This window comes from Cupressus sempervirens, chromosome 1 (assembly GCF_028749045.1).
Source record: "Cupressus sempervirens isolate cs-2001-9-10 chromosome 1, ASM2874904v1, whole genome shotgun sequence".
In the NCBI taxonomy this organism is placed as follows: Eukaryota; Viridiplantae; Streptophyta; class Pinopsida; order Cupressales; family Cupressaceae; genus Cupressus; species Cupressus sempervirens.
This window is the reverse complement of record NC_143118.1, coordinates 272,493,125-272,565,213: the sequence shown is the minus strand read 5'-3', so window position 1 is coordinate 272,565,213 and position 72,089 is coordinate 272,493,125. Positions and strand designations below refer to the sequence as shown.

Genomic DNA, 72,089 nt, shown 5'->3' with positions numbered 1-72,089 from the left:
TCCAACTTATTTGAAATAGAATTGAAAACTAAAGAATCAACTATGTCCCAATTGGGTAACAGTAAAATATTTGATGCCTTTACCATTTGCCTTCCTTCTTTAGGGCTTATATTTTGAAACTTTTACACCATTTCTTCTTTCACCTAATTTTAGAAGGCAGTCTCCTCCATTTTTTGATGCTTTGTTCTCAATTTATTACATCTTTCTTTAAATTTTACTATAATGGCTTGCCATGCAAACTAATGGAAAGCTCTGGATTTAACAAAGCTATCATCTAACAAAAGTTGATGACCATCTTGCTCTATGTTAGGGTCCAATTCCCTACCTTTATAATCTACTATTGTTAAACCAAGTCTTGGCACATGAGGCTCTTGAGGGTTTCCCTCATCCAATTCTACTTGAGTAATAAAAACACCTCCTTGTAACCACATTTGTTCAATTTGTTCCCTAGTGAGTTTCTCCTCTCCAATCTATAAAGGGGATTGTGTAGATGAATATTCCTTAGTATGAGGATCCTGTTCCTTCATTATTCATTGCCTCTTAGGAGAAGGCTCATCAAGTCTCTCTTCCAAGACAACACTGGTGGATCCTATTATCTATTTTCCCTTATCCACAGTGGCCTTTTTATTTTGAATTATGGTATAACTTGGCCTCTTTTGGATAATCAAATGTCCAACTGCCACATTAGGAGTGAATTCCAACCTCCTCATAACTTCCCTGACCTTATCTGGGAAATAATTAATAAGAAATTGCTTCTTCTCATTCATAGCTTCCATTGTTTTAGGAAAACTAAGAATAAGCTTATTTATTTTATCTGCCTTTGTAATGTCATTACCTAAAGGACTATATTTTTCATCAAAGAAATGAATGAAATTCAAGACTCTTGAGAATACTCTCCATTTTTGCTTCTTGGTTTTCTATTCTTGCAAGGAGTACTCATTTCTTATTATGTCTTCAGGAAAATAAAATTCACGATCAATTGTGCCAAACTTAATTTTGTGTCTAAAAGCTAAGTTGTAAAATCCCTTAGTGTCACAAAAATGAGGATGAGAAACAACCATATTACATTGATATAATATCTTGTGCAAAGAAAGCTAACCCCCTTTGGTGATTACAAATTGATGGAATACAGAGCAAGTGGGGAATATTGACCCTATCTATCTTTTCAACAAATAAGTTTTCTCTACTCCTCCTAGCTGCCACAAAATTTTAGCCACTCCTACCTTTAATGGCACTTGGTAGGGAAATAGATGGGGAGTGCCTCTGAAACCACAAACCCTAAAGATAGTTGAGATTGAATATGGGATGATGTCTCCCCAATTATGTGAAACTTTCAAACCAATGGGATTTTCTAGGGGTCTAATAAGACTTGCCAATGCCTTGGGTACTCTGGGATTTTCATTTACTAATAGTCACCTCAACCTTGAGGTAGAGTACCTATCAAACTTGAAAAAACTAGCATTTTTTGCATCCTAGGTCATATCTACACTCCATAACTAACTAGTAGTGCTTCTCCATCCTATTCTCTATTCAACTTCATTTCTTTACCAAAATATGTCACTCCTTTAAACAAAAACATGTGCATTAGCCAAAAGTAATGGCCAAAAGTTTTTTCTACTTTACGCTTTGCAATTCCCACTAGGCCATTATGAATTTCTTTCACTAAATAAGAAGAAAAATTAAAAAATATGTCCACACCAAAAGATTAAATCTAAGTGATCATATACATAAAGCTTATGGGCATAAACTCCTCTTCATCTTCTCCAAAAACTCTACAAAGAGTCCTATATGCCTCCACAACCATGGTATTGAAATACACCCTTTTGAAGGGTTCCCTGGAGGACGTTGTTATTGGTGGCAAAGTTCCATTTTTTCCTATATGTGCCCTTAGTGCACTTTTCCTGACTACATCCTTCTTTGACATGTATTCCTTTTCTAATTGTTTTAGGTCAATGGGCACATGATAGTCAGTGAGAGGCCCTAAACTAAATACCTGCCTAATTTCCTCTAGGCTAATTATGATCAGAATTTCACCATCAATTCTCCTCACCACTCTAATTACTTGCTCATAATTATTTGCAATAGCTTCAAGGAGGTCATAATCCATAAAAACACTTGGAACTACTAATTTTCCCAAATCAAAATTCAAAATATTGGCATGTGGGGAAAATAAATTTATTTTTGAAAACCATTTTTTGAATAAAAAAAGACTAGTTTGAGAATTGTTAGCATCTCAAACCCAGTTCCCCTTATCATATAATCCATCTGTGATTTTAAGCCTAGGGTTTAACGAAGTTAATTTTTTAACTTGCACAGTTTCAATGGTGGAATCAAGGAGTAATTTGAGAAAATCATCATGAATGTTTCTAGCCAAATAATCCTCTTTCCCATAAAACACCTTCTTTGGAGACATATTGACTATAACTTGCAGAAAAATAACTTGTTACAGAGAAAATGGAACACGTGAGCTTACTAGACCTTTTCTTATCTTTCTCTATAACTCTACAATGTCTCATGAACAAATAGAAAATTGCTTCACACTCTTGATTAGGCTCAACATAAATTCTCTCTAATTTCTCTTATTTGGAAAGCTTGAAATCTTGTTCACGTAAGATGAGAATTGTGAGATTTGCAATATACTCTATTTTTTCTTGCACACAAAGCTTTCAATCCTCATAAATGAACTGTAAGGGAAACGTAGTGGCACCACCTTCTTCATTTGAATGCAAACTATTGATCTCAGAAAATCCTATGATCTAGGAGTGAAAATAGGAATGACTCATCTTCCACTTGACATGTTAGTAGTCAAACCAATGAAAATTCTCCATGTGTATTTTCCCTTCACTACTAGTGTTTCAAAATGGACCCACTAATTCTTGAGGACACATGTCGGCTAGTAGCTATCTCACTATGCATAAAGAGTAAGAATTTTGCCATAGTGAAAAAGTGATAACCCTTGATCTCATCTCAATTTAATGACAAACACTTTAATGAATTTTTTAATATCAGAGTGGTTGGTCACTCCTTTATTTACCCTATTCACTTTGTTACTAGACATAAAACTTGAGCAACTTCCCATGGTGATAAAGTGATGATAATAGATTTAGTCTTGATTTGAGGGTGGAGAAACTACATTACATACATATAACTATGGTGGGTCCCATTATTGCTATGTCACATTGGGGTAAACAATGCACACCTTCTCATAGAAACATAGTGATGATCATTGATCTGATCTTGATCCAATGATTACAATTTGTCATCTAATTTCTGACTTGGGTGTGGGTCCATGTTACTATTGACATGGGAATTTCTTGTCCAGTAGGCATGTAATTTGATATTCAAGTCCTATCTATATCACCATGTGACTTAGGTCCCACCACATGCACATTTTCAGGCAAGGTGCTATGTCACTACCGAAAAGGTGCAAATATTTTCTAGTTGTGATATAGCAACCTCTAGTGTTCTTTAAATTTTTAGGTGCATACATATCTCTACCTAGATGCCACCATGTCCCAAAGGTTGTGTGATTCATATCTAACAAATCATATGTCTAGGACCCACCTTCTGGAACTGTTGGTGCATTATTTCTTTCTATCAAGGTGCTATGTTGCTAACGATGGAAAACTTTAATTTTTTGATCGCAACATAGTGACCTCCTTAAGGCTTTAGAGATTCTGGTGCCAATAATTTTTTTTAGTCCCACCATCATTACTGTAGCAAATGCTTCTAACAAGGAAATAAAATCACATGATCAATATCTATGATAGGAATTTAAACACTTGTCCATTGCATAACCTCTCATCTTCCTCACTTTTCAGTAAGGTGCTATGTTGCTATCACTGAGATCCATTATTTTTTTGGTCATGACATGGTGACCTCTGGTGTTCTATTAAAATCTGGTATCGAAAGGATAGATATCTGTCAATCATGATTATCTTAATTAGTACCTTTGATAGAACAATAAAATCGCATGTCCACCATGCCACTTGGGAGCTTTTATGGTAATTGGATTTTTTAATAGCCATAGTCTTCTATATTTTATATTAAGGTGCTATGTTACTAACTATATGATGTAAACTTTTTCTAGTAGTGACATAGCAACCCATAAAAAAAACTAGATTCTATTGACACCTTTTGTACTTCATTAGTATTGGTTCCTTTTTTAGTTTTTATAGCTCTAATATGAAACACATGACTAAACACTCCTAAAGAAATGCACTTTGTAGTTACTGTACCTCTATTTGACAACACTGCCACTCAATTTAATGGCAATCGCTATGTCATTATGGTTAAAACAATTGCATCTTTCTATAGCAATGATGCGACTGTTGTAGATCTTAAAAGGATCATATGGTGTGAAACAAAAAAGGAAAAGGCATTTGGGGGTGTGAAATATTTAAAAGGGTCACGAAATATTCACAACTTGAAAAGCTTCGGGCCCGAATAAAAATTTCAAAAGAATGAAAGACTTAGGGTTTAACAAGCTTTTTCAAAGGTTATTAAAATGCAAGGCCAAAGAACCAAAAAACCCTAGCAGGCAAACAATGAATTCAATTTTGATCTTTAACCTAGGATTTTTAAAAAAATTAGACCAACAAACCATATGAGTAATGTAAACTAAAATCACAACAAGATACTCATACACAATAAAACTAGATATGTTTAACTAGGAAAACCCTTGATTAGAGGGAAAATCTCGATGGGGATGATACCCACAAGATGATGTACTAATATAAATATTCCCTATTACAATATATACCCTATTAGGAGTCCATTACAATATTCAATCCATATGAGTCCTTGTTAGGAGACTTTAAATCCCTATTAGGAGTTGTGCCAACCCTGTTAGGAGTTGTGGAATATAGCTGGACCCATTGCCCAAATAGCTTCGAGGGCAAGACCAATGAACCTATTATCCAAATGATCTCCATATTATTCCTTGTAGAATAATAGAACTAAATTTTACTTCCTTCCTCTATCTTTCTCTTGTCAACCAGGCTTATGCTCCTTCTGATCTTGTAACCAGTTCACAAATTGTGCATCCAATAATCCCTTGGATTGTTTGTGTATGCATTCAATCAAAACTCTACTCCTTTTCATACTTTGAAAATATAATGCATAATAGATACTTGATACACTTATAATAAATGAAAAAATCTTTCTTTTATACCATACCTTCATAATAATTCCTTGAGTTAGCCTTAAGGCTTTCCCAACAAATTAAAATAAGATATATAATTAATTATAATTGTAATAACACTTTCATCTCACTATCTATTCAAAACTTTACACATGTGATTACAGGTCTTATGCACTCACTAACATCGTCATCTAACTATCCTCTATCACTAGATGACTATACATCACCTCATTATATCTTGGCAAAAAGATATAATGCAAACATTAGAAACTGCCAAACAAATGCTTTGTTTCTGCACTGCTCATTGCAAATGAAACACAACTACCATACATCTTTGATTTATAATTTTTCCTCTTAACTAAATCATCAAGAAACTCTTAGGAATATGTCCATTACTACACATCACTTAACCCTTACTAAGTTATTGCACAACATAAGATCTCTAACTATTATTCTTCTAGTCTCTACAAAAACACTTCTATGTTGATATCAATGACAAACACAATCTTGAATGCAACATATCAATACTTTCCAATGCATAGGATAATCACACAATTTAGTATCATCAACATTCATGCTAGCACAAAGATGTTTTAAATAAAGTTTAAAATCAATAACAATCTTTATTGACTGCTGAGTCACATACAATGAATGTTGAGTTGTATCCAGGAATCAAGTTATAATTAGGAGCTGAGTTGTAGATAGAAGTTGAGGCACATTTTTATTCTAAGATAATTGTACATGAAAGATATGTTTAACTACTAGATATATAAGTACATAGTGATTCTAAAGTTGATAGAGCTATTGAGGAAAGAAGAGTAGAACCAAGATTGTCAAATTATGTCAAGAGACATCACACTGTTGAACATATTATTCAAGATAAAGAAGCTAGACCAATGACAAGAAAAAAGTTAAGAAGTGATAAATGTTTGTTGAGAATGCATGAGACTAAGATAGTGAATTATTCCTTACAAAATGAGGATTGGAGTAAACTCATGAAAGAAGAGATTGAGAAAATTGAGAAGAACAAGACATGCACTCTAATTCCCAGACTAGAGGACAAGAATGTGATTAGAACCAAGTGGGTATATATAAACAAGTTAGATGAAAATGGTGAAGTCACAAGGAATAAGGAAAGATCAATTTGCAAAGGGTATACACAATAAGAAGTAATATACTATGGATAAACATTTTCCCCTATTGCAAGCTTGGAAGGAGTAAGAACTCTGCTTTCTTATTCTACATACAAAGGTTTCAAAGTTTATCAGATGGATGTGAAGTCAACATTTCTAAATGGTATATTAGAAGAAGAGGTCCATATAGAATAGATAGAAGGATTAGTTGATGCTAACAACAAGAACATGGTATGTAGACTAAACAAAACTTTATATGGTTTAAATCAAGCCCCAAGAGCATGGTATGAAAGGATTCAAAATTATCTTGTGAAGATTGGATTTGAGAAGACTAATGATAACAACAATCTCTACTAAGATAGGAGTTAAAGGTATTTAGTAGCCAGTATTTTTGGGGATGATATCATATTTGGAGGTCAAGATACATTATGTAAAGCATTTGCAAATGAAATGAAGAAATAATTTGAGATGTCTATGTTTGGAGAGATCAAGTTCTTTGTTGGTTTGCAAGTATTAGATGAAATATGGTATATACATCACTCAATCTAAGTATGTGAAGGAAATATTGAATTTTTTTAGATTGGAATATTCTAAACTAGTTAGCACACCTATGGTGATAGTAAAAAATTTGTCAAAGAATGATGATTCAACTGATGTAAATCAAACATTGTACAAGTCTATGATTGGAAAATTGCAATATGTAGTGCATAATAGAATTGACATTACATTATCTGTTGGAATAGTTGCAAGATTATCTACTAATCTTAAGGAAAATCATTGATGACTATGAATATTAATTATGCAAGATCTAAAGGGAATATATGACTATGGTATATAGTAAAATAAAAATGAAAAATTTGAGTGGAGAGCCTACACTGATGTTGATTGGGCTAGAAACATTGATGATAGAAAGAGAACAAGTGGTGGAGAATTTTTCTTAGGAAAGAGGTTGGTCACCTAGATAAAAAAAAAAAAAAAAATGCATATCTCAATCTACTACCAAAGCTAAATATGTGGCTACTACAATAAATTGTACAAATATTTATGGATCCAAAAACTACTCAAAGGTATGAAGGAGGAAATCACTGAACCTATGGTACTTTATTGTGATTATACAAGTGCTATAAATATATCAATGAACCCTATGATTCACACAAAGACTAAGAACATTGTAATCAAGTATGATTACTTGCAGAGAGAGTTAGTTCAAGACAAAGAATTGAGGATGGAATATGTGTGTACAAAAGAACATATAGCTGATATCTTCACAAAAGCTTTACCTAAGGATCCTCATGAGTATCTAAGAGATAAACTAGGGGTGATCCACCTATCCAAAGCTACTTAAGAAGCATAAGTATTTCCTTGCATCAATTGAGATGAATGTTGTATCTTATAACTTGATGTAGTGAATATTAGTTTAGGAGATGCCTAAAGTAATGAAGGAACTAAATTAGAAGATTTATAGTCACATGAAAGGTGACAGAGGGAGAATCTAGAATTGATTATATCTACATACAAAGATGATAAGTATTTGGTATTTTTGTCAAAGAGGGAGATATAAGAAAGAATAGGTAGAGATAGATACCTAATTATTAGAAAGAGGAAGATATAGTAAAGGAATTTGACAAAGGTCACATTACCCTACATAGAGGAGGGACATATTCTACACTAATAGAGGGAGAAATTTCAAAGACTTATTTTCTTTTTGGTATTGTTGTTGGTATGGCTTTTCCATAAAAGCTAAAGAGTGAGATTATTGATATGAGATTGTTTTGATGTAAAGAAATTGTAATGGTAAAACCCTTATTTTGTAAATGATGTCAAACTTTCTATTTGTTGGTGAGATAATTGATGAAGAGGATATGAAAAAAGGAGATACCAATAGAACCTAGAGAAAGGTTGAGTTATTTCATATGTAAAAGAATCACTAATACCAAGTAAGAAATTGATACTAAAGTGTATTATTTATCTACTTAAAATCTGAAATGAAAGTGTAGTGCCTCTCCTATTTGAATTTTGTAAGTCATCTCGATGGAAGCAACCTTGTTGATATCTCCTTGAGAAGGGATTGTAATTGGGACCATGAGTGGTCTACACCATTGAGATGATTTGATTTATGCTCTGACATAGTCCAAGTTAGGAGAATCCCCAAAGGAGATGTCCTAGCCCCCAACAAATAATCACACAGTTGAAACACAATAATAATGCAAGATGTGCTACCAAATTATAATAATTTATTCATAAAATAACTATTACATGTAATGTGCTGAGCTATAAGGCTTTCTCAGTCATTGCCAAATACAAAGAAATTATAATAACGTTTCTACAAGATCCCTCAAGATCCAACCCAAACACTAGCTAGTTTTGATCCACACTTTGGTAGAAACCTCCGACGAAGATCTCAACTTGTGCTGGCAAACCCACCAAGCAATCTCCTTATTTTCCAAGTCATAGCTACTAGCCCTTCTCAAAATTTATCCAATATCCAAGTGTAAATTTCCTCATATTTAGTGCTCTATCTACACACTCAAAATTTCATCACAATCTTGTTGTAAACTACCTCACATTTGGCAAGCTATTCACAAACTCAAGAAAACTCACCCTTCAACTACTCTCACACTCACTCCTCCTCCTCTAAATGAATCATTCCATTGTGAATGAATAAAACACTCCAAAAGACCCCCTACTTATATCCAAATAAGCTAGAATTTGGCCTAGAAATTAAAAATTAAATTAACCTAACACTAAATACTTGAAGAGCCACAAGTTGGCCTCCAACAATAATCAAATATCCAAAAATTGATACCCGAGAAAAATCACAAGATCTCCTAGATCTAATTGAATTCAAACTTGTGCTTTGAATCAAAGGTACAAATTTAGGTCCTCTACAACCTCTTAATATCAATAAGGCTGATTTTTTAAGGATATCTTTCAATTCATCTCAGAAATCACGCATACAAACCCATTGCACAAACTACCAAAAATTGATACTCTAGGAGAATTATAATATCTCCCAACTTATAAAGAATTAGAACTTGTGACCTTAAATGAGGGATAGTAATCTATGCCTTATTCAATCCTTGAACTTCACATCCTATAATTCATTGCACAAAATTAGTCACATGACCTGCAACAAGCACCCAAAAACATGAAAACACATCTCCAGCAGCAAGGTAAACTAACTCAAACTTCCACTCAATCCATCCAATCTTTATGAAATCATGAGGAAATATTCTCCAATGTGTATCCAACACATCCCTAACCATGAAAAGCATAACTCCACCAAAATCCAAGCTTGATGCTCATGCATCATGTTCTATATTAGTTGCTTTGATTATGCTTTGGCTGATTTATGAGATTATGATGTGATTTATTGTTCACTGAGTTTGTGCCAGTGGTTACTAGGATCAATGTGGTATCATGATGTTTTTACATTAATACTTTAAGATCTATGTAGAGATTACACTATGTACTATTACCATGCTACACTAGACCAGGTTCCTGTAGCAGTGGTTAGTCATGTTTATGACTATATTTTCTTATGTGTTTTAAGATTCTTTTTGTTGTTGTTTAATCAACCATTATTAAATGCTTAAATAATTAGAAATGGATTGTTCATATTGGATTCATTGGTTATGTGCTATTGATATTTACCTTGTTATATTTTGATTTGAGAGGTACTCAATACTCATGTTATGGTTTACATTTGAGATGACCTGAAGGTCAAATGTCATACCTTGATTCAGTATCATAGATGTTAGACTACTATGTTTTTCAATTGATCATATTTCATGAAGATTCTATTTTGAGATGATGGTATGTTTTATGATGATGTCTAGTTATCTGATATTTGGACATATCTCTAATTATGTTTTGTAATGGACTTAATGCTATGGTTAATTACTTCATTCTGGCTTCAATATGCTATATGTGAATGTGAGTGATGTAAATATATTATTTTAGTATATTTGAATAAATGGTTAAATTAGGTATTTACTACATTTATTGCTTTAGCTATGTTATTATATGCAATAACACTTGATCATGTGTGTTAGTGTTCATGATTTATATCACTAGTAGTGGCACATGGAGTTAGTTATTTGGCCATTCATATTTTACCAATGTCATCCCTGTATGGTTGACATATCCTTATTTTAAATGTTTAAATTAATCCTATCAATTATTATAAAATCCAAACTCATTTGCATGATGTGAATAGATCAATAAGTGCATCTATGTATTTAAAGTTTTGCATTGTCACAAAAGTTGTTAAGTAAATTTATGTGTTTTTGGGTTTTTGGGCTTTATTTGATTGAATTTAATTTCTAGTAGCTTTTCCATAAATTAATTCCTATTTTTAGGAATAGCCTATTTTTGTTTGGGTCAATTTGGAGTTTAACTAGGTTGGCTAATTATTTGCCTTAATCAATTATTCACTCAAAAAGTGAATAAGTATCCAAAGAGGAATTTAATTCCTCACTTATCACTTTTGAATTAGAAAGTTGGAGAGTAAAACTCAAAATTCTTTTCATGAGGATTTACTATTTTGGTCATTGTGGGAGCTATGGGCATGGCATTGTTGCATGGTTGGTCTCATTGGATCCAACTCAGTAAGACCTTGGATTGCCATATTTTTTGGCTACTTTTGTGAGATTTTTATTTTATGGTTTATATTCCCATTTTCCCCTTTTGGTTGTGAGGTAGGGCTCTCCCATTTTATTATTTCTTCTCCATCTTAGCTTCTATTTTTGGTAGCCATTTGTTAGGAGGCTGAGAACTAGTGTTCCCCTCCATTTCTGTATGCTAGCTCTACCCAGTTGGGTGATTATGAGTATTTTTCTATTTTCTAGGATAAGGGTTTGGGGTTTTGCACTATTATGCTAGCTATTTTTTCATATGGACTCTAAAGCTAGATTTTATTTGATATTTGGGCCTTTTGTGCCCTAAGACCAAATGGGTTTTAATTTCAAAGTTTTTGAGTTTTGAGGTTTTTCACCTTGGTTTGCATGCTACCCAGTTTTCTTAGGTTTTCTTGGCATGATGTTGGTCATAGACTTGGATTATCTATAGGATGTTAGTTAGACCATTATTGAACTTTTATGTTTTCATTGGGTTGCATGCTACATCTGTACTCCTGACTTTGTGTTCATTTGAGTGATTTTGTACTTGGTGATATTGTTTCTTTTGGACCTTTGTTTTGTTTCATGGACACTAGGATTCATGTAAAATACATACTCCTAGATTGAGGCTAGTTGAGTGATTTCTTGATGTTTGGTCTTGTTGCATCATTGAGATTCATTTAGAATCCATACTCTAAGATTGAGGCCAGTTGAGTGAGTATATGATGTATGGTTTTGTTGTTTATTGGGATTAATGTAGAATTTGTCCTTCCGAGTCTATTTTTGATTTAGTGATTTTTTTCATTTTGTTCTCATCCATTTCTTCTATTGTGATCTTTGTAATGGTGGTGCACCACACACAAGCATGTGTGCATATATTTTTTGAGAGACTTGTGAGGCCTGATCTTATGTGGTACTTCTAAAAGCTATGATTATTTGGGTTGGGTTGAGAAGTTGCATGCCTATAGGAACTCATCATTGGATAAGCATGGGTAGGGTAGGGTATCATATGGAGGGGGCTTCTATCTTGTAGTTTGGTGATCATGGTGCCATAGAATGAAAAAGGGAGATTTAATTAAGTCATAAATAAATACAGTGCACATGTGGTGATAAAACTTAAGATAATGAAAAATGTTCTGTGCTTGAGCCTTCCATTGAGGGAGTTGAATCTGCACAATTTGAGCTTGGGCTTGTCAATGCTAAGAGACTCTCTATGATGTCAACCCCTACTTAGTAGCTCATTGAGTGTCTAACTAGGACCTTTAGTTTATGCTTTGTAGATGTTCTTGGTTTCAGTCATCATACTATTTGGCATGAGTGTTAGCCATAAACATTATGCTTTATGTGTGTTTTTGGTTGGATCATTATCTTTGTAAGCATGACATGAGTCAACCTATGGGTTCCACATGGTTGGGAGGCATAGCTACCTTCACCACTACTAGGGACCAGTGTATAGATATGATATTTTATCCTAGTGTGACCATTGTTGGATGTTGTCACTTAATACTTTAGGTTCCAGAGTATTCTTTCTTGTGATTTATGCTTTCATTGGGATGCTTGGATATCATGTTTAGATGATGCTAGTTTATTTGACACATTCTTATATTATATTTTTTAGCATATGATTAGATGATGTGAATTTCTTCATTGGAGTATCTATTACTTGGGTTTAGCATGCTAGATTTCCTATTGGTATGATGTTTAGCATATGATAGATGATGTGGTTTATTTATTGGATTTTCTTATGCTTTACTTCTAGCATGTTAGATTTCCTTATTCTTATGTTGTATCATGTTTTAGTAGTGACATCCTCATAAGTTAGCTCTGACGATCTGGTTGGTGGTTTGGGATGTTATAGATGGGGGATGGCTAGGACCCATTATGGTCTTATGATGCTATTAATAGTTGGGAGGAACTATGTACTTAGTTTGGTTATTTAGTTATTGCAATTTTATTTTAATACATTGAGATGTTGCTTTTATACACTATGATGTTTCTTTAAGTTATTTCCCTTCTCTACTATGTTAGGTGGTTAGATGCAGATCCATGAATTAACTATTTTTTTCAAGTGTCTATGCCTCGAAATGTGGATCTGGTACTCCCTAGTGTGGAGGAAATTTATTTCCTAGCTTTTTAACTTGCTATTTTCTAGCTTACTAATTTGTACCCTTGCATGAAATTGTACTTTCTCACATGAGAATACAAATGTTTGCATGGTGTGTTGGGTTTCCTCACATGGCTTATGGTAAATCCTCACACAAAACCCCACACTAGTTTGGGTATTTTGGTTGTTCGGCCAAGCATGTCCTTGTGTAGGATGGTGTTTCCTCATGTGGCTTAGTGTACTTTCTCACACGAAGAGGTACTTCCTTGTGTAAGATTGTGAGTTGTTATTCTCTAGTGCAAAAAATAGGGGGTATCTCTGCTATTTTTTGGAGAATACAATTTGGACTTTTGAGTACCCTTTAGGAATGCTAGTGGCTCCATGATTTGATAGATTCGAGATTTTTTGTTCTAACATTATCTTGGGTTTTCATTCTTTAGTTTGGTCATGTCAATTAGGTTGTTGCATTTAGAGATCTGTTGGCTATTGGGATTGTTGGTGAAGTCTTCTATTGTGATCTTTGCGATCCTTGTATGATGTTGTCATGTGCATGCATACTTGTAAAAAAAAATCTCACCTTGTATTGAATCCTTGTTCCAAGGATCTCTAGGTGGGGTATTATAGAAAGATTAATCAAGTCAAGACTAGAAGAAGATCAAGTAAGAAAAGTGTTTGTCAAGCCTTGCTAAGTAGTCAGTACAAGCTAAGTAGAATTTAGTGGAAGTCAAGTGAAAAACAAGAGGTGCCAAGAACAGATGATAAAGAATTCAAGCTAAGTGATTGTTAGTATATGTAAAGTAAAATTTAGCTGGTGTCAAGCATTAGTAAACTTTAGTTTTTTTTGAGTGAACTAATGTTGGCTGAGTGATAGAATAGTATAGTTGCTGAGTGACAAAAAACAATGATAAATTGAAGATTTGATGAATCTAAGCTAAGTATTTTGTTTTCTTAAATTATGTGAAGCATGTGGAAGATAACTATGATGAGCTGGTGGCACAAAATTCAGTGTAAACAATTTTGAGTTGAATTCAGAAGATTGTAGAAGAAGTTTCTAGAGGAAGAAAATGGAAAAGTGGGTAGATTCACTATACCCTACCTAACCCTAGAATGGATGATTACGGTTAAGTGGAAAAAGATCTTAATTATCTATTTATAGAGATAGCTAGTTAGAAGAAAAATTTGTCATGTGCAAGAACCTAAGGAAGACAAGGAGTCTAGGGTATTGCTTCATTTAATGGCCAAACAAAAGTGACTACAATTGGCATGCAAAATAGGAAGGCTTAAGAGTATGAATGCATCAAGGCTGAACAATCTATTAGAGCTAAAGTGTGTGAAAGCCAAGCAGAATGGAGGATTGAAACAAAGATCTGTAATTTTCAATCAAGATTTAAGTTTTTATTAGATCAAGCCTTACTATTACTTTCTAATCATTATATTAGTCTAGGGTAAATCCTTTGGATTAAGGTTGACTTAATAGTCATAAATCCTTTAACTAGGTGACATTATAATGGAATGGTCTAAAGTCCTCTAACAAGGGTCACTCCTAATAGCATAATTGAAATCCTTTAAATCTGTCACATTTAATAGTGTGTTCTGTAACATTTAACAAGGCTGGCCTTTCATAAGGCATCACTTCAAAAGAGTGAAAATTAGTAGCATATTACTAGTGGTTTTTCCCAAATTGGGTTTTCACATAAAATCCTTATGTCAAATGTGTTATTGAATTTGTTGTGTTTCATGTTTACATTTCTACAAAGTTGTTTTGACTGAGGATAGTAACCTACAAAGTCTATGTATTGTATGATCTAAAGAATGAATGCATGATATGGTTTTATAGATATGGGTCTACTAAACATTGAAATTTTTTATTTGTACATATGGACCTTGGATAACTGATTCATCCCCCTCTTAGTTATTCTGAAGAATTTTGACATCCTTTATCTTCCTTTTCTTTTATTTCAACTTGTACCTCTTTCCCTAATGATGAGTCTACTTTGATAATTGTACTATTTCCAATTGCCCCTAACCAAGAAAGAGCTTTAGTTTTATGTTCCTCTATCTTAAAAAAATTATATAAAGGGACCTTGATAGTGATTTGTGATAACATAGAGATCATATCAATAGGATCATAAGTAATGAGTTTGCATAAAATACCTTTAGTTTCTTGTACTTGAATATCAAGATCATCAATTTGTTTTGTAGTATCCAAATTTAACTTCCTTTCATCTATATTTGTCTTGACTACCTCTATACCCTAAGCTTGCACCTTCTTTTTGGGTTCATACTTCTTAGCTTTAATATCCTTAATATTGACAACCATTTGATCTTCTACTTTATTGCCATGATTCATCTTGTGGGTTATATCCTTAATGAATATTCTTTATGCCTTTCAAGTAGTATTATTGACTGTTCTATTTCTTAGATTATAGGTGCTATGAACTTGAACCACCATCTTAGCAGTTCTTCTATAAATTTCTTCCTTGGAAGGTTTTCTTAGATTCATATGTTCAACACCTAAAATAATGTTTCATGTCTCATCATCAACTTGATCTTCATCATCTAAATGTTTTTGCTGATGGTATAGCTGGTACGTTTTTTTCTGATCATTCACATCCATTTCAAACTCTTCATTATTAGATTCTTCACAATTATTACATGAATTAATCATGTTTCAAGCTATATCATTATGATTCTTTTCTTACTCCCCATCTTTAGGCTATATCTACTAAAATGTAGAAAATGACTGAGCAACAACACAATAGTCAAGAGAATGAGGAGATTGACAAGTAATGCACCAAAGAATTTCTTCCATAATATTTATAGAATCACTTGTACCTTGTACAAGATTAGTGATGGGTTTTCCATATTTCCATTTTGTGTTGTAGGGGTAGTTTTGTAATCTAGTTTCCCTATTATAGTTATTATTGAATTGTCTTTTCACCAGTATTAGGCTTAGTTGCATTGTTTACTAGAGGATTCAAATTTTTAAATAAATTCTAGACCTACTCTATTTTATCTTCCTTAGGATTTTTAGCTATGATAGGCTTATCTCCTTCCTTCTTATTTTCCTTAGGATTAAATAACTTAGGATCATCTCATCTTCCAAATTTTCTAGATGCCTTCCTATTACTCTCAATATTGATAGCTATTCTGAAAGCATCCCTTAATATTTTTTGACCTTTGTCTCTCAAAACGTAAGCCATTTTACTATCAAAAGCATTGAAATATGTAGCAAGACATACATTCTCTCCTAATCACATGACATGAAATAACTTATACATTCCCTTTTGGAACCTTATATTGAAATCAAAAGTAGATTCATTCTAATATTTCTTGATATTGTTGAATTCATTTAGCACAAAAATTGTATTAGTATTATCCCCATACTAATCCTTGAAATTTTTTTCAAGATCATCCCATGAGCCAATGTTGTCATCAGGAAGTCTCCTAAACCAACCTCTAGCATCTTCTATGAGTAAGTGCACAAATAATTTCATGACAACATATTCATGCTCCACTTCATAATCACTCAACATATCAATAAAATTTGTAAGATGTTCTTCACTAGTAATGGTATTGTTTCCTGATAACTTTGTGACTTTATCTCTTAAGTCATTGGGGATAGGATGAGAAAAAACTAGGAATACCTATAAAAAACATGTGTTTCTATCTTTCCATATAAAGGGGCCTTTTCTGAAATATTAAGAAATTTGAGGAACTAGGTCCAACTCCTTATAATTGTGTGGGAAATTTTCCTTGTTGAGTTATAACCAACCAAGGAGTAGTGGTAGAGGAGGAAGCTGGTATTGATTGGGAAAATACTTGACTATTCATCATAGGTCTAGAAGTTGGGATAGAAGGTATATCTTGTGAAGTTTGGTTTTTCTAGTTTGTTAAGCTAGAGGTGGATTTAAGGAAATTAATCTGTCTTCTTGTTTCCACTATCTTAGCCTCATTTTCATCTTTCTTCAATTACTTTGCAAGATCTTCCCTCTCCTTTTTTGCTCTTTCCAATTCTAAATCAATCCTAGAAATAACAATATCTTTTCAAGGAATAGGAGGCTCATTAATTTTTATACCCACCAACTTCTATTTTCCTTTATCAACAATCTTAATGGTAAGGTCTATTATATTTTCCTCAATGGGTTTATAAGGTTGGACTTGAGAAATGGCAGGTCCTTCTTTCTATTGTAGAAGACATTCTTGATCTTGAATTTTAGACCATATTTCTCCTACATCTTCAAAAATGTTTGACTGTATAGTAGACAATTTCTCTTCTAACTTCCTATTTTTCTCCTTAAGTGCTTCCATCCTTCTAAGAAATATTTCTCTCTTTATGAGGGTCCTCATAGTAATCACTTTTTTTTCTTTCTCCAAACATATACATTTGGTATCTTCCTCTCTAACCTTTTTTCTAAGTGTTTCAATCTTAGATAATAGATCATTAGGATCAACAAAGGTGGTTTGTGTATCTACATGATCATCTAGATTTGTAAGGCATCTTTCAATGTGTGAAACTTGCCCAAGATTTGGCCTAATATTTAGGGGTTTCTTATATCCCTATATTTAATTTACATCCTTATACATATTGGGCCTAGAAGTAGTATCTCCTATGGAGGAAATAGTTTTATCCTAGTATACTCTTTCTTCAAGTAATGGGGTAGTGAACATTTCACCTAGAAGGCTAGTCATCTCAGACTCAAAATTCAGGGATGAGGATTCTCTTTATATCACATTCTAAAAATGTGAATGGGTTGAGGCATTATCTCAAGGCTTCCTTGCATGACTAAAATATCCTTTCTTCTTAGGTTAGTTCTTCCTACCAACCTGAGGTAGTTCTATGTATAGAGGGACCTCTGGATTTTCCTTCATTTATGCTCTTATTTTTTTCCTTCTATTCACCATTTCTTAAACACTTAATATATAGCACTATCTACTAAAGATTTGACTAAGTTTCCACCCATGGAGGGGAAAGCTTTAATAAGGCTAGATATCAATAAAATATCACAAGAAAAGAAATGTTTGAAAAAAGATTTGACATAGGGCGCAATACACATTATGCTTCAACATGATGTACTTTGAGAAATGAAAATTATATCACATAGACAAGGCACCATTTGGACACAACTCATGCCATGTACTTCTTTCCTAATGTACTGAAACTTTTTACATTATCTAGAAACCATAATAGACATTCTAGGTAACAAATTAAAAGGACCAACAAGAAAAACTCTGCAATGTCTTCTCCACTTTGAACTCAAAAAATTTAGGTGGGTATATCTAGGAATTCATCCTCTATCCAATTTTCAAATATTATTATGATTCTAGTATAACATATTATTGCCTTTTTTTCTTCTAATTTTAGGACTCTAAGAGAGATGATAAATGACTAATTTATCAAACCCTAAAACTCCATGATTCAAGTACAGGCTCATTTTTCAAATTTTCAATAATAAAATATTTAAATGATTGATTTATAAAATATTTATACCATATAGACATTCCAAATTAGATCAACTTGAAAGGATGACCAATGCTTTATCTATTTGTCTATTGTCTTACATGAATTTAACATTTAATTTTCAGATCTATCATAACATTTTGTGGTAAGAATATCAATAGTCAATTCTATATATCATTCTTATCAAAATTTTCATTGAAAACCAGACAATTCTTCCAATTCACATCAAGCATTTACATAACACATTTAGATTATAAGAAAAATGTAAAATGAAATATAATTCAAAATGAATTACAACTGAGATTTAGTAAACTTTTCTATTAAATCTCAGAGAATTAAATGGTGACAAAATAAGAGACAAGATCTAAAATGTATAGCCAACTTGGTACATCTTTGTTTTATTTTCTTTGAAAAATATACAATTCATTTCTAACTTCTATAAGAAAATACTCAATTAAATGAACAACTATTAACTTTTACATTCTATCATTTTGGATATATATTGACTAACTAAAAAATGAACAAGACTTAGTTCAACAAAATGATTCTCAAGCCCTTCCTCTAGCCTTGGGAACCCATTTATATAGTTGAGTTGCAACAAGCTTCAAGCCTAGAGGGAAAAGGACAACTATTAACTTTTTCATTCTATCTTTTTGGAAAAAAAACTTATGCAATATGTGTGTGTGTGTGTGTGTGTGTGTGTGTGTGTATGTATATACATAAATATATATATATATATATATATATATATATATATATATATATATATATATATATATATATATATATATATATATATGTATGTATGTATGTATGTATGTATGTATGTATGTATGTATGTATGTATGTATGTATATTTATGTATATGTATATATATATATGTATATATGCATGTATATATATACATATACATATATATACATACATATATATATGTATCTATATATATATATATATATACATATATATATGTATATATATATATACATACATATATATATCTACATATATATATATATATATATGTATACATATATGTATATATATGTATATATGTACATATATATATATATATATATATATATATGTATGTATGTATGTATATATAGATGTATATATAGGTATATATATACATATACATACATATATACATATATATACATCTATATGTATACATACATACATACATACATACATATATAGACTAACTAAAAAATGAACAAGACTTAGTTCAACAAAATGATTCTTGGGCCCTTCTTCTAGCCTTGGGAACTCATTTATATAGCTGAGTTGCAACAAGCTTCAAGCCTAGAGGGAAAAGGACAATTATCCTTACAAAAAAACCAAAGGTTATAAAAAAAGAAAAAATGTAATTGTCTTCATTGCACAAGAAAAATGAAAGCATTCATGATATTTTTTCTTTACACAAAGTAGTTTTTCATCAACTAATTTATAGTGGGACCTCTTCTATTTTATATGTTTCTTGTTATTCTACAACATCTGATGAATTATCTTTATCCTTTTTCTCTTCTTTAGATTGTGTGGCCTTTTTTTCTTCTATTATTATGCTTTGATCTGATTTTCTAGCTTCTTTAGTTAATTATTGGATGCTCTTTTCCTCAACTGCTTCTAATACTTTAGCTTCAACTTCAATTGCTGGTTGTGAATCCACCTCATCTAATTCTACCATGGTTACCTGAATAGCCTTAGCAAACATTTCTTTCTCCTTAGTGGTAATTGATTTATTCTCAGATGCCAACTATAAATGTTTTGAAGCTAAAGAATATTTTTCCATCTATTTATAAAAAACAATGTCATTTGGCCAATTAAAATTAAGGATTTCTTCTTCTCTCTTTAGAATATATTTTCCCAATTTATTTATTTCCTCAAAATATTGTTGGAAAGTATCAAATAATATTTGGATAATAACTATTTCTTCAACTATTCTAGCAAACCACATATAGTTTTCTTTGTTAATGACATCATTCATCCTTATATTTATTATTTCTTTCAATTCATTTCCCCATTCCTCTTTACCTTTAATATTACCTAGGCCTTTTAATAGATGAGGAAAAAGATCAAAACTCCTACTAAGATATTTAGAGAAACATTTTCTCAAATTTCTTGGTAACATATCTCTTTTTAAATCAAAATCTAGTAGGTCACTTGCTTGATCATATATTTTCTCAATTTGATCATCAATTTTATCAATGACATTGAAACATAGGGCCATAATTATCTTGTCTACTGATCTATTTGCTCAATTTTTTTCTCAAGGTAACATCATTGTTCTCTCATTGCTACTTTTACAATTTTGAGATGACTTTCTCCATTTCATTAGTTTTCCTTCCTCTCTCACCATAGGCTTCTAACACCTTTTCAAAGTTATTATTAAGCTCAAAGGAACTTATTCTTATCTTTCTTGGCTATCACCACACCAAAATCAACCACCTCTTTATTCATGAGAGCAGTCTTCTCACTATCTGCATCTATCACTTTGTTTACTACCAGGCTTTGTGTATGTTCTACATCTAAAGCTTCCTAGAGTATGGATTTATCCCTTTTATTAATAGGCCACATCACTAAGGCCTTATGATCATAAAAATATATTTAACCCCTTTATGGGCTTCCTTTATGTCCTCCTCTCTATTGAATTTGGATAGCTTTTCTCTCTTGATAGCATAAAAAACCATTGCATTAGCAATGTCCCATTACTGTTGTATAAGGACACCTAAATCCTTCAACAATTGTATACCCCCCTTAGGGGTTATCTGACTATATTTTTGTATCTACTAAGCTTTAATCTATTCTTCAATTTTAGATTCCTGTCTATTAGGTTGCTCTTCCTTTACCCTTTTGCATTTTGCCTCAAAATTATAAATATTTCTTCTCCAAAAAAATTGAATAAATACCCTATATTTTACAAAAATCATCATTAGTGAGAAATTTTCTAGCAACCTACTCCAGAACAGATTCCATCCCTTTTCCTTTGAAATCTTCAATAGTGAGGGCTAAGAGTGGCATTGGGAGTTCTTCATGCATTACCTCCTTTATCTTTGATGTTTTTATTAACATATCATCTTGGCCTCCCATTTGTTTCTATTCTTCCCTCAAGGATTTTTCACCATCAAAATGTATGGGGGTTTGAGAGGAATAACATTCTTCTATCTTTGATGAAGATCCCTCTTCCAACTTTTTCTTTTTAGTTGTTGGCTCCAAGGATGTGATTTTTGAATGTTTCCTTTGATAAACTAGTAAAGGATGTGCCCTCATATTCCTAGCAATAACATATCTAGCCTTCCTTTGGAGGGTGAATTTTCCTAGAATATGAAAATTTTATTTACCATTCTTTTTTCCACCTCATTGGCCTGGTCTAGATGTGCTTTTTATTAATGCCTATTTCTTTTTATTCAAGATTTACATAATCCCAACAAAATGTGACATCAACTTATTTACCTTATCTCCCCAAAACTTGATGTCACCCAAGGGACCATATTTACTATCTAAAGCATTAACAAATTATATAACTCTGATAAAAAATCTCCCCTTTTCTTTCTTTAGTTCCAATTCTTGTAAAGAGAAATAATTTATGATTATATCTTTAGGAAATTAGAATATATGATTATGAGATTTAACTCAAGTTCTTTCATTAAATATTTCATAGAATCCTTCTGTATCTATAAATCTAGGGTAAGATTAGGCCATTTGATATTTATCTAGGAACTTACCCAAGTGTCTCCACCCTCCTTTAGTTAACACAAAAGTATGGACAATTGTGAGATTTGGAAAAATTTCCCCTAGATATTCCCAATAATTATCTCTCTTCAAGTCCTCTAATTTGTCATAAAAAATTAGCAACTCCTACCTTCAAGGGTACTTTGTAGCGCATTACATGGGACTTCCCTTGGAAAACATACACTTTGAAAGTAATAGATACTAAATACAGGATTATATCTCCCCAATTGTGGCTCACCTTTAGGAATTCAAGGGTTGTCTTAACTTAACAATGCCCTCATCTTAGATGCAAAATAATGGACAAAAAAAAAAAAAAAAATCTGTGACATTCATATCTGCACTCTAGAGTTGGGTTGGTAGCTTCTCTCCATCTGTTTCTCTTTCTAGTTTCATGTCTTTTGCAAAGATAGAAACAACACTAAATAGAAAAATGTACATAAGAAGAGAGTGCCAGCCAAAGAATTTGTCAACCTTTCCCTTTGTTATGCCAATTAACCGATTATGTATATCTTTAGCTAAATGGGAAGCAAAATAAAAAATAGAGCTCATTTCATATTTTAGGATTTGTGTCACCATAAAAATTAAGATTTCTAGTACATGCTCTTGTACATCCATACCAAAAATATTGTAGAGGGAAATATATAGAGACTATTCCCTAGGGTTAAAATATTTCTTCAGTAAGGGCTGTAGGGTAGATGGTGTCACCAGTGTTAGATGGCCTACCTTAGCAAAGTGTTATTGTAGAGATCCACCTCAAAGGTATACTCTTTGTTCATCATATTTGGTCTACAAGTCATCGAAGTCAATTGTCTCATGAAGGAAATATTAGGGTTTAACATAAAAACTTCTCTAACCACCTCATCTATCACCTTGAACACATTCTCCCCAACATGGTTCTTTACAACCCACAACACATGGTCATATCTCTCCACCAACATTGTCAGAAGATCATCATCCATGAAAACACCTAGCACAACTAACTTTGCAGTGCCAAATTCCTAGACATTTTGAAGAGGTCTATCATGATATTTTTGTGAAGACCATTTTTTGAACAACTCAAAACCACCCATTGATGTTTTTGTATCCCTTATCCAATTAACTTTATCATAGAAACCCTCATCAATATTTAGTCTAGGGATTTTTAGGACCAATTCCTTTACTTTTTCCATTTCATTTGTAGAAGTGGGCAGTTGTTTGAGAAAACAATCATGCATGTTCCTATGCTAATAGTCATTTTTTTCTAGAGAAATACCTTTGTGGAGGCATTTTATCAATTTATAAAATTCAAAAAGGAAAACTTTTCATAACAATATCTGGATACTTGCAAGTTTTTTTTATCACAAATAGAAATTCCTTGTGGACAAAAAGTCATAGTATGAAAACTACAAAATCTAGGCTCTATTCACTCTACTTTAATTTATTTTTCATTGTACCAAATTTAGAATAAACTAAAAAATCTTATCTAATTTCATTTGCACAAGGTTGTCTTGATTCATAGTTAATGTTTCAACAGTTGAATTGTTCATGCAATGTAAGAAATTTGAAAATTAGCCATTTATCTAAAGAGAAATCTGATTGTGATTCAAAATTGAGATTGCATCATCTTTTTGCTTGGTGGCAAATGTGTTAGATTCTTTCTTTGTCTCTTTGTTTAAAGATCTTGCACTTCAAATTTGTGACATAATGCCAACCTTTGATCATCTTTTCATCAAATGATCAAACATAACTATAGATTTTAATGTTTCTTCTATAAGGTGGGCCCACTAAGGACATATGGTAGCTCCTTGCATCTTCACTTTGGTTAAAACTTGAACATCTTGATTTTGTGAGATAGAAAGAAGTGTAGATCACCGTTTGGTCTCATGGTTGCAGAAGAAAACCTTTATGTTGGATGCATAATAGTAAGGGTGAATCAGGATGTTATTCCTAGTACTTCATGTTGACATCATTATTTCTTCTAAAGCTCACAACACAAACAAGGCCCACAAACTCCACTTGTATTTACATTGCATAGTCACTTGAACATATTGCAAGTTTCTTTTATAACTTTACAACCACCATAGATCTCCACCTCAATCTATGATTGAGAAAAGTGCTTATTCTTTAGGTTGTTAAATAAAATGGGCTCACTAAGACATGTGTCAAAATCTCACTTTGTCACACTTTTAAAATACCATGCATCTTGATTTCATGAAAATCCAAGGATTGTTGATCTTGTCTTTGATCAATGGTTTAAAATTTTGCATACTACTCCACCATTTTGGGCATGTATTGGGACATAGGAAAATCCCTTGTATTCTCACATTTTTTAAACATTGAACACTTTTATTTTGTGAGAATGCAATAGCCTTTGGTCTTTAGCTTCATCAATGATCAGGAAGTTACAAAGAATAAGGATGAGCTTGAGTTGAGAACAATTAATGGTGTGATAGCTGACATATGACAATGAAGCATTTTGAGAGTCTTCTACAAGACCACACTTTCCATGCATCAAAATGTCACTATGTCACTCTTGTTAAATCATGTACAACTTTCTTTAGTAACAAAGTGATAGGCATTAATCTAACAAGAGCTGAGGGATAAGAATAAAATTGAGGATTACTACATTCCTTTGGTCCCACATGTTGGTGTTTGAAAATGCTGGAGGGTTTTCAATTATCCCACTAAGAAACTGACATATCTAGGGGCAGCTAACTCCCATTTTCAACATGCCATTTGTGATACCAGGCCAACTATAAGGCATGGCCCTTCTTCTACTTTAGGCTCTACTAAACCTAGGTGGGTAGACCTTAGATTCAAATGATACCGTACCAGTACAAAACATATCCCTGAATCTATTAAGTAGATTTTACCCTTATTTCTCCTAATGGCTTATGAAAAGACATAGATCTACAATAGCTAAATACAAATCTATGAATCTTAGAAGCTGAGTGAGGGAAATACATTTAGGTCCTTCAACACAAAAGGGAAAGATTGTTTGATTAATAATGTTGAATTCAAAAAACCCTCAAACATATAATCGTAAGACTTTAATGATCCTCTTGCTGACCAGAGCCTAATCTATTTAGAAAATTCATGAATCAAATGCATGCATATGGATATCTGATACTTATGTATATATTTAGATATATGATCTATCTATTTACCTTGTAAATAAACATCTATGCTCATTCCAAACCTCATTCTTACATGGTATCCTTCTCAAAAAACTTGCAACCCTATTGATTTACTGAAGCATTTACATAACTGCTTGAGTCATAAGCAACAATAAAACAACATACAACCTTAAGGGACTACAACTATGACCTAAGCTCTTTGTTCAAAGATCATAAAACATTGAAAATTCACTGAGACTAGAGACAAGAATTAGAATGAAACTAATGAAATGCTTCTGTTCTTTGTATTAATTTCCTTGAAACAATACAACCAAATGCATGAAATGAAAACATGAAAATACCTAACAGATCTGAACTATCTGTATATTCCTTCCTACTACTATTCACATTAGAGAATTCTATTGAAAAATAAGGTGTCTTAGTATTGGGAATACATCCAAACTGGAACTAGAATATGGTTTCATAGTAATGTGAAAAATTTTCTCCAAAGAACTTGAACCCCTACAATGAGAAAGAAAGGGACTGATATAGAGGAAAGAATTCCCAAATTGAATCTCCAACTGATAGGTGTCCACTCAGAAATCCTTCCCAAGCAAATGAGAAGCCTCTTTCTACCCTCTCTCCTTAACTAAATATTTGATTTGGTTTCATCATTTCTATAACTTATTTGCAAATATCCTTTTCTAAATGATGAAAATTTGTCGAGTCATCAAAATATCTGAAAACCCACTGAAATGCTTGGAAAAATTTGAGTTTTACTAAGTGAATGTGAGCAAAGTAAACTCCAACTACATTCTTACCAAGTTTAACTGATCCTCTAACTAGATTTTCAGTGTTTGGCCATTCCACTGAGAAAGCCCCAAATTTCACGTTTCTGCCTATAACTCAAACCAGGAAGCACCTGTGCAAAAACAAACTCCATAATCAAAAAGTTTGTCTTCTCACAATTTTGGTGATATATAATATTGCTATATTAGCCTTCAAAAATGCCCAAAAATTTGGTTTGAAAAATGCCTTTCTATTATGAAACTCTAGCTTGTCTGCAACATGTGATTTAAAATTTTGAAAAATCTAAAAATCTAAGGTCAGAACTATATATTAAAGTCCCTTCTGAGTTTAAAATAATTGCATAAGCATTTTATTTTGCATAAAATAATTTAAGAATTATTTTTTATTTGCCTTCATAGCTTTCCTTGCCCTTTGAATTTGAGGTCAAACTTGGTTTGACTGGGTTGATGACATGTGTCAAGACAGGATTGGTTGCCTTGTTGCTCTGTCATCACTCAGTCACTACCCAATCACCTCCTACCTCATCATTGCTATTATGACCCACTGCCACATGTTGTCACCTTAGCGACCCTCACTATGTCACCATGTTATCGCATGAGCAAATTCTCCTTAGCAAGATAGTGAGGACCATCAGATGTGCCATGTGGCATGATCTCCTTCATCTGTCTAGATCTCACCACATCACCTCCTTCTCACCACCACTCAGCATGATCTGATTTTTTGTTGAATCTTCCATGTCATACATACACTAGACCCACATACTCATTGGAAATTCACCAAATTTTTGAGTTTTTTGATGACTCACTATGTCGCTAGCCAAATTTCCAAGATTTCTCAGCTAGTGAAGTAGTGAGGTGCCAAGTTTTTGAGTTTTTTGGTCGCCTGGATCCACATCAGTGCAATAGAATATTTGTTAAAAATTTTGACTTTATGACCTCCAGTTGGTCGACCAAGACTCACGTGTGAGTAACTTTGCCTTCAAAAAGGTGCTTGTCATAAGACACCTAATATTTTGTGTGTTTTGTTACTTATAGACTATAAAAGCCTTTCATGGCTCGTATTTGGGATTAAATTCCTTTTATTGTTTTCCTTTTCTTTGCTATACATTTATGGTGTCTATTCTTTTAATTTTGGTGGCTGCTTCCTATGGGTTAACTCCTCCACTGACTACCATATAGATCCGCAATGGCTCCTCTATTCTTCTTTTGTTTTTTTGTGTTGCTTGTGGCTTTTTTGCAACATGGACTAGTTTTTGATGGTGTCCCCTTCTTTAAAATGTGGGGCACTCTATAGATTTTATTAGCTATGCACATTTTCTATTTGTTCCAGCATAGACCCCCAAAGATGCTATGGATTTCAGCATTCATGTCCTTGCAGATGCTAATTCCTATACCTACATGGGCTCATCACGCATTCCTCTAGTGTGAATCACTCTAGCCTTGCTTATGTATTTGCATGTTTTGAAAAAATGTAAAGCTTTGTCTAGTAGTAACTTCCATGGCGTGATCTCCTACAAATAGAAAATAATAGATGGCAAATGCATATACTTGGGTTTTATTTGGTTTGACTAGTGATTTAAACTTTAATATTTTTCTTCCTTCATGCAAAAATCCTCAGCGTGCCTTGTTATGCCTTCCTCTGTTTCACGTGAGTTGAGCTCCCTACATGAACTGTGAGCTTCATTTTACTTGTTCCCTCTACATTTTATTTGTTCTTTTTCATATGGCGTGAGGTTCCTTTTAAAAGGCATGGATGATGGCCTTAATTTTAATGCTGACTTCCTCAAGCACAATGCCTCCCTTTGTTTGCAGCAAGTTACATGTTATTAAAATGGTATCTTCTAGCAAAGATTTCTCTTTGAATGCGTGGTAACTCCTTCGTTTTGTTGCTTGTCTTTTAATACATGAATAGGTCTCCTCTTGATTGGGTCTACTCTATTCTAGATTATGATCCCTACCATTGTGGGTGCTCTTTCGTAATATATAGACTTCCTCTTTTATGTGAGCTCTACCCATTCTTTGAATACATTACATTTCCATTAGAATGTGATAATTGATGACTAGGACATTGTGATTGCAAATGCTTGATAATTGAAGGAAAAAATTGCAATATCTTTTAAATTTAACAATAGTGTGAGAGCTTCAACAACATCATTCATTAGAGGCCTGGCTTTAGGGTCCTGACTTATGCAATAGTGAGCTAATTATGTAGTCTTTAGGGCACCTTTGATGGAATAGTGACCACTCAAATGAGGATCTACAAGACAATAAAGCTTCCTTTTCTTTGTAAGATAAGGCCAAGCCCATTCCATGAGATTTTTCTCCCCACTTGGTCTATTTTTATCCATATATCTTTGACCAATAAGCAATTCAAGGAGAACAACATCAAAGCTATAGGCATCACTCCTTGATGTCAAATGCCCAGTCATAAAATATTCAAGAATTGTATAACCATATGTCCCTATTACTCGAGTAGAGACAAAGTCTAGTCTTCTTTAGGTCCACCTTTTACAAGCCCAAAGTCAAAAAGCTTTGCAATGTAATCTGCATCTTTAAAATCCCAATAAATCATAAGTTTCTCAACCCCTCCATGAAGGTATGCCAAGCCCTTTGCTACAACTAATGCAATTTTCATTGCGGTAGACCATGGGAGAGGCAGATCCCTTCTAAAAAGGTGATTTTCCAAACTGCCTCTAGGCATATATTCATAAACAAGCAACCTCTAATAATCTTCTATGCAGTATCCAATAAGTTTTACCAGATTAGGATGGTGAAGTTGGCCTCGGAAGTTTACGTTTGCCAGCCATTCCTTGTGACCATTAAAACATGTTTCTGGGACTCATTAATCTTTCCACCATAGTCTATTTCTTCACCCTTAGAGTTCATTACTAAGCATTTTACTCTTCATCTTATGAATCTGGCAAAACTTAGTCAAGCCTCAATGTGGGTTTGGCTAAAAAAAATTTTGTTTCCAAACAACTAAAGTGAAAAACTGATCTATTGAACCCACTATACTAATTGAAATCAAATTTAATCACTGAACTGCTAATTAAGACTCATTTTATCACTTTCTCGCAGACTGTCAACTTTGTGTCAAGAGATCCTTTGACTGGCCTTAAAAAATGACTAACACACCACTAACCCACTAATTCTTCATCCCACATACTTGTACCCTATCAAATCTCGTCTCATGAAAAATTTGAGGTCAAATGATATTCGATGTCAAAGTTGACCTCTCAAAATTACCTGCAAATAAAAATGTCAGAAAGCAATAAACTGGGTTTAGATTTGGCTTTGAAAATTGAGCAACTAACACGTGGGAAGATGAAAACGAAGAAATCAATTCATTTTCATGAGGAGAGTATGGATTTGCAATTTGGGCTTATTATGAATAACTGGGCGCAAATGGTGAGCTGTCAAAGTGGGCTACTCAAAAATTGCAAACTAAAATAATGGAAGAAAAGTGATTTTTGCAAATGAAATTGACTTGAAAAAGTATGCAAACAGATTCATCATGACTTTCATACTAAAAAACTTGGAGTACTTTTAGTGGACAACACAATGATACAATCCATTTGATCTAGGCTATCATAGATCTCAAGTTATGACATATTGAACAGGGGTACCAAACAATCTGCAAATGCTGACACCAGTATAACTTTAGAGATTGTGTTTGGAATTGTGTTTGAAAATTGATCAAATGGATTCATCATAAGCTAAAAATTGAAACATAACAAGTCTCTAACATCTAAAATACAATGCAAAAGGAAATTTAGCATTTTGGTCAACTGGTCAAAAGTTATAGGATGTCAAACAAGGCTTCACAGAATCAGGTGCAAAGTGCAAAAGCATGAAAACAGTAACTGACCAACTTTGAGGGATCCAAGACCTAGTTAAAAGAACTCAAAATGGCTTGAAATCTGAAATATAGGTTCTTAGATATGGACACTAGAGACTCCCAAAGTGAAAAGTCATAAAACATTTCTTGGTACAAGATATTCAATCGCAAACATGGCCTTCTATCGCTATTTGACATGGGGCAAAAATGCAGATTTGAAACTAACTCGAAATGAGACTTCACAAAATGGCTCAGAATCTCAATTTTTCTTCATGAAACACTTAGACAGGCTGAATACAAGGTGTTAGAAACATTAAACACCTTAGGGGGCTCAAATGGACAGCTGGGTACATAGGCATTAAAAAGAATTTATAGGGCTGAAAATTCTCAATAGTACTCAAAATCAGGAAGGCAATTTCAAGTCCCAATAGTGGCTTTGTTTGGGGATGCATGTCCCTTGTAGGCATGGCAAGGATTCAGATCTCTGGGAGAAGCAGACCACACACCTGAACCTCAAAAACTTTCTATCGAACAACTTTATTGAAAATAAGAAACTACCACTACTATGTACAAACAATGGCCCTAGGCCACCAAACTTCAACAATTTTTTTACCTCTATCATAAACATAATTCTCATCTAAACTTGCATGAGGTAAACTCAAAATATTACTCACATCAGTCTCACCAATAAAATTAGCATCATGAATCAAATTTCTTGGTAAAATTGAATCTACAACTTCACTTTCATAATGCATATAAAAACTTGCTTCATTTTCAATCTCTTGCTCATTATAAAAGCTTTGATTAGCATGCTTAAAAATATTAGAATGAAACTAAAAACTTCTTCACTTAATGAATCATGCATGCTATCAACTTTGAATATGAATGCATCATATTCAACATGGAGAAAAGGATCGCTCATACCTTCAAAATGTGAATCCTTGTTTATGAGCAGATGATACTCAAATGAACACTCTGACTTGTACTAACACATTTCATCCATATTAGAATCTAAAAATAATCCATAATCTTTAGATGGTTCTTCACAATCAACAAATAGATTAGTCTTCATATCAGAGAGTTCATCATAAAACTCATTGCAAGGTGCATACTAATTTTCAAAAACAACTTCATCAAACACCTTGTCATCTATCTCATCAGATGCAACATAATCATCAGTTTCACCATCAAACTTAGAAGAAGAACATTATGATCTCTTACAGTAGTAAGACAAAGTATCATCATCAAACTCATTCTCAACTAAATCTAAATTTTCCATGTGCTCTTCAAACAAAGGATTGATAACTCCATGCAATGACCCTCTTTGAACATTTTGACAAAAAATGGGCTGATCATCATCAAGATTCTCATCATATAAAGTGTTAGTATATACTTTAAAACCATTACCCATCTTGTCTTCATGGATACTTTCAGCATGTGAAGAAAAATTATAACTACATGTGGACTCACTTTCTACTCCATCAACGAAGCATGTAGAATATAAATCAAAGTTACTTTCATTGTCTTCATGTAGGTGATTCAAATGTCTTGCAAACCTATCATTATTTATCATACCAATAGGTGCTGATGCATTAAGCTTAGGATCACTCATATACTAATCATCACTACATTCATTCTCAAGACATTCATTTACACAATTAGGTAATCCATTCTTATAAATAACCTCTTTATCCTTGTATTGTGTAGCCAAATCTTCACATCTTTCAACACCTAGCTGACTTGTATAACTCTAAACTAGAAATTCACTTTAAGATTTAGAAATAGAACTCATACCTTTACTAACATAAAAATACTAACTCTCATCATTGCTTTCTTCTTCCCAACTTGCATCTGATTCATATGAAGATGAACATTCACTATGACTATCCTCTTCTTGACTTGAGTAACAACTCTCATCATTAGCTTCATATGACACCTCTTGATAATACATTGGATCAACAACTTTATCATCATCATTTGAAACATGACTTTCAGCTTCTTCATACTCACATAGAGATGACTGTCTTCCAAATTTAGATTTAGTAACACTTTCAACATGATGTAATCTCTCAATAAGATAATTCATTTCTTGCATATTTGACTGATCAAGAAATCCATCTTATCCTCTACTGCTGAAACATTATCAACATATGCATTCTGTTCTTGTGATTGTGACTAAGATGGATGTGACTCATATTCTTCATCTTGTATTACCTTTCCATGGTATGTCGGATGAGCAACACCAAACTCATGATCATAGACATAGCTCTCAGCTTCCTCATTTGCACAAAACTGAGATCTAGGTGTAACAACCTTATTAGCAACATCATTATGTATATGATCATTATGAGAGGAACTTACTGCTGTAACCAAACTTTGATTCATAAAACCAACACAATGCTGAACCCTATCAAAGTTTGAGATATATCCTACTATTGTAGCATCAAGAACATGTGTGTCATAATTTGTAACCAAGCTAACCTTACTTATACACATATTCTAATTTGAGTTTTCCATTTGATTAAAACCTACAACAGGGGTATTGATATGCTTATTTGAAATTGAAGCATCAACACCATGTTCAAATTTTCTTTCATGACAATTATACCAGTAATCATTCAAGGCAAAATGACATCTAGTCAATTTGTACTTCAAATTATTCTCAATATCAACTAGCAGTCATAAAAGTTTGGTATAATGTTTTTGGTTCTTTATCCCTTAATAGATAGTTCATTTTCTTGTCAAATGCATCAAAATATATAGCTAAACACATTTGATCATTAGGTCTATAACTCTCAAGGATTTCATTCAAAACTCTTGCAAATCTGATGTTAAATTGAGGGATAAGTTCATTAGTTTGAATATGAATCTTCAAGAACTTGTCATAAGAATCAGATATGCTTACCCATTCTCCAAATTGCTCCATGAAGGTAGAATGCAACTCACTCCAAGATGAAATAGAAAGTGCTGGTAAAAATGAAAACTAGTCTCTAGCATATCCTTCCAAGGTTTGAACAAATAACTTCATGTGAACGTCTTCATGAGCACTCTCATAGTCACCCATCAAATCACTAAACAATTCAACATGATGATTTGCTGAAATAGTATGGTTCCCACTAAACTTAGGCAATCTATTTTGGACATCATTAGGAATGACATTCAGGAAACCATGAATAGCATTAAAACTTAATGGCATATATGTCTTGGTAGAAATGGATCTAGAAACTTTACTGACTGACTACATACTAGGTGAAATAAAACTCGGTATTCTTTCCAAAATATGACACTCATTCACCCATAATAAATTCTAATTTATAACTTGCAAGAGATCTACACAACCTTCTACCAAATGAACACTTCAAATACACTTCACAACTTTAAAACAACAAGCTAAAACTTAATCAATGAAGTGCATGAAACTTTTCAAATTATTCTCCTCTTCTTAGTGCTAAAACTCAGTTGATAGAGAACACATATGTAGAGCTTACTTTCATGGAAACAAAATCACATGAAATTGCAAAATACCTTAAGTGTTGCTGCTGAAAACATTGATCTGCTGGTTGGCACATGTGCAAGACTAAAATTCCTTTACCCCACTGATCAAACTTTGTAGAGTTGCCACCTCTTTGCAAGAGGAATATAATAGTCATTGCTGTAATTCACTTTTTACACTTCAATTTCTTATAACAAAAAATTTCAAAGAGCACTTAAAAACTTATCAAGAATTCAAACTCCCTTTTTAAGAGACTACCAAAAGCATCAGATCTGCCCATACAACTGAAAGTCCTTCAAAATTTTTTAATGAAATCAACTAGGAAAAAATTGGTATAGAGATTTGAGAGTCGCCACTCACACTTTGTGAGAAATAAAACATATTTTGTCACGTGAAAAAATTTGAACCATACTTTCAATGTAAGAGAAACTTGCAGATCATTATCATCTTGAAAGGAATTTACACTTTATAAATCAATTCTTGACTCTAAAACTTTCTCAATAGCACTTGCAAAGACTAAACTGATTGAAGATAGACTTATAACAGTCATAGAAAAGAATTTACATTCAATTCTCACAACATAAAGTTACAAATGGATAAAACCTTACTAGGAGACATGAATCTTCAGCAAAGAAATGGAAAACACTTCATGACCTTGCTATTTATACCATAGATTCCAATAATTTTAACAATGAATTTCTTCGTAGAACCCCTAGTAGAGTCACCATTTTTTTGGTGTTTGAAAATGTTGGAGGATTTTCAATTATCCCACTAAGAAACTAACATATCTAAGGGTAGCTAACTCCCATTTTCAACATGCCATTTTTGACAACAAGCCAACTATAAGGCATGACCCTTCTTCTACTTTAGGTTCTGCAAAACCTAGGTGGGTAGACCTCAGATTCAAATGATATTGTACTAGCGCAAAACATATCCCTGAATCTATTAAGTAGATTCTACCCTTATTTCTCCTAATGGCTTATGAAATGACATAGATCTATAATAGCTAAAGGCAAATCTATGAATCTTAGAAGCTGAGTGAGGGAAATACATTTAGGTCCTTCAACACGAAAGGGAAAGATCATTTGATTAATAATGTTGAATTCAACAAACCCTCAGATATGCAACAGTAAGACTTTAATGATCCTGTAGCTGATGAGTGTCTAATCTATTGGGAAAATCCATGAATCAAATGCATGCATATGGATATTTGATACTTATGTATATATTCAGATATATGATCTATCTATTTACCTTGTAAATAAATAACTGTGCTCATTCCAAACCTCATTCTTACATGATATCCTTCTCAAAAAACTTGCAACCCTGTTGATTCACTGAAGCATTTACATAACTGCTTGAGTCATAAGCAACAATAAAACAACATACAACCTTAAGGGACTACAACTATGACCTAAGATCTTTGTTCAAAGATCATAAAACATTGAAAATTCACTAAGACTAGAGACAAGAATCAAAATAAAACTAATAAAATTATTCTGTTCTTTGTATTAATTTCCTTGAAATAATACAACCAAATGCATGAAATGAAAACATGAAAACACCTAACAGATCTAAACTATCTGTATATTTCTTCCTACTACTATTCACATGAGAGAATTCTATTGAAAAATAAGGTGTATCAGTATTGGGAATACATCCAAACTAGAACAAGAATATGGTCTCAATGTAATGTGCGAAATTTTCTCCAAAGAACTAGAACCCCTACAATGAGAAAGAAAGGGATTGATATAGAGGAAAGAAGTCCTGGATTGAATCTCCAACTGATAGGTGTCCATTCAAAAATCCTTCCCAAGAAGATGAAAAACCTCTTTCTACCCTCTCTCCTTAATTGAATATCTGGTTTGGTTTCATCATTTCTATAACTGATTTGCAAATATCCTTTTTTGAATGATGAAAACTTATTGAGTCATCAAAATATCTAAAAACCCACTGAAATGCTTCAAAAAATTCAAGTTTTACTAAGTGAATGTGAGCAAAGTAAACTCCAACTGCATGCTTACCAAGTTTTACTGATCCTCTAACTAGATTTTTAGTTTTTACCCATTCCACTGAGAAAGCCCCAAATTTCATGTTTCTAGCTATAACTCAAACCAGGAAGCACCTGTGCAAAAACAAACTCCATAATCAAAAATTTCATCTTCTCATGATTCTGGGGATATATAATATTGCTATATTAGCCTTCTAGAAATGCCCAAAATTTTGGTTTGAAAAATGCCCTTCTATTATGAAACTTTGTCTTGTCTGCAACATCTGATTTTAAATTTTGAAAAATCTAAAAATCTAAGGTAAGAACTTTATATTAAAGTCCCTTTTGAGTTTATAAGAATTGCACGGGCATCTATTTTGCATAAAATAATTTAAGAATTATTTTTTATTTTCCTTCATAGCTTTCCTTGTCCTTTGAATCTGAGGTCAAACTTGGTTTGACCAGCTTGATGACACATGTCAAGATAGGATTGGTTTCCTTGTTGCTCTATCATCGCTCAGTCACTACCCAATGACCCCCTACCTCATCATTGCTATCGAGATCCGCTGCTACATGTCATCACCTCAGTGACCCTTGCTATGTCACCATGTTATCACGTGAGCAACTTCTCCTTGGCAAGATAGAGAGGACCACCAGATGTGCCACATGGTATGATCCCCTTCATCTGTCTAGATTTTGCCACATCACCTGCTGCTCACCGCCACTTGGTGTGATCTAATTTGTTGTCAAATCTACCAGGTCACACTGACACGGGACCTACGTACTCATTGGACATTCACTACATTTTTGAGTTTTTCGACAACTCGCTATGTTGCTAGCCGGATTTCCAAAATGGTGCCAAATTTTTGAGTTTTCTAGTCACCTAGATCCACATCAGCATGATAGAATATTTGTTTAAAATTTTTACTTTATGACCTCAAGCTTGTCAACTGGGACCCACATGTGAGAAACTTTTCCTTCGAAAAGGTGCTTGTCATAAGACACCTAATGTTTTGTGTGCTTTGTTACTTATAGACTATAAAAGCCTTTCATGGCTCGTATGTGGGATTAAAGTCCTTTTATTGTTTTCCTTTGCTTTTCTTTGCATTTATGGCATCTACTCTTTTAGTTTTGGTGGTTTCTTCCTATGGGTTAACTCCTCCACTAACTGCCATATAGATCTACCATGGCTCCTCTGTTCTTTTTTCTTTTCTTTTTTTAATGCTGCTTGTGGCTTCTTTGCAACATGGGCTAGTTGTTGATGGTGTCCCCTTCTTCAAAATGTGGGGATCTCTACATATTTTATTAGCTATGTACATTTTCTATTTTCTCCAGCGTGGACCCCCAAAGATGCTACAAATTTTAGCATTCATGTCCTTGCAGATGCTAACTCATCACGCATTCCTCTGGTGTGAATCACTCTAGCCTTGCTTATGTATTTGCATGTTCTGTAAAAACATAAAGCTTTTTCTGCCAGTGGCTTCCATGGCGTGATCTCTTGAAAATAGGAAATAAAAGATGGCAAATGCATATACTTGGGTTTTATTTGGTTTGACCAATGATTTAAACTTTAATATTTAACTTCCTTCATGCAAAAATCCTCTATGTGCCTTGTTATGCCTTCCTCTATTTTAGGTGAGTTGAGCTCCCTACTTGAGCTATGAGCTTCATTTTACTTGTTGCCTTTGCATTTCATTGGTTCTTTTGCATATGGCATGAGGATCCTTTTAAAAGGCATGGATGGTGGTCTTAAGTTTAACATTGACTTCATCAAGCACAATGCCTCCCTTTGTCTACAATGGGTTACATGTTATTTAAATGGTATCTTCTAGCAAAGATTTCTCTTTGAATGCATGGTAACTCCTTCATTTTGCTACTTGTCTTTTAACGCATGAACAGGTCTCCTCTTGATTGGGTCTACTCTGTTCTAGATTGTGATCCCTACCATCATGGGTGCTCTTTCCTAATATATAGACTTCCTCTTTTACATGAGCTCTACCCATTCTTTGAATACATTCCATTTCCATTAGAATGTGATAATTGACGACTAGGACATTGTGATTGCAATGCTTGATAATTGAAGGATGAACTTGCAATATCTTTTAAATTTAAGAATGGTTTGAGAGCTTCAACAACATCATCCATTGAAGGCCTTGCTTTAGGGTCCTGACTTATGCAATAGTGAGCTAATTGTGCAGTCTTCAGGGCACCTTTGATGGAATAGTGACCACTCAAATGAGGATCTATGAGATGATAAAGCTTCCTTTTCTGTGTAAGATAAGTCCAAGCCCATTCCACAAGATTTTTCTCCTCACTTGGCCTATTTTTATCCATAGATCTTTGACTAGTAAGCACTTCAAGGAGAACAATGCCAAAGCTGTAGGCATTACTCCTTGATGTCAAATGCCTAGTCATAACATATTTAGCAACCATATAACCATATGTCCCTATTACTCGAGTAGAGACATGAGTCTTGTCTTCTTCAAGTCCACCTTTTGCAAGCCCAAAGTCAGAAAGCTTTGCAATGTAATCTGCATCCAAAAGAATATTTTAAGTTTTAAAATCCTAATAAGTTAAAAGTTTCTTAGCCCCTCCATGAAGTTATGCCAAGACCTTTTCTGTAGCCAATGCAATTTTCCTCCTAGTAGACCATGGGAGAGGCAGGGCCCTTCTGAAAAGGTGATTTTCCAAACTACCTCTGGGCATATATTCATAAACAAGCAACCTCTAATCATCTTCTATGCATTATCCAATAAGTTTAACCAGATTAGGATGGTAGAGTTGGCCTATGAAGTTTACGTCTGCCAGTCATTCCTTATGACCATTAAAACATGTTTCTGGGACTCATTAATCTTTCCACCATAGTCTATTTCTTAACCCTTAGAGTTCATTACTAAGCATTTTACTCTTCATCTTATCAATTTGGCAAAAATTAGTTAGGCCTCAAAGTGGAACCGGGTAAAAAAAAAAATTGTTTTTGAAGAACTAAACTACAAAATTGATGTATTGAACCCACTATACTGATTGAAATCAAATTTAATCGCTAAACTACTAATTAAGACTTATTTTATCACTTTCTTGTAGACTACCAACTTTGTGTTAGGAGGTCCTTTGACTGGCCTTAAAAACTAACCAATACACCTAATTGGGTGTTGAAAACTAACCCACTAATTATTTGTTCCACATACTTGCACCCTATCAAATCCTATCTCATGAATAATTTGGGTTCAAATGATTTTTGTTGTCAAAGTTGACCTCTCAAAAGCACCTGCAAATAAACATATCAGAAAGCAATAAATTGGGTTCGAATTTGGCTTTGAAAAATGAGCAAACTGACATGTGGGAAGATGAAAACTAGGGCATCAACTCATTATCACAAGGAGATTATGGATCTGTGATTTGGGATTATGATGAATAACTGGGCGCAAATGGTGAGCGGTCAAAGTGGGCTACTCAAAAATTGCAGACTGAAACAATGGAAAAAAAGTGATTTTTGCAAATGGAATTGAGCTGAAAAAGTGTGCAAACAGATTTTTCATGACTTGCAAACTGACACACTTGGAGTACTTTCAGTGGAAAACATAGTGGTAGAATCCATTCGATCTAGGTTTTCATAGATCTCAAGTTATGACATCCCAAATACGGGTACCAAACAATCTATAAATGCTGACACCAGTATAACTTTAGAAATTATGTTTGAAAACTAATCAAATAGATTCATCATAAGCTAAAAATTGAAAGATAAAAAGTCTCTAACATTTGCAACACAATTCAAAAGGAAATTTAGCATTTTAGTGAACAAGTCAAAAGTTATAGCACATCAAACAGGGCTTCCTAGAATCAAGTGCAAAGTGCAAAAGCATGAAAATAGTAACTGACCAACTTTGAGGGATTCAAAACCTAGTTAAATGAAAATAGCTTGAAATCTAAAAAATAGGTTCTTAGGTATGGACACTAGACACTCCCAAAGGGGAAAGTCACAAAACATTTCTAGGTGCAAGATATTCAATCCTAAACATGGCCTCCTGTTGCTGTTTGACACTTGGGGAAATTTTTTTGATTTGAAACTAGCTCAAATGAAACTTCACAAAATGGCTCAGAATCTCAATTTTTCTTCATGGAATGCTCAGACAGGCTACATATAAGGTGTTAGAAACATTAAACACCTTAGCCAACTCAAATGGACATTTGGGTACAAAGGCATTAAAAAGAATTTATAGGGCTTAAAATTCTCAATCGTACTCAAAATCAAGAAGGCAATTTTGAGTCCCAACACCACCAAGCAGGTGTCAAAAACTCATAATGTCACATTTGTTAAAGAGACAACACCTCAATAAAGAAATCAAGTGAGAACCATAGATCTAAGGTAGATCAATGGGTGCTAGGTATAGCTCAATACCTGGGTTAAAACAAGCCTATTTTACTAGTATGCAAACTAACTAGGTTGTAACCATGACTTAAAAGAATTAACCCTATTCTTTGGAAAAATAAAACCTAGCAAGGAAATAACCTCACCAAAGATTTTAAATAATTCTAGGGTTTTCTTAAAAAATTCATAGTTTCACTTAGGATTTATTTGAAACTTTACACCCTAAACAAAGGATATGACCATTAAAAATTCAAAATATTTTGCAGAACCACTTTGAAACAATGAGACATAAAATAGGGGTTAACACAATCCAGGTTCTAAAGGGTGGAAATGCTTCTAGAAGCTCTAATAGATTTAGATTAGATGAACAAAGACCTCTACCAAAGGGCATTCACAATAATAGAAAATTTATTGTCATACATTTTAATTTCTTGGAGAAGCAAGATATCCACTTTTTCTGAAAAAAATATACTATCTAATAACATACTTCTTTGTAGGGATGTTGATCCCCCTAGTTTTGTAGGGGAGAAAAATCATTTCTTACCTTTTTGGTTGGAGTATAGGGTGATTTTCCTACCTATAGAAATCTACCTTATAATGATTTTGTGCCTTTTGATTATCTCTAAAGGTCATCCCCTAAATGAATCCAAACCCACATCTAGTTTTTATTATTATTATTTTTCATTCCTTTAGGTAATCCGTTGTCCCTTTGCATCCTTAGGTTCTTCTCCCATGTCTAACATTTATATTTGCTACATGAATACCATGTCCAGGGGTAAACCATCTCCCAAGGGTTGAGGTCCATTGTTTCCAAAATTTCATCAATGTAAACTTCATCCACAATAGAGGTTTCCTTAGTTTTAGGGATACCCACCAAACCTGCACAAGATTTTAGAGATTATGGGATTGTTTCAAACTTGTCATTGGTATTCAAGATAACTGAAAAACCTTCAATAGAAGTCACATTAGGAGGTCTTGGGATTTATCCATATTCTATTCCTATATCCCAATATCTTCAAGGGGGCTATTATCACTCACTAATTTGGACAAGATACTATCCTCACCTAGGAGAGAGGTGTTATTAGAGGACTCTCCACTGGTGATTTTGGAAACCCTTAGGGAAGTTTCTTTCTCTTTGTATTTTTCTTTTGTAGGCAAGTTCTACTTGAAAATAGAATTGGAGTATCCTCTAGTCTTTCACTATTGATAGTACATGGTTGCATTCTCATAGGTTATCACTTGGGAGTATTTTCTAAATCTTGACTTTATAATCAAAAATTTAGGAAAGGTTTTATTAATGGTGACATTAACACATAATCTTATAGGTGATCTTCAACTATAATGATGCCTGGATGAGTAGCCTTACTATTTTTGACATGTTTTCTTGAGGATCTAAAAATCATGTGCTTCATACTTGGCCCTTGTCCTCCTATAGAAATCACGAACCTCTTTTTGTACTTCATCAAACTCTCCATTTTATTATCTAGCTCTATCAATGCTTCCCCAGCTTTGAAAACTCTCCTTATATCATCTTCTAAAGAGATGGATTTGAAAGATTCTTGAAATTGTTCTACTACAACCTCTATTGAATACATATTCTCCTTGGAGTCATCAAAGAAATCTCCAAATTTTCTGTACTATAATAATTATCTAGGTTCAAAATCTTGGCTTGAGCATTTTCTTGCATTTCTTCTACATCCTAGAAGATGACCATCATAGCTTGGCTACATACCTAGATATTATTAATCTAATCATCAAATGTGTCCAATTCCTCTACCATAAAAATGGCTAGCACTATTCTATACCATTAAATTTTGACCTTCTACAAAGCCTCCAAGTCATTGGATCATGTAAAAATCTTGTCAACTAAACCAAAATATTGTTCCATTATGCTTCCCATTTTTTTCTCAAAACCTCAGAGTTTCTTGGACCAAGTTCTTATAATTTTTGGACCAACTTGTTATGTCTTGAAAATTAGGAAAATATTTTCTTACTAAGTGAGTGGCAACTCGAAGTTATATCTCTATACCAATGCATTGTGGAATTGAAGGTATTGTGAAGGATACAACATTTGGAATGCAAATTTGAAGAAATAATCTCAAGTTCTTGGCAATGGTTGAAAGGATTATGTGAGATGCAGTACAAGAATTAATAAATTAAGATAAGATTTGAATCTATTGTTGTTTTTAGAATTGAAGTGGTTTGTAGGCATCAACACTAAAAGGTATTTTTCACTTTCATGATATTTATTTTCCATGAAAGTAAGTTCTACAAAAACTTCTCTCTCAAGTGGTATTTTCAGCACTAAATAGGAGAGTTGTATGATGCATCTCAGCATACTTTGTAAAGGATTGATTCAGAAAAAGTATTTTCATTTTTAAGTATGTTAGGGATTGAAATTGGTAGAAGAATTTTTAGATCTTCTACAAGTAATAAATTTTGAAAGTAATTTTGGTGAATGAGTTGTATGGTTGCAAGAAATGGAAAATTTATTTTCACCTAGTATGCAGCCCATTGATAAAAATTGTAGATCTATCTCTACCAAAAGGTACATGCTACTACTTTTTGATGGCATTCATAGTTTCCAAAACACTATGCCATATGATCATAGAATTTTTTTCCCTAAGTTTAGTGGGAGCCATTTGGATTCAACTTGTCATCATGTTTAGATGTCTAGTGATTTGATTGGTGATTTTGAGATTGCTCATGAACATGTGCATATGAAGTTGTTTGTTCAAAATTTAGAAGGTGATGCTAGAGATTGGTTTTCCTTTTTGTCAACATGTTCTTTTCATCTTGGAATGAATTACATTCAACCTTCATGAAGGAGTTTGGGGAAAGAATAAGCTTCTCTAATTCTTTTGAGAAGTTTTTGAAGATCCAAATTAGGAATGGTGAACTTATTCCTACATTCAATATAAAATTTTCAAAGATCTTGAATTAGATTCTTAAGGATTGTAGACCAGATGATCAAGTATGTCTAGTATTTTATCTTGCTAAATTTAATGAGAAAATGAGTTATCGGTTGAGGGATAAAGAGCCCAAGAATTTGCATTAGGCATTCATGACAGCAATAGAGATTGAAAATAATATAAAGTACAAACTAACTAAGAGTCATTTCTCTAGAAATGTTTGTCAAAAAGATGAAGTTGAAAGGAGAAACCAATGTCATGAAGAGTGTTCAATTTTAAATTAGCATGTAGGTGCACTTGCTATTGTAAACAATCTTGTTGAAAACTCAAAAATAAAAACATGTGAAGATGAAGTCACTTTGTTGAAAATAAGAGATAATCCTTTCTTGCTAAACATTGTGCACATGTTTGTAGTATTATGACAATCAATGATAATTAGTTATATGTGCAAGAAGAAATTTTAGTCACTCTTCCTATTGATGATTTTTCTTATGTTGATAATGTTATTAATCATGAAGTTGAAAACATGTATCATAGTATGAGGACAAAGAGGCTAAACGTTATGCTTCAATTGAGTAAGGCAAGGTTGATAATCTAGTATACTATGAAGAAGCATCATATGAAGACAATGATGAGAGTGGTTACTCAAATCAAAGTGAGGAGAATGATAGAACATGTTTCCTTTCATACGAGTTTGAAGAAAATTGGGAAGAAGAAAGTAATGATGGAAGTGTTGGAATTATGATTATTTGTGTCATTAGTAACAACACTTACTCGATTCTGAATGCTTACCGAGCATCCAGTGGTTATCTTGTAAAACTTAGTAGTTCAATAGTTTACATCGAGCAGACAATGGCTACCAAGAAAATATAGACAATGTGAAGTCCAACAGTGTTTACTAAGCTTCTTAGTATCTACCTTTCTTCACAATGTCTACCAAGCATATAGTTTGTATCATGAAGATTCAATGCAAATCGAATGATTGAAAGATTTAGTGTTTACCAAGTGAAGCAAGGTAAACTCAGTGACAGTATCTACCGAGTTACACTACATCTACCAAGTCACCAATGGTTATCAATTTTAGAACTACATCGAGTGATTAGTATGGACCAAGCCTTCACTTCTACCAAGTGCATGATGATGCTAACTAATGTAGTGGACAATGTGTATTAGAAGGTCACCGAGTCAATTCAGTGAACTCGAGTTACTTACTATTGGGACTACTCTATAATGTATTTGTTTACTTATGTTTTGGTTGACCTTGTAATTTTGTAAGTTTGAAAGGTATATATGTAAGATGTATTGTAAGATATCAATCATGAATGATGAAATGGATGATGAAGGAATAGAAAAGTAATGTGAAGTATATGTGAAAGATTATCAACAATAGTTCAAGGAACATAGCAAGGTCGATTCAGAGACTGAAAAGTTATATGCATCACATGAGGTGATCAATGCATAAGGGATCTTATCAGCAATCAGTTGTAAGAAGATCCATTACTTCATCCTAATAGGTGAATAATTTTTCTAAATCCTTTAATAAGGTAGACTTAACAGTCATTTTACAAATCTCCTAACAGAGTGCATACTTCATTGTATGTTTGCATATCGTCTAACAAGGTGGACTTAGCAGTCCTTTGTGCTCCTAATAGGGTAGATCACCAGAACTAGTCAATGTAAGCCATAACAGACCAACTTTACACTATAGTATTGAATTTTTGTGGGTATCATCCCCACCCTAGTTTTACTTTCTATTTGGAAGGTTTTTGGGTCACCAAAATACTATGTTCTCTTGTGTAATGATTGTTTTATGTTTCAAAATTAATGCATGTAGTAGCATAGATGGATGTATGGTAAATTAATAAAAAGTTTTAAGGTTACTAATTCACTCCTCCCCTCTTAGTAACCTATCATATCCTAAATATTTCCAACAATTGGTATCAGAGCTTTGTGGTTCTTAGGATAAAAGTTTAGCAGCTTAAGGCAAAGATCCAAAAGACAAATGGAGATATTCAAACTTGACAAGGCAATTGAAAATGAAAAGCTAGATCTGGAAATGGCCATGGCTCAACTCAAAGAAGCAAAGGAGCATCTTTCCCAATCCTTAAAAAGAAGGAAGGAGCTTGCAAGACAAATGAATGACCATCAGTATCTTAAAGAAAATATTGAAGACCTTTTACCATCAAGTAGCTTAGATGAAGCTAATGAGACAATCAAGGAACTCCTAGCAAAGAATGGCTCTCTGTAGGAAGAAGTAAGAAAACTTAAAAGAGAATAAGAAATCCAATCAACCAGGCTATGTGAAATTTTGGAACAAAGAAATAAGGAAAATGAAGACTTGGAGGCAAGAAATAATCAATCCAATCAGCATGAAGACCTCACAGATCAAATCTCTGGAGAAAATGAAGAAATCAAGATTCTCAAAGCACAGAATGAAAGAATAAGAAGTGATCTAAATTGTGAAAGGGAAATTAATGAACGAATATTGAGAGAACTAAGATGTGAAAAGAAAATTGTTGAAAAATTAAAGAGTGACCTAAATACTAAAAAAAAAATCAATGAAAGAATGATGAAGTCACAAGAAGACATGAATCAACTAATTTAGCAAAATGAGCAGAATCTTCATAAGCAAAAAGATAAAGCAGGACTCATTTACGATGAAGAACAAGGTGAATCTTCCAAGCAAGGTGCAAAAAGGAATCTAAAAATCTCATGCAATCATTGTGTAAAAATTGATCATACATCAAACAAATGCTAGAGTAATGGAAACAGAAAATTCAATGGAAAGTGCTATAACTATAATCAATATGGTCACAAAGCCAATGAATTCAAAGAGAAACCAAAATTTGAAGGTAATTGTTACAAATGCAAAAAGCATGGTCATAAGGAATCTCAATGCAAATCTAAAACATTCAATCCAATTGAACAACTTGTAAAGGCAATATTTTGATCAAACTACAATACCTAATACAAATGTCATTATTGTTGAGAATATGGACACAATGGTATAAACTATGCAAGGCATCACCTAAGGAAGAAGGACACTACTATAAGGTGCTACACATCCACAGAACTTGGTCATATAGCTAATAACTGCATGAATATAGGTAGAATTGAAGATGGAAAGAAAGGAAGGGCTGGCAACATAAGGAATTAAATGAAGCAGCAATGGATTCCTAAATCCACTGAAGATACAAGCTCAAATCATGGAAGTGATGTCACTCAAGAAGTGGGTGACTCCATCCCCTCAAACTAAATTCCTAAGAATGCGTTGGAGTTGTACTTAGCAAGAAAATCATAAGCAGTTCCAAGAAATATGAGGAATGTAAATGATCCAATTAGTATTGCAGATACACCAAGATCAAAGAAAAGGTTATCCTTTTCCAAGCTACATCAGACTCTACTAAGAAAAGTGGTTAAAGACCTTACCAAGCAAGGTCAGGAGTAAAAGAGAATTTGGTTCATCTACTAAGTTGATACTCATGCTGAGTTAGGCTAGTGGATGACAATCTGTCATGCACTACAACAACATGGTACCTAGCATTAATGGTGAACTTTTCATCAAAATGGTAAAAATTCAACTTCATTTTAATTGTATCCTCATAGCCAAGAGATTTCTAGGTGCATTCAAGTGACTTCAAGTGATTTTGAGAAAATTTGTAGTTAACAAATTTTTTCAAAGGTTTCCATTACTTACTGAGTAGCAATGGCTTCCACAAGCACAAGCACTAGCAAGGCAAAATGTGGATCAAAAATGTTGGTCAAGGGTGTAGAATGGGAAGCACCAAACTTCAAGTTGGTTCTCGTAGTAATAGAGGCACTCAACCCTAATGGAGCAGAGTCGCAAATTCCACCAAAGGTTATTCTGATCAATGATATCCGAACTCATTTCAAATTTTTAATTCAAGAAATAGGAACCTTAGAAATGGATAGCACATTAGAAGAAATGTGTGTTGATGGCTTACTAAAACCCAAACATAAATATTTGGAAACAAAAGGGTTGACCTACATATCTAATATGCCAAGAAGCTTCCAAATAAAATGGATTAGGTATATTCTCAGCCGTGTTCACAATGGTCAATTGTGGTTGGAACAACCCATATTAATGACCAAGAAGATGATTCACAAGATTACTAGCCTTTCCATTCTCAACAAAGCCAAATCTACCAAAACCCTAAGACAGGATGAACTCTAGAATAAAACCCTGGCTAAGTGGGACAATAGAGGCTTAAAGATTAGCACCATTACTAACGTAGAGTTGAGATTTGGAATTCATGTGATTGCTTACAAGAATTACAGTTCCAATTGTTTGAACAATGTGTTGTGTGAGGCTATAGACCTAGCATTTAAAGTTGTGAAGAAGAATTTAGAATATGACCTATCTGAGCTATTTCTAAGGAAACTAAACAAGAACATGGATAGCATCAGATCACCAAAGAATAACCCCTATAAATTTAGTTCTTTTTTGACATGTTTATTCTTCTATGTGAAAAAATTCTTTCCCTCCAAAGGTTCTGTCATATGGAGAAAGGATGTTCCCATTCTATATCAGATTAATGAGTCTATAGCAGAAATGGGTGTAAATTTTGATGGTATAATGGATAACTATTTTGAATACTTCAAGGAAAGGATGAACAATAGGTTCAAGATTCCTCTTAAACTTGTTGAAGATTACAAAGATGATGTATGTTTCATGGTAGACTGTGACAGAGTATACATTCAGGCAGTCAGGCCCTAAGTTGCATGGGTGAAACCTCTACCTTATGAAGTAAATATTGATGAAACTATGGACATCATTGAGGCACTAGTAAATGAGCTACTAGATCCCAAGAAACCAATTTTTAGAACTTATGATGAGGAAAAAACTAGAATAGAATTGGAGATCAAACTTCCCTAAGCAATCAACAAAGGTAAAAAAAAAGTTGTTAAGTTGAAAACTACTACCGAGCCTATTGGTATTTTAAAACTACCGAACAAAAAAATGTTCAATACCAGAATGATAACACTCATACAACCTAAGGATTAGATAATTCCCATTATCAACTACATGAGTAAACCATTTGGACCCAACTTCAACAAAACCAAAGGATGGTTTCCTACTCTTTTGGCTCTGCTAAACCAAGGTGGGTGTACCTAGGGATAATTTTAATGAAAACTATTGTGTAGAGATTCTTTTAGTTTCATTCTAATTCTCATCTATTACCCACTAACACAAGTGCAGTTTACTTCAATTCTTTCAATATTTTCAAACTTGTATGCATCCCTTTTTTGCAGATCTGGTCCTAATTCTCCTAGGATTTACAAATATTCTTGGAAATCAAAGCTACCTAAGACTCAAAGAATAGATATAAATGAGTATTGACCAGCATTTATAACTTTGAACAAAATGGAAATATGATTTTGATTTTATAAATTGATTTAATGTGCAGTAGCAAAATTCATCCTTCTTACTTTTGACTTATGAGACTAGTGCCTTATCCATTGGGCAAATAATTAACTATTGGCAAGAGATCTAATTCAGATAACTTGTAAATGCATTAATCAATTGTGATCACCCATCTCCATTCTTATGAAATATCACTTTATGAATTCACAAACCCTACTGATTCAATGAAGCATTTATATAATTTCTTGAATTAAGAGCAACAATGAAAACAATATACAACCCATCCAGATTGCATTCAACCAATTAAACCTTATTTAAATGACTTCAAAGTAAACAAACCCATAAACTAGAGATAGAAACTGACAACACAAATACAGTGTAAATACCCTTTTGTATTATCCTTTTCATATGACTAATACAATAACCAATAGAAAACCAATTGAAAACCCAGAATAGATAGCTATTTTTGTCATTCAATATATTATTAGAAAGTACAATGGAAACAAACTCAAATCAGCTACACTGTACTAGACCAACTGAATGTACTTTTCTTGAGAGAAACAAAAATTATACAAGTCTTGAACCATCCCATTGCCTTGAAAACTCACTTATATAGGCATGAGTTGCACCAAGCAAAGGGAAGATGTGATTGACATGTGTCCTTCAAAAGATTTTTACATACATTTGTAAAAAAAGGACAAAACTGTGAATAACAGAAAGGCTATCACATCGAACATTCCTTGGTGGGTCCCTTTCTATTATATTCTCATTGATTAAGACAAGAGCTTTTATTCTTTTATTTATTCTTCATCCTCAAAGTAAGTGGCCATTAAATTTGAAAGTGATGAATCATCTATGATTACTTGTAAACTTACTTTAATCTGGACAATTTCCTTGTCTTCATCATTAACCGTGAGGGTAACTTTTACTTTTCCATCTTTGTCCTCCTCATCTTTTGCTCCATCATCCTGTAACAACTACTCTTCTAACATAATTTTTTTCTCCACTCATTATAAGCACTGTCCTCTGGCCAATCAAAATTTAGAGCCTCTCTTTGCACAATTATTAAAGAATTTGCAAGTGCCTCTAAATCAACACAATCCTCTCTGATGGCATTATAAAATAGCTGCACTTTCACCAATTCCTCATTTGTTTTTGCCCATAGCCGGTAGCCAATTTTTTTTAATGATATTATTCATTCTTTCACAAGATATCTCATCCAACTCCTTTTTCCATTCTTCTTTTTCCTTCATTTTGTCAATAGTCTTTAAAGCACAAGGAAATAGATTAATTTTTTCATCCATATTTTTGGAAAGACATTTATTAATCTTCTCTAAAAAGAATCTCTTTTGTCATCAAAACCTTCTAGTTTATTCAATAAATAAAAAATCTTCTCTATTTGATGACACAATAGCTAGATGCCAGATATGCACATAATTGTAATATCATTATTTCTTTTCCTCCATTTATGTACAATAGGTCTCAACCTAATCTCATCTCTTTGTAGTTCATCCCTAATGGATGCAATCCTTGCCAATTGATCAAAAAAGGTTAACCATTCTACCCTATCCATTAAATACATCACACCTTGCCTCAAATTCTCTTCATATTGATTTTTTAATTCTACATGCAATTCATAAAGCTTGTCTTTCACTTCTTCAAAATCCTCTACAGTGTAGAATTGAGGCCTTTCAGGGGTATCAGGTACCTCAATAATTGGAGTGGATTTGAAAGGCTTAACAGGTGTCATGGGAGGGTATACAATCCTAGATCTACTGGACTCTTCTATTTTTCTTTTTCCTGGTATCTTCTCCATTTGAGATACCCAATTCTCCAATTTTTGTATATGTGTACCCCTTTCTTCATATGCCTTTAGCACTTCTTCAAATCTAGCATTTAGCTGGGCAAATCTATCCTCTTCCTAGCCAGACACCACACTGCCAAATGTTAGCATTTTTGAAGCCATCCCAATTATCTTTTTACTGCCAACTTCACTAGGCTTGAAGACTGTCAATGCACTAGTATGTTCTACAGTAGAGATTTCTTGCATCCTTGTTTTATCCCTTTTCTCAATAGACCAAATTACAAGGGCTTGGTGGTCATCACTAAATTTGACTCCTCTATGCGCCTATAGTCTCTCTTCTTTAGTTTTTAACTGGACATCCTTTTTTTCTTACTAAATAAAAAACCATAGCATTCACTATATCCCATTTAGGTAAGATAAGGACTCCTAATTGCTTAACTAATTGCCTCCTGGCCTCAGGTGTAAATTGGGAAAAATCACTCAAAAACTTGGATTTTACCTCTTCTTTAATAACAGAGTCTGGTTCATTGGGTAGCTCTACCCTTATCTTTTCACAAGCCTTTTCAAAATTGCCTATATTTAACCTCCACAAAAACTATGCAAATGCCCTAGATTTTACAAAATTTTCATCATTTATAAACCTCTCAAATGCTTGGACAACTATAGGATCAATTTCCTTACCTTGATAATTAGCAAGAGTGAGCTCCAAGGAAGGTGTAGGGGGTTCTTGTAGTTCCCCAATCTCCAGATCTATGGAAGTAACAATTACATGCCCTTCTCGACCAATTTTTCTAAGTTGTTCCCTTAAAGATATTTCATCATCTATCAAGATTGGGGACTAGCTTGGGGAGTATTGTGCTAGCTAAGAAGAAGAAGATCCTTGTTCTAACTTTTGCCTTTTTGGAGCACTGGTTGTAGGTGGACTTCCTGGCCTTTGTCTTTGATGAAGAGGACCCTATTGCACATTTTGAATCATCACATAACTTGACCCTCTTTGTAAGGTATATTGGCCAAGAGCTACTATGTTTTTACTATTGATTCTCCTTTGCACTTCTACAACCCTATCTGGATATGTCCCAACATATGTAGCCTTCTTTTCATCCATAGCTTGTATTATCTCAGCAAAATTATTCATCAAGGCCTGCATCTTGGCTCCTCAGTATTTATTTTCTTTTAATGGACCATAGTGGCAGTCAAAAGCATTAATGAATTCAAGAGTTTTGCTAAATACTATCCATTTTTCTTTTCTCAATTCTTGTTCATGTAAAGTAAAAACATTTCTAATCGCATCTTCAAAATAGTAACTTGTTGCACCATGCGAGAAGCTTTTATTCTCTCCCTGGAGACATCATAGAATCCTTTACGATTGATAAATCTGGCATGAGATTCTGCCATATTATATCTGTCTAAAAACAAATTCAAATGCTTCCACCCTTTCCTTACAAAGACAAAATCGTGGGCCACAGTAACAATTGGAAAAAATGTGCCATTCCTAAACAACTCCCTCTCATCTATGGTGCCTATTTTTGATAACAACTAACCTATTCCTACCTTCAAAGGCACATGAAACGATATCACATGAGGCTTTCCCAAAAATCCATATACTCTTATCACTATTGAAACATTGTAGTGAATTATATCCCCCCAATTATGATTGACAAGTAGTCATTTAGCATGATCCTTGGGTCCGACCAATTCTAACAATGCTTATGGAATTCTAGGGATATCTCCTCTCAAAATAAATCTAATATTTGATGCAAAATAGCTATCAAACCTCACATAACTGGCATCTGTGGCTTCTGAGGTCACATCCACACTCCACAGCTATACTGCATTCTTTTCTCCATCCCTAGTTGTCTCTAGCTCCATACCCTTGGAAAAGAAGGCAAGTCCCTTATGCAAACATATATACATAAGCATTGAATACCCATAGAAAGGTTTATCTACTTTTCCCTTTGCTATCCCCACCAAAGAATTGTGAATTTCTCTTGCAAGAAATGTTGCGAAATCCAGAATAGTGCTCATTCCAAATTGAAGAGTTTGATCCATTATGAGGACAATTGAGTCTGGTATTTTTTCTACTTCATCCACTCCAAAAATCTTATAAAGAGAAACATATAATGCCTGAGCCCTGATGTTAAAATGTCTTTTCAATAGTGGCTTTGGGGTGCTAGTAGTAATCAAAGACAAAGTACCAACTTTAGCAGCATGCTCCTGTAGCGGCCCTTTTTCAAGTAAATTTTTTGTGCATCATACCTTGTTTGAAAGTCACCCATGTCAATAGCTTCATACACAACATGCTTAGAGTTAAGATTGAACACTTCTCTAATTAATTAAGGGAAAGCCCTAAAGAGGTTTACTCTAGCATGATTCTTTACCCACCCTATAATTGGATCATACTTCTTGGCCAAATCCACTAATAAATCACTATCGAAGAAAATTGTAGGGACTATTAATTTTCCAATATCAAACTCCTAGACATTTCTTAGAGGAGTATCCAATTTTCCAATACTTCTTAGAGGACTAGTAACCTGAGCATCTCATACCCGATTAGCCTTGTCATAGAAACCCTCTACTACAACTACTCTAGGGTTTTTAGGAATCAACTCCCTCCCCTTAGTTATCTCATGTACTGATAAAGGAAATTGTTCTAGAAAATCATTGTGCATACCCCTTTTTGAATATTCAGTTTGCCTAGAAAATTCCTTTCATGGAGGCATTCTCTAAAATTTCTAAATCTTACTCAGCAGATTCTTGATTTTCACTGGTTATAGATCACTTGCTAAAATTTGCTCTTCTTTCTACAATTTTCTCCACAAATTCACTGAAGTCCTTGAGGAGTTCTATGCCCTAGCTCTGGAAATCCTTTCACTTTGAGAAAATATACAATTTGTGCTTCAACAATGGCAAATTTACATGTTATATTAGAGCATTAAGGTCGCACGAAGGAAACTTTGTATCATATTAATTCTTGCAACTGTTATTTTCATGCTATATTTTGAAATTTGAATTTTACTAGTCAATTTCCCATAGATCAAAAAAATTTGTTTCAAAAATAAAAATCCTTTTAAAAATTTGGGACCCTTGGTCATGCGTCAGAATCTTGCTTGCTCGCATTATTTAAAAACCTCACATTTTGATAATGCAAGAATGCGAGCATCGTTGATCTTACCCTGATCAATGGTGAACCAAGATCTCTTTATTTGGTGGCCCACTAAACTTACTTGACCAATGAAAAGTTATCTTTTAGTCCATGTGCTCTGAAAAGTTTAATTATAGTAATTAAAGTTTCCATGCCCATGTCATTCCTGCTTCCAACTTGGCACACTTGTCACCCACCACCAATTAGCGTGCTTCATTACATTTAATCTTTTCTAGCATGGCATGACTTAGCATACTTCCTAAAGCTTAGTCCAGGTCCTACCATGCCCACTTGCCCACATTATTTTAAAATTGAGTAGTTCCATATTGCGGGAATGTGAACTTCGTCGATCTTACCTCAATCGACGGTGATCAATTCTTGTAATGACTGCACATCTAGTCAATTGAATAGACCAATAAGAAACTCCCTCTACATTCCATGTCATCTAATAGCTTTCCATGAAAGACACACTGCTATTACTTTTTTGAGAAAGGCGGGCCCCTGATGTCACTCTGTACTATGTGTCAAATGCTTGCTTCCTCGCATTATTTAAAAATTGCACAACTTCATAATGCAAGAATGCGGTAATCGTATATCTAGAAAAGATCCAAGGTTGGTGAACTTTGATCATAAGGTAAAAAATTTTGTTAACTAAACCACCAATTACAACACAGGAAAAGAAAACGTGCACAAGGTACTGACAAGTCTAAAAAAAGGGTCTGACCAATTCTGACAAACAAGAATTTTTTGCGATGCACTAAGTTTTAAATGATAGTAGGGGCTACATGCCACAAATGCATTTCCCTACATTATTTAAAAATTGCACAACTTCATAATACAAGAATGTGGGAAACCTTGATCTTGAGAAGATCTACAATGCTGAAAATATACTATGATTTGGCCCCTCTTTCAATAAAATAAAGCAATTAAAACAACTCTATAAAGTTTATCAAAAGATTAAAAGGTTATTCTAACATAAATAAACCTTTAGGATAAACATGCCCTGCCAAAATATATTTGAAATCATACCTTTTTGAAATTTTTAAAGACGAGGAAAACACAAAATACAAGCATAAGGGTTTCTTAGATACTTAGGGTTTTGTCATGGATGATTTGAGAGACAAACCCTAAGAATTTAAAAGGAAAATACAACATATGGAACAAGGCACAACTAGAGAAATCTAAAAACTTTCAAAATCACTTGAGATAAAACCCTAATCTGCACAATTTAAAGACTTGAATGATTTTTCATCCAAATATTATAAATTTTTCATAACTAGAAAACAAAGAGCAAGAATCATAGAAGGAGGTAGAGGCAACCAAGAAGAAAGGAGGGGTCATCATCACAAAACCCCCAAAGGCCTCCACAATTATTTTCAATAGAAGAGGCAAAGGTAAGAATAACGATGAAGTAGTATTCAACAAGCCCCAACTTACCTTCCAAGAAAGATTGAAATAGATGGAAGAGGGAGCTAGCATCACTAATTTCAAAGCTTTAAAATTTGAAACTAGAACTAATGCAGAGAAGATGTAGATTGAGGAACTGGTACTTACCAAGATGGGAAAATGGAAGTATTCCCCAAGTCAGATTGCCCCTCAAATCTAAAAAGAATTGTTCGTAAGACTACAACTGAGGTGGGAGTCAACCACTCAAACAACAAAGGACATATATGAACAATCCTTGAAGAATCTTTTACCAAATCTTACTGAGGTAGAAATAAAGGCCGCCATGAAGAAAAATGAAGGTAAAATGATGATTATATTTCACACATGTTTGATTCTAATTAAGGACATTGAGCATGTTGTAAGAGATGCAACAAACATGTGGAAGAATATCTATAATCTGCATAAGCCTAGTAATGATCTAGTGGTGATCAAGGATGATGATGGCACCAGTAGTGATGAAGAAGATGATAGTGCTCCTAGTTCTATTCTTGATACTAGAGATGATTAGGCACTAAGGTCTAATGATGAAGAGAAAGGGGAAGAAGCTAAAGAGGAAGACAAGGAGGAAGAGGATGAAGAAGATGACCCAATGAATATTGTGGCACAAGTCATTTCTTCCCTTCCTCACTCTCCACCTAATATGGCAAAATCATTAGGGTTGGAGATACCTTCAGCAGGATTGACTACATCCACATTAGAAATATCATCTAGTCTTGCTACCCCATAGCTCTGAGCATCTTCTATGGAAGTAACAATTACTTCATCTACCGAGCTCCAACTTTCTTCATCAGCACTCAAGCAATTAGTCACAATAGCATCAACTGTATCAACCTCCTCTATTCCATGTATATTAAGTTCAATTTTGTCTACTCCAATTGTGAATATTCTAGTTTGTACATCATTTTTGGGAAGCACATCAATTTTGGGCATCATCACTACTTCTCTTGGTTTTCCTCCAGTTGCATCTATTCAAGTTTTCTTTGCTAGTCCATTTGTGCCAACTATTGTTTCTATTTCTAAATCCAAGGAAGTAAGTACACAAGTAAAACCTAAGACTTCTCTAAAAAAATTTCTTATTGAGAGGCAAATTGATGAAGAAATAGACTTGGATAAAGAAATCATTATTCCTAAGATAGATTTGGACAATGCCTCAGCTAGTGAAATGAGAATGGTTAGTCAACTTTTAGAATAGAAGGCAAGGTAGAAGCAACTCATAGAAGAAATGGATAGAGAATACACCATAATTGAAAATGCTAAAAACATAATTACTGAAGCCATTGGTGTTGATGTTGATTCATCTCAACACATTCTATTACAATTAGAAGAGGCTATAAATAAGCTCAATGAAGACACCTCTGAGAAAGAGAAACTCATTGAAAAGGTAGAAAATAAATTTGACAATAAGGTGCTTGAGCACATTACAATAAAGTAGGTAGAATTATCCTCAATTTTGAGAAACCTTGAGCAAGATTTAACAAATGTAACATCACTTTTTGGAAAGCTCTATGATGTTACCGAGTACACTAAGCAGATCAAAGAAAAATTAAATAAGTTAGATGTGGAAATGAAGGATATTGCTTAAAAGTTGTAGCTTGACCATGGTTCAAGCTCATCTCATCACATAAAGGTGAAATTTTTGTCAGAAATGTAGGTAGAGTTACTTAGAGAAGATGCCAGAATCCAGTCTACACTGATTGACATTCAAAATATGATTCTTCCAGTCATGGATCAAATGCAAAAACACATTGCCTATTCAAAAACATTGATTCATGACAAAAAAATTTCTATAGCAGATCATATGATTGAACATTTTGTAGAAGTTCAAGTGGCTCTCTCCACCTACAAAATTTTGCAAGATAATTGGGATAAGATTATCTCTTATTCTCAAGGTACACTATGATTTTCTCTCACATTTTGGTGTCTCTATTTAAATTTATTGTATATACATTCTTTGGCATTTTTGTCAAAAAGGGGGAGATAATATTGTTGGCATTGGGAGTAAGAGTTGTATAGGAAAAGGAAGCAAAAGGAGTAAGAAAGACATTGTACAGATAAAAGCTATGCATGCCATATGTATGGGGGAGATATGTGAGATATGTAAGATATGTATATAGAAGATTGTTACTAAGTGTTTTTGTCACTAATGCCTGCCAAAAGGGGAGATTGTTGGAATTATTATTATTTTTGTCATTAGTGACAACACTTACTCGATTCTGAATGCTTACCGAGCATCTAGTGGTTATCTTGTAAAACTTAGCAGTTTAGTAGTTTACATTGAGTAGACAATGGCTACTGAGCAAATACAGACAATGTGAAGTCCAACAGTGTCTACCAAACTTCTTAGTATCTACCATGCTTCACAATGTCTACCAAGCAGATAGTTTATGTCATGAAGATTCAATGCAAATTGAGCGATTGAAAGATTCAGTGTTTACTGAGTGAAGCAAGGTAAACTCAGTGAACAGTATCTACCAAGTGACACTACATCTACCGAGTCACCAATGGTTACCAAGTTTAGAACTACATCAAGTGATTAGTATGGACCAAGCTTTCACTTCTACTGAGTGCATGATGATGCTAAGTAATGTAGTAGATGTCATGTATCAAAAGGTCATTGAGTCAATTCAGTGGACCCAAGTTATTTACTATTGGGCTGACTCTATAATGTATTAATTTACTTGTGTTTTGGCCAACCTTGTAATTTTGAAAGTTTGAAAGGTATATATGTAATATGTATCATAAGATATCAATCGTGAATGATGAAATGGATGATGAAAGAATAGCAAAGTAATGCGAAGTATATTGGAAAGATTATAAATAGTAGTTCAAGGAACACAAAAAGGTCAATTCAAAGACTAAAAAGTTATATCCATCACATGAGGTGATTAGTCCATAAGGGATCTTATCATAAATTAGTTGTAAGTAGATCCATTGCTTCATCCTAACAGGTGAATTAGTTTTCTAAATCCTTTAACAAGGTAGACTTAATAGTCTTTTTACAAATCTCCTAATAGAGTGCATACTTCATTGTATGTTTGCAAATACTCTAACAAGGTGGACCTAGTAGTCCTTTGTGCTCCTAATAGGGAAAATCACTAGAACTAGTCAATGTAAGCCATATCAAGCCAAATTTATACTATAGTATTGAAGTTTTGTGGGTATCATCCCCACCCTAGTTTTACTTTCTATTTGGAAGGTTTTTGGGTCACCAAAATATTGTGTTCTCTTATGTAATGATTGTTTTATGTTTCAAAATTAATGCATGCAGTAGCATAGATGGATGTATGGTAAATTAATAAAAAAATTTAAGGTTACTGATTCACCCCTCCCATCTTAATAACCTGCCATATCCTGAATATTTCCAACAGGAAGTGAATACTCATATGCAAGTAAAGGTATAGTTTCTTTTTCTAAATCTAAAAATGAAATTCCATCTTAGAATTGTACAAACCAACTGGAGGTATAAAGTTGTGAAGAGGAACTACCTAAAAAATATGAGGATAAAGAGATTATCTATAAGGATAGATTACCTAGTTGTGTAGAAGAATGTCATGAGGATGCATATAGTAGTAATCAAGAACATACAAGTGATTCTAAGATCAATGCATCAACACCTATTAATAAGTGAAAATATGATTGGTGGTCAAGACATATGAATCATTTTCAAAAAGACAATGAAAGTAACATTGATCTATATGCCACATGTTTCATTGATGGAATGGATGGTGTGTCTTTGTGTGATGATTCTAATTTTTCTTCTTCATATGCTGAAAGTGTTCATGATAGTGATGTTAGAAATGGTTTCAAGGTTTTCACTAATCCATTATATGGTGAAGATTTTTATGTTGATAAACATATCACTTGCTATAACATCTACAAGGGATGTTTGCATGGAGTTATCAACCTACTTTTTGAAGAGCACATGGAATGTTCAGATTTGGTTAATGTTGACTTTGATGGTGATACATTATCTTACTACTATTAGAGATTTTTTTTCTTCTAGGTGTGATAGTGAAAGTGATAAGGATGTTACATCTCATGAGGTTGATAATGAGGTGTTAGATGAAGCTATGATTGAAAATCAGCATGCAACTTGCAATAATTTCTATGGTGAATACTCTAATATGATAGATAATCTATTTTTTGAGTGCAAAGAATCATTAGAGGGATCTATATTATTCTTATACATTGGCATCGATGCCATTTATGAGTATAAATCTGATTTCTCATTTGAGTACCATTTGGTTACACACAAAGATACACAATTTCAAGGTATGTGTGATCTTTTTCTCCAAGTAAAATATGAAAATTTCATAGTCAAGGTTGATAGAATACATAATTCATTTGATAAAGAGGAGTTTTAGTTTGATTTTGATATATTTGGGCATACTGATCCGTACTTTCATAATGAACAAGTTGTAGAGAATGATCCTAGTTTTTATATACATTATGCAAGTGAAGGTGTAGATTTTGTTTTGCTAAGTGAGTTGATTCAGAGTGCTAATCTAATTGGTGAAACTAATCAAAGTTATAATTTCATCTAACCTCATGAAAATTCAAATGAAAATTAGGTCTACGATAGAGGTAAAAGTTTTTGTTGAAGTGCGGTGGCTAGGGGTCATCATTTGTATAGTTTAGGAGTAGATTTCCTTTCTTTAAATAAGTTGTTCAAGAGAATTTTTTATTGTCAAGTGTGTGGTATGCTTCTTCTTGTGATTCTAAATCCTTTCTATGCCCACAAGGGACATGTATCCCTAGATAGAACCACTGATGGGACTCAAAATTGAAGACCTGATTTTGAGTACCGTCCTAAAAATTGAGCCCTATAAGCACACTTTAATGCATGTGTACCAACTGTATTTTTGAGGCATAAGAGGTATTTAATGTTTCTAACATATTTCATTCAGATTGTTCATGCATCTTTTGAAGATAAATTTTTGTTCTAATTCATTCTATGAAGTTCTATTTTGAGCAATGTTCAAATCATCAAATAGCAACAGGTAGCCTAGTTTGCATTTGAATATCTTGCACTCATAAATGTTTCATGACTCACCACTTTAAAATTTTTTAGCATGCATACAAGAGAACCTATGTTTCATATTTCAAGTCATTTTGACATTTTTTAACTAGGTTTTGAATCCCTTAAAGTTGGTTCTTTATTGTTGTCATGTTGATGTAAATTATTTAGAATTCTGGGAGTCCCTATTTGACCAGTTGTAACTTTGACCTAGTTGACCAAAATGAGAAATATCTGTCTACATTGCATATTAGAGGTTAGGGACTTGTTACGTTTCATTTTTGAGCTTGTGATGAATATGTTTAATCAATTTTTGAACGCGATTCCATTTTCTATTTGTAAAGTTTCGCTAGTGTCATAAAGTGTAGATTGATTGGTACCCATGTTAGGGATGTCACAACTTTGAATACATAATAGTTGAGATCAAATGGATCATATCATTGTATTCTACTCTAAAAATTATTTAAGTGTGCCAGTTTACAGGTCTTGACAAATCCATTTGCACACTTTTCTAGGTCCATTATATTTGACAAAAATACTTTTTTGCTAATGTTCCTAGTTTTGAAAATCCAAATAGCCCACTTTGACTGCTTTCCAAATGATGCTAGTTATTCATCATGAGACCAAATCATAGATTTATACTCTCCTCATGAAAATGAACCAATTCCCTATTTTTCATTCCCCTAAGTGTCAATTTGACCTATTTTCAAAGCCAAAACTAAATGCATTTATGATTTTCTAACATGTTTTCTTACATACAATTTTGAGAAGGCAATTTTGGTGGTCAATATATTTTGACCCCAAAGTTGTCTATCATGTCCCCTAATTATGCTAATATGGGTGAATAAAATCAAACAATTTAATAATTTTATTAATAAATAAATATATTAAATTATGAGAGTAAATGATTATATATGAACATATTATAATTTCATAATGAATAAATATAGCTATAAAATATGTTTAATGATATAATATATTATTAAAGAATAAATAATCAAATATTACCAATATAATATATATAATATATAAATATTAATAGAATTACATCAAATATTATTATGATATTATATTGATATAGAATTATTACTATGATAATATTAAAATATAAATAAAAAGATAAATGATATTCTATAAATTAATTCTATCATAAACTAATATAATAGTTTAATGATGTAAGATCATCCTATGTTGCCTTGTTATCCTGCTCATTTTTGTTCATTCTGCAATTTGGTCTCGAGTTACTGTAGCAATTCCTTCATGTGCTAAGTTGCCTTGTGTATGCCAAGTGACTTTTCATGTGCTGAGTTACCCAGTGTATGTCAAATGACCCTTCATGTTTCAAGTTTTCTTGCTTATGCTGAGTGTTAGCATTTGGACATGATTTCTACGAGCAGACTTGTGGGATTTATTTTGATCATGATATTTATGTTAAGATCTTTTCTTGGGATGTGTATAGAGTGTTGTTGGGTTGGCCTTCCTCTTATATAATGTTCTACAATGATCTATAAGACATTGTTGCAAGTATATACAGAGTGTTTAGACTTAGAGTTAGGCAAGTTTTTATAAGAGGATTGTGAGGAACAAAATTGAAAAGTGAAAATTTGTTATTGAATCTTTGAATGTGAATGTATTTGATTTTGGCTGTAACCTAGAAGGCCTTATAGCTGGGCATGTATGAAGATATTTTGATGAATCAATAAAATTATTTCACTCTTTTTCCTCCTTTGGTTGTTGTTCTTTCTATTTCCTTCTATTTTGTTAACTCTTGTAGGGTGGTTTGGATAGCTAGGTGAGCCTTTGGCCCTAGTTATTCACCTTTTTCTTGCCTCAGTTGGTATCAGACCTTGGGGTTCATCCTTGTGGAGATTGGATCATGTAGAACCTTGATTAAAATTTGGTTGTAGGGTGGCAGATCTATGGATTTGACCTATAACTTGCAGATGGTTACAATCTTGTAGGAACTTGATTTGTAAAGATGGTTTGTGGTAGAGGAAATGTTGAAAATGCCATATTATATTAGTTAAGACAAATTGCAGCTATAGTAGATGCTAAAGAGATAGCCTAGAGGAGAGGAGCACATCTTGATGATGTAAGTGATGATGAAGTAGCAACACCAAACCATAATCCAGAACCTTAAGAAGATCAAATTGAGGAAATATTGTTGCGAGCATTATCTAGGGAAAATTCAAAGTCTAATATAGAGGTTGTTCCTTATGATGGAAAATTGGATACCAATGTTGTGTTGGATTGGATCTCTAATATGATGAAGTCCTTTGAGTGTGAAAACACTCCTAATAATAGAAAGGTGAAGATTAAAAGTCACTAGGTTGAAAGGTCATGCATCACTATGGTGGGAGCACTTGCAAACTGAGAGACAAAGGAGAGGAAAGGAGAAGATTAGAACTTGGCCAAGGATGGTGAACAAGGTAAAGAAAAAATTCCTTCCTACTAATTACTAAGTTAGCTTGTTGAGAAAGATGCAAAATTTGAAACAAAAGGACATGAGTGTGAAAGAGTATCCCGAGGAATTCTATAGATTGGACATTAGATTTGGACACGTGCATAATGATGTTGAGAAAATTACAATGTACATAAATGGATTGAGATCTAGAATTCAAGATGAAATAAGTTTTGTGAAGTTGGAAAGTGTATATCAATATGCCTTGAAATCTAAGGAGATATTGACAAAGAAGTATGAACAAAGACAAAGAGGTAGAGGTGGTAGATTCTAGAGAGGCAGAGGTAGATCTTATGGTGAAGATGGAAAATTTGACACTTTTGTACAAGATAAAGGAAAATCTAAGTGGAAGAATTATGAAAAAGGAAAGACTGAATGGAAAAGTTGTAATTCTTATCGATGAAGTACTAATTATTACTAAGGAAGAGGTAATTACTATTCTAGAGGTGGATTTTATGGTAATTGTTTCAGATGTGGTAAAGAGGGACATGGATCTTTTGAATGTGGATCTTTTGAAAGTGGGCAAAGCAACATAAATGTTGTAATTTATAGAGATGATGAGAGTTCACCAAGTGGACCTGAGGTTAGAGAAAATTTGATGGTGAGAAGAATCTTATGTAATAAGGGAAGTGATGAGGAACCTATTTTGAGAATTCTTTGCAAGACCAAATGTAAGATGGCTGGAAAATGCTACAAAGTGATCATTGATAGTGGAAATTTTACAAATTTGGCATCATAGGAGCTGGTTACAAAGTTACAATTGTAGAGGTTGAAGCATCCTAAACCCTTTCATGTTTCATGGATCAAAGATGAGTATAATATATTGGTAAACGAGCAATGCCTTGTTAAGTTCAAGATTAGACATTACTTTGATGAAGTTTTGTGTGATAATATGCCTATGGATTGTTGTCATATTTTGTTGGGTAGACCATAGCAATATGATAGATATGTTGTACATGATGAATGATTGAATCAATATACTCTTTGGGTGAATGGGAAGAAACAAATATTACTACCTTTGATTGAAAGCCTAGATGAGGTCAATTGTATAGCAATAAAACTTTGCATGGTTAATGGAAAGCAATTTGAAAAGGAATTAAAGAAGAATCAAGTTTATTTTGCTATATTTCCTAGAGGACTAAGTGTTGGTAGTAATGATCGAGCAACATAAGCTAGTAATTCCTGAGTGACAGTAGATAGTGATAGCCAAGTACCAATAGAAATTACAAAATTGTTGAATGAGTATAAGGATATTGTTGCTACAAATATTCTGGATGGCTTACCACCAATAAGAAGTATAAGTCATTGTATGGATCTAATTTCTAGAGCTAGTTTGCCAAAAAAATCACCATATAGATTGACACCTATAGAGAATGAAGAGCTTAAGAGTCAAGTGAATGAGTTGTTGTAGAAAGGTTTGATTAGGGAAAGCTTGAGTCCATGTGTTATACCTATTGTATTAGCACCTAAAAAGAATGGAGAATAGAGAATGTGTATTGATTCTAGAGCAAGATCATAGTGAAATAGAGGTTTCCTATGCCAAGGATGGATGAAATAATGAATTGTTTGAGTGGAGCAAAGTATTTTACCAAGATTGATTTGAAGAGTGGCTATCATCAGATCAAAATTAGAAAAGGTGATGAATGGAAGACTACTTTCAAGACAAAAGATGGTTTGTATGAATGGTTGGTTATGCCTTTTGGTTTGATTTCTGCTGATGGATTGAAGATGAATCCTAAGAAGGTTAAAGAAATTTTGGAATAGCCTACACCTAAGAATGTGGGTGAGGTAAGATAATTTCATGGTTTGACTAGTTTTTATAGAAAGTTTATAAAGAATTTTAGTGCTATTTATAATGCTATGAGTGAAACAATGAGGGGAGATAAAAAGGCTTTCAAGTGGAAACATGGAGCTAATAAGAGTTTTGAGACTTTAAACAAAAGGTTGCAGAATTACCTATATTGGCTTTGCCTAATTTCAAAAAAGTATTTTAAGTTGAATGTGATGCAAGTGGTAATGCAATAGGAGTTCTATTAAGTCAAGAAGGTAAACCTGTTGCTTTCTTTAGTGAAAATTTGAATGATGCTAAAAGGAAGTATTATGTGTATGATGAAGAGTTTTATGCTATCGTTCAAGCTTTGAAGAAGTGGAGGCATTATTTTATTCCTAAGGAGTTTGTGTTGTATACTAATCATAAAGCTTTACAATACTTGGGAAGTAAACATAAATTAAATGAGAGACATATGAAGTGGGTGGAGTACTTACAGAGTTTCACATTTTTTATTAAGCATAAGAGTAGAGTTACTAATAGAGTTGCTAATGCATTGAGTAGAAGACGTTATTTGTTGACTAAAATGAAGGTTGAAGTTCTTGGTTTTGATAAAATGAAAGAGTTGTATGATGCTGATCCTAATTTTTCTGAGGTGTGGAGAGTGTGCAAAGCACCAAATCTAATAGATCACATAAGTATTATGAGTATTTCATTCAAGAAGGTATGTTGTTCAAAGGTATTCAGTTGTGTATTCCTACAAATTCTATGAGGTTGAATCTGATTAAGGAAAAATATAGTAGTGGATTGGCTAGACATTTTGGAATTGATAAGAGATGGAGTTTACTAAAAGAGAAGTATTATTGGCCATAAATATATAAGGATGTTTAGAAATTTGTAAAGAGTTGTGAAGTTTTTCAAATTGCAAAAGAAGTAATTCAAAATAATGGTTTGTATACACTTATTACTATTCCTGAGAAACCTTGGAGTGACATTAGTATGGATTTTGTTCTTGGATTACCTAAGATAATGAAGGGGTATGATTCTATATTTGTTGTAGTGGAAAATTTTTCTAAGATGGCTCATTTCATACCATGTAAGAACACATTAGATAATCAGCATGTTGCTGAACTTTTCTTTAAAGAGATTGTGAGATTGCATGGATTACCAAGAAGCATTATTTTTGATAGAGATATTAAGTTTGTTGGTTATTTCTAGAAGACTTTGTGAAAGAAGATGGGTACTAAATTGAAGTTTAGTTCTACATTCCATCCATAGACAGATGGAAAGACAAAGGTTGTGAATAGAAGCTTGGGTAATTTACTAAGATGTTTAGTTGGGAATAAGCCAAGTAATTGGGAGATGGTATTGGCACAAGCTGAAGTTGCATATAATAATTCAGTGAATAGGAGTATAGGGAAGAAACCTTTTGAGATTGTTACTAGAATGAAGCCTAAAGGAGTATTAGATTTGAGAGATGTTGCTAGTGAAAAAAAGAGAAGTGTTGTAGGAGAAGAATTTGCTGATTTTATGGAGTCTTTGCATAAGGAAGTGAAGTTGAGGTTGGAATAAAGTAATCAGAAGTATAAGGAGAATGCTGATCAGTCTAGAAGATGACATGATTTCAAAGTTGGTGATGAGGTGATGGTTCCTTTAAAGAAAGGAAGATTTCCTATTGGAACATACAACAAGATGAAGATGAACAAATTCAAACCTTGTAAGATCTTGAAGAAGTTTGATAGTGGTAATGCTTAGAAAGTTGAGTTACCTAATGACATGGATATATCTCCTATATTCAATATTTCTAATTTGTATAAGTATCATGAGTCAAATAATGAATTTGTTGTATTAAATGATTATCCTAAAAAGCAGATTGAAGAAGTTGAACAGATATTAGATTAGAGAGTTGGCAAGAGTATAAGAGGAAAACATTCCTATGAATATTTGATGAAGCGGAAGAACAAACCTATTGAAGATGCTTCATTGATTTCTCAATTTCAGTTGGATTCAACTCAATTTGTGACATCTTAATGATTTAGGAGAATCATTTCTTTCAACCTTAGTTGTCTGATGTAGAAGCATCCTGGGTTGCCTTGTTATCTTGCTTATTTTTTTTCATTTTGCAAGTTGGTGCTGATTTACTATAGAAATTCCTTTATGTGCCTAGTTACTTTAGAAATTCCTTAATGTGCCTAGTTACTATATCAATTCTTTCATGTGTTGAGTTATTGGAGCAATTCCTTCATGTGCCAAGTTACTGTAGCAATTCCTACATGTGTTGAGTTACCCAGTATATGCCAAGTGACTCTTCATGTGTCAAGTTACCCAGTGTATGCCAAGTGACCCTTCACATGTCAAGTTTTCTTGCTTATGCTAAGTGTCAGCATTTGGACTGTTGGAATTAAGGCATTTGGACTATTGGAATTAAGGTATATTTGTCATTAGTGCAAACACTTATTCAATTATGAATGCTTACCAAGCTCATCACTCAGTCTACAGTTTATACCGAGCATTCCTTTGGAAACCAAGCATATGGGCAATTTAGTAGTGTTTACCAAGTTCATAATGATTACTGAGCATAACAATGTTCTCCAAGTAATTAGTGGTCACCGAGCTTCACAGTGTTTACCGAGTGATTAAGGTAAATGAAGGACTTAGTGTTTATCGAGTGAACAAGGTAAACAAAGGAATCATTGTTTACCAAGTGAAGAAGGTTATCAATGGATTTAGTTTTTACCGAATGACACAATATTCACTGAGTCACCAATGGTTACCAAGTTCCAAGCTACTTAGAGTGATTAGTATGGATCGTGCCTCTACTCCTATTGAGTGCATGAAAATGCAGTGTATTGTAGTGGATGCCAAGTATCAGAAGGTCACTGAGTGAGTTACAGGAACTCGAGTTTTCTACTATCTGGCTGACTTAGTAATGTTTTGTTCACTTGTGTTTGGCTGACCTTGCCAGTGTAAATATTGGAATGGTATATATGTAATGTATTATATCATTTGTAAATGAAAAAGAAAAATTGTATGTCATTGTATGGTATTGTATTGCAATATTTTGAGAAGAGGGAAAGCGAATCGGCAGCAAAATAGAAGAATAGAGCAACGTCAACATAGATGCAAAAAAATTATATCTATCACATCAGGTGATCAGTGCATAAAGGATCTTATCAGCAATCAGTTATAACCAGATCCATTGCTTCATCCTAATAGGTGAATCAGTTTGTAATCATTTAACAGGGTAGACTTAACAGTCTTTTGTAAATCTCCTAACAGAGTGCATACTTCATTGTATGTTTATAAATCCTCTAACAAGGTGGATCTAGCAATCCTACTTGCTCCTAATAGGGTAGATCATCAGAAGTGATCATTGTAAGCCTTAACAGGCCAACTTTATACTGCAGTATTGAAGTTTTGTGGGCATCATCCCCGCCCCAGTTTTACTTTCTAATTGGAAGGATTCTGGGTCACCAAATCAATGTGTTCATGTGTTATGAATGTTTATCTTTTCATGCATACAGTAAATTAGATAAATGAATGGTTAAAACTTTCAGTGCTGTATTGGTTAAAGTTTTATTGTTACTGATTTAGCCCTCCCCTCTTAATAGCATTGTTAGTGTTGATTATTTCCATCAATTGGTATCAGAGCATTGTGGTTCTCGAGATAAAGTTTGATAGCTTGAACAAAGATCAAGGACAATGGAGCTATTCAGACTTGACAAATCTATTGAGAATGAAAAGCTAGATCTAGAAATGGCCATGGCTCAACTCAAAGAAGCAAAGGAGCATCTTTCTCAATCTCTAAAAAGAAGAAAGGAACTTGCAAGACAAATGAATGATCATCAGTATGTTGAAGAAAATATTGAATACCTTTTACCATCAAGAAGCTCAAATGAAGCTAATAAAGTATTCAAGGAACTCCTAGGAAAGAATGGTTCTCTGTAGGAAGAAGTAAGAAAGCTTAAAAGAGAACAAGAAATCCAATCCATCAGGCTATATGAAGTTTTCGAATAGAGAAACAAGGCAAACAAAGACTTAGAGGTAAGAAATAATCAATCCCTTCAACATGAAAATCTTATAGGTCAACTATCTAATGCAAATGAAGAAATTGTGAATTTAAGATCTGAGAACGAAAGTTTGAGAAATGATTTAATCACTGAAAGACAAATCAATGCAAGCTTACAAAGTGATCTTGGATCTAAAAGACAAATCAATGAAAGTTTGGAAAATGACTTAATCACTAAAAAGAAAATTAATGAGAGAATGATGAAATCTCAAATAGATGTGGATCAATTGAATCAACAAAATGAGCAGAATCTTCATAGACAAAAAGGTAAAGTAGGCCTTGGATACAATGAAGAAGGTGAATCTTCCAAACAAGGTGCCCAAAGAAATCAAAGACCCACTTGCAATCACTGTGGCAAGATAGGTCATACATCTAACAGATGTTGGAGCAATGGTAAAGGAAAGTTCAATGGTAAATGCTACAATTGCAATCAGCATGGTCACAAAGCCAATAAATGCAAAGAGAAACCAAAATTTGAAGGCAAATGTCACAAATGCAAGAAACAGGGTTACAAGGCATCTGAGTGCATATCTAAATCATTCAATCCAGCATAACAAATTGTCAAAGCATTATTTGGTTGGGACTAAAATACTTGGTGCAGATGTCACTATTGTGGAGAATATGGACACATTGGAGTAAACTACACAAGGCATCACCTAAGGAAGAAAGATACTACCATAAGATGTTATACATGTACTAAACTTGGTCATATATCCAAGAATTGCATGAACATAGGAAGAGTTGAAGATGAAAAGAAAGCCAAAGCTAACAACATTCAAAAATAGATGAGACAACAGTGGATTCCTAAATCTACCAAACCAGAAAGTTCAAATGATGGCAATGTCACTCAAGAAGTGGGTGACTCCACCATTTCTAATTAGAGTCATCAAGGAAGATTAGGGACTACATCTTCAAACCATATCCTAAGTAGTTCTAGAATGAAGGAGTGCAAATGACAAATTAGTATTTCATATACAAGACATAGTTTACTGTGATGCATCTACTGAGAAAGGTTGGTCTCAGACTTAACCGAGCTAGTTCAAGAATATAAAAGATTTTTTTGTTCATTGAGTTTCATGGTTTATCGAGTAAGTTAGTGACTATATGACAAACCCTAGGTCATCTCAGCTACCTTTGTAGCCAAGAATTAATGATAGATTTTTCATCAAAAAGTAAAAATTTGATCTCATTTTTCACCATGAGTTTAGAATATATAGAGCAAAGAGATTTCCAAGAGCACGCAAGTGAGTTCAAGCGATTTGAAGCGATTTTTGAGAGAAGAATTTGTTTTACAAAATCATTCACTCACCGAGCAACAATGGCATCCACAAGCACCAGTAGCAGCAAGGCAAAGAGGGGCTCCAAAATGCTTGTGAAGGGAGTTGAATGGAAAGCACCTAGCTTCAAGCTTGTTGCCACCATAGCTGAATCGCTCAACCCACATGGAGCTCAATCATGAATTCCACCAAAGGTACTCCTTTTTAATGATATTTGTACTCATTTTAAGTGCAATATTCACGAAATTGGTACATTGGAAATGGATAGTGCCCTAGCCAAGTTATGTGTTGATGGAACCCTCAAACTCGAGCACAAGCATCTAGAAACTAAAGGTTTGACCCATATCCCACACTTGCCAAGGAACTTTCAAATGAAATGGATAAGATGCATTTTAAGCCATGTGCATAATGGTCAGTTGTGGTTAGAGCAACCCATCCTAATAACAAAAAAGATGATTCATAAGATCACGGGTTTACCTATGATGAGAAAATCCAAAACCACTAAAACCCTAAGTCGGGATGAAATTCAAAAGTTAACCCTAGCTGAATGGGATGATAGAGGACTGAAACTTAACAATATATCAGATATAGAGGTAAGATTTGGAATTAGTGTAATTGCATACAAGTTGTATAGTTCTAGCAGATTGAATAGTGTGCCCTGTGGGGCTGTGGACTTAGCATATAAGGTTGTGAAGAAGAACATGGAGTTTGACCTAGTAAATGTGCTATTGAAATAACTAAATAAGAACATGGATAGTATAAGGACCTCAAAGACCAACCCCTATAAATTTGGTTCTTTGTTAGTTTGTTTATTTTTCTATGTAAAAAAGTTTTTCCCTTCTAAAGGTACAGTAGTATGGAGAAAGGATGTTCCAATTTTGTATCAGATTAATGAATTCATTGCAAAAATGGGCAAATTTTTTGATAAAGTAATAGATAACTATTTTGAAGATTTCAAAGAGAGGATGAACAACAAGTTTAGAATTCCCCCTAAGCTTGTTGAGGACTATAAAGATGATGTATGCTTCATGGTTGACTGTGACAAAGTGTATATATAGGCAGTCATACCTTGAGTGGCATGGGTAAAACCATTTCCTTATGAGCTAAATATTGACGAAGGAAGAGATATTATTGAGGCACTAATGAATGAGCTAGCTATTCCCAATATTCTAGCATTCAGTACCTATGATGAGGCAAAAGCAAGAATTGAACTTGAAATCAAGCTACCTCAGGCAATTAACAAAGGAAAGAGAAAATTTGCTAAGTTAAAAATTGATACTAGCCCTCTTATGCTTACCAAGGGAAAAGATGAAGATGTAGAAAAAGAAGAATCTAAAAAGGAAGAGGAGACTGTGAAGAAGAAAGGTAAGGTGATTATCACCAAACCTTAGGCAGTATTCAGAAGGAGAACAAGGAAAGGCAAAAAGGAAAGTGAAGTTGTGTTTAGCAAGCCTCCTCTCACATTTGAAGATAGGCTTAAACAACTCAAGATTAGTGCAGAAATAAGCCTTAAAGTATGAATCCAGGACTCCTACTGAGCAAAAAGAAATTGAAGATCTAGTAATGGAGAAGTTGGGAACTTGGAAATTCTCCCTAGACCAATTTGTCTCCCAAATTCCTACAATATTGTTTGATAAAATGAAGGTAAGATGGGAGAACACCGAGCAAACTATTAGAGACATTTTTGAACAAAAGTTGAGAGAACTGGTGCCTAGCCTGATAGATATAGAAATCAAAAAGGTAATGAAGGATTAGGAAGGAAGAATGAATATGAGATTCAATACATGTCTCATATTGTTAAAGAATATTGAACCAGTTGTTAAGAATACAACTAATATTTGGAATGATACTTATAAACTGCATAAGCGAAGTGATGAACCTATGGAAATCAAGGATGATGACACTGATGATATGGATGATGAGAAAGGTAATGATTCCATCTCCATGGATGTAACTAATGAAGATCTTCAGGATCTGATAAAGGAGAAGGAGGAAGAAGAAAAGGAGGAAGAAGCTGATGAGGAAGACAAAGAAGAGGATAACCCAGTGAAAATTGTAGCAGAAATCATTGCATCTCTTCCTCAAACTCCATCAAAATTTGTTACTACAGAGATAGCTTCCACTAGTGAGATTGTGAGCACAATAGCCACATCAATTGCTCAATCTTCACCAGTCTCCTCCCAGCTCCAGGTATTCCCAATGCGAGTGCAAAGCACTTTATCTACCAAGCTGTAGGAAACTTCTTCAGTTACCAAGTCATCCACCGTAGTAGCAAGCACACAAGGTATATCAAATCCTCCTACAGTGTGTACTGCAAGTTTACTAGTTTGCTCTCCAATTTTGTCAACACCAGCTACATTAGCACCAATTTTTACACCAGTAAGTTCTCCAATTGTGAATATTCTGGTATGCACATCAATTTTGGGAGGTATATCAATTTTGGATATAGGTAGCACTTCTCTCAGTCTTCCTTTAGTTGGTCCTATTCTAGTTTTGATAGCCAGTCTAGCCTCATCAACCATTGTCTCTATTTTCAAAGGAAAAGATGTTAGCACAGCAGAAAAACCAAAGAATCCATTAAAATTTTTACTTACAGGCAAGCCAGTGGATGAGGATGTAGACTTGGATAATGAAATTATCATTCCCAAGATAGATATGGATACTGCTTTAGTTGATGAACTAAGACTGTTCAGTCAACATATAGAACTAAAGGCAAAGTCGAAACAACTAAGGAATGAGAGAGATAGAGAGTTTCATATTATTGAAGGAGCGAAGAATATTATTACTAAGGCTATAGGTGTTGATGTTGATACTTCTCAAAACATTTTGTTACAATTAGAAGAGGTAGTTAATAAATTCAATGAGGATATCTCTGGTCAAGAAAAGTTGATGGAGAAGGTAGAAAAGAAGTTTGATAATAAGGTGCTTGAGCACATTGCTCAGCACTTAGCAATAAAACAAGTTGAATTAACCATAGTTTTGGCCAACACTGAAAATTCTTATAATAATGTAACATCT

At 33.5% G+C, this 72,089-nt stretch overlaps 2 pseudogenes; both read right to left on the bottom strand.

Moving 5' to 3' along the window:
* Positions 1-28,159: 28,159 nt before the first annotated feature.
* LOC149577166 (serine/threonine-protein kinase PBL34 pseudogene) lies at positions 28,160-29,263 on the bottom strand (annotated as a pseudogene).
* An 8,152-nt stretch (positions 29,264-37,415) lies between these two features.
* LOC149577165 (serine/threonine-protein kinase PBL34 pseudogene) lies at positions 37,416-55,412 on the bottom strand (annotated as a pseudogene).
* Between the last annotated feature and the right edge of the window lie 16,677 nt (positions 55,413-72,089).